Source organism: Zeus faber (genome assembly GCF_960531495.2).
Source record: "Zeus faber genome assembly, chromosome: 16".
Taxonomy (NCBI): domain Eukaryota; kingdom Metazoa; phylum Chordata; class Actinopteri; order Zeiformes; family Zeidae; genus Zeus; species Zeus faber.
This window is the reverse complement of record NC_137202.1, coordinates 7907547-7979635: the sequence shown is the minus strand read 5'-3', so window position 1 is coordinate 7979635 and position 72089 is coordinate 7907547. Positions and strand designations below refer to the sequence as shown.

The 72089-nt window shown below is 42.5% G+C and overlaps 1 protein-coding gene across 1 annotated transcript; it reads left to right on the top strand.

Moving 5' to 3' along the window:
- Positions 1-23551: 23551 nt before the first annotated feature.
- Positions 23552-66297, top strand: LOC307242389 (gamma-aminobutyric acid receptor subunit pi; the record flags this gene model as incomplete). Its single annotated transcript, XM_080016847.1, has 9 exons — positions 23552-23604; positions 51996-52108; positions 55269-55336; positions 55839-56056; positions 59437-59519; positions 63647-63784; positions 64753-64905; positions 65237-65427; positions 65932-66297. 9 exons carry the CDS (start codon positions 23552-23554, stop codon positions 66295-66297), a joined length of 1383 nt encoding a protein of 460 aa, XP_079872973.1.
- Positions 66298-72089: the final 5792 nt, after the last annotated feature.

Here is a 72089-nt window from a genome sequence, read left to right as displayed (position 1 = left end):
TCTGCTCTCGTGAATGAAAGGAAAAGCGACTCTGCCGCAAACAAGTTTCGCCACATAGTGCAGCCACCTCTGGCAGCAACATCTGTCTAATGAGGCGTGCCGCAGCTCCTCTGAAGCCAGACATGACGGGACTTTGATATCATTCAAGCAGATTCCTCAACAAACCCTAATGAGGCTGAAGTCACAGAAACATGGAAATGTTCGGAGCGTTTTTTTCCAATTGTTTTTATTTTTTGTATTTTGATGATGCGTAGCTTGCATGCGCTGTCAGACAACTCGACTGCGCCACACACTTCCCCGCCCTTGTGGGCCGGCCTATTTAAGCAGCCTTTCATCCTGCCCTAACTGCTTTGCTGTCTGCTTGCTTGCTGCTTTGCTGGGCTTCCTCCACCTCCACTCCATCCACCTGTTGGGAATTACTCTTCTATTCAATGTGGGGATTCAAGCTCATCACTCTAGCAAAGAAATATTATTTCCAGCTCACTAAGCACGCCTATGTTTACTGTACACCTCCTCTGGAGTGTTGAGCAGTAGAGCCCAGACGCCAAACCCAAATGCTGCAAAATAAATGTATACACTTTTGAAATAAATCCAAGCGTTGTCCGATAGAATTGTAATTGTTCATCAGGCTGGCGTGGTTAGAGTCCTGTAGTGCGGCAATCCAACATCTGGTGTAGTCAACGTTTGATATTGTGTCTTTAACAAACTGCTAGTGAGGTTTTATATCCTTACCCTCCTTATCCTTATCCTCCTAAGACTCTGGTAGTTGTGACTGGCAGCTCAATGAGGGTGGTTTGAAGTCCTGTTCCATTAAGAACTGGAATCAATATTGCACCACGCCTTGTCCTCTGGACCAGCTCGTTAGAGAACTGAATTGCCACATCTGTTGTTGCTACGTCTAACCACTAACCTTGTCCAAGGCACTGGAATTGGAGTGGGCTGAATCGATGTTGTCCCTGATGCTGAATGGCTCCCGCCGAAGCTGCTTAATACACGTCAAGTTTTGTCCACAAATTGCTGTGTACTCTTAAAAATAGTGATTCGCTAAGGCCACATAAGAGGTTGTCAAATTGCCACGGGCCTTCACCTCTCAACTCAGAGGGAATTCAATTTATGTGCCTTACATTGGCTGATGATGTATGCTGGGCTCTGCAAATCCCATGCTAAGGCACATACAATAAATTGTGGGAAAGGCGATCTCTAAAGACTCTTTGCCCAGTAATCCATCACCCAGTTAAGGGAGCGAAGGTCACCTTGAAACTGAGTGAAGCCCCTTTGCCCCTTCACTTACTAGGAAATCAAAATAAACTTTGATCACGGCTATGGAGGAGGTGACAAACGGAGCTGTGTGATAGCACTGGCATATGGCACAGTGATTTCTTTTTGAGTGACTCTCACACTATTGTGAGTTACAAGAGCATTATTAAATAACATTATTAAAATAACATGAATAACAGGCATTTGTTATTAAGCTGATTTGAATATTTGCATACCTTCCCATCCAGAATTGAGCATCTCTCCTTTGATTTCTCTTCTGAATAGAATCTCAAAGGAGTTTTTACCCTCAAAGTAGGATGCTATTGAATTATCCTTTATTCAAACCTTTTGAGACCCGATTAACTGTTATATACGGTATGTGGCCTCGAAAATTTAACAACCAAAGACACATTACTTACATTTCTGGATTATTTTATTCTGGACTGCTGAGATGTAAACTCAGCAGGGTTAAATATTTGAAAGGTTCAGATAATTTGAAAAAATAACATAAAATCCCCCTTGCAAATTGTCAGTTTCTTTATCAAAAAGGAGTAAATAAAAAGTAGTGGTATTTCTTTACAAACTCACAAACAAAAATATAATTTCAAGATCACACAGTAGCTGACATGAATACAAATTAAAATTAAACATGCCACAAAACACCACTTCAAAAGAATTGACTTACTTATTACATTTTAATTCAGATATGCAACTTAATTTAAAATCATGTGGATTAAACAATTTATAATTATGCAAACTTACTGCCACAGTATCTGAACACTTACTGAACCTTGTTTGCTTATGCTTCACGAGTACAGCAACAGCTCATGTCTATCCCCAATCTATAAAGCATCAACATTATACATTTTACAGAACACTCAAAAAGTACAAACGCATTACATAGTGGTGTAACATTACATAGTGGTGTAACATAGTGGTGTAGTTTGTAGTTAACGATAATATTTCAATTCAGTATTTACCATTTACTCCAAAAACAAGACCCACAGGGCAAAGAAGTTTTTACAACTATAAGCATTTCCTTTCTGCATGCTGCAGGAGACATCAGGAGGCTGGAAATACAGTGGACATCTGTACGTACTGTATAAATAAATGTGACAATATACTGCGCATACCATGGCCGACCTCTTTCTGTTTTTCGTCTTGCTGACAAAAGTTGGAGGAAAAAAGATGCAGAATGATGGAGATTGGAGTCTTTATTGAGTCCAACTAAAATTAGTTCTTAATGTGAATCTATAATACTAACCCGAATCTAACGCTAACCTCACTTTCAGTAAATACATATTAATCAAAGCTAGTGGAGTGTCCGTTCAAGACATGCCTGTTCGTGAAAGTCACGGCGAATTGCAGTGAAAACACCGGGGAAATACACTCTTCTCACGAGAAAAAATACACCCAAGTTGTGCTTTGGATTCGCTTGTTTATTCTTTATTAATATTGCACATGTCGCGTGTCCAGACCAAACATGCCTGTTTGAACACGCCGATTGCTTTTGCCCCCGCCACCCGCTGGCTCCCTGTTTTTCACAGAAAGCCCTGCCCCCTGCTGGCTCGCTGTTTATTGAAAGTTTAATAATATTACACGTGTCGCGTGTCCAAATTTCAACAAATTCGACACTGCACGTCCTTGGGTCCCAGGTGTGAAGTAGATCGAATGAACAGTTTTTGAGATAAGTGCAGGACATATAGAGACAGAGATTCTTTCCTTTATAGTTAGATGATATTTATGTAATTGCGAATAATTTTGTTATTTCCAAGATTGATGAACCACAAAGGTTTATCTTATCTTAGCTTATCTTACACAAGCAAAGGGGTCACTTGGGTATCAAATTTAGTCATTCATTCTAGGTTATGGGATGCCTTGGAAACTTTTTTTTCAGGGCCCTGGGGCACAGGCGTTGGGTTGAAAAGTACCAGTTTTATTGTAGAGTGTGGGCAATGTGGAACGGAGCAGATGGAAAACATGCCATGACAAGGGCTCCTCTCCTGTGTATGTGGGGATGGGGATTTTACCTGTTGATCATTGATTACTCTAGCAACAGGCATACAGCCAACCTGATCCTTGGCCCAATTACATAGACCCAAGATAGGTATGGCTGCTTAATCCACACTAACCCAACCACACTTGTGTCAAGATTCCTTTTGATCGCATACTCTTACAGAGCTCCTGCTTTTGCCACAGCAGACAGGCTAAGCAAGTGCTGTTTTTCAAAAGGAACATAGACTCCGTGAAGCTATTTGTTTGAGCTGAATTTTAACCTGTTCTTTGGAAAAAAAAAAAAGTCTAAAATAGCCCAGATACTTCAGCAAAAGCAATATCCATCCAGAAGGTTTAGTGCCAAAATGAATGTCCTTGCAAGTGATTTTCCTCCCAAACATATTAGTAGAACAGCTGACATAGCCATTGTTGGGACTGCTGTTCTAGCCGCCAGAGCAGCACATTTTCTTTCTCCCTTTTGTGAACGGAGCATAATTGTAGATTGCTCTAAACACTTTATATAGTGAAGAACACTGGACAAATGAAGAGAGGCATTGATTTTAGGATTTCACAGTAATCTCTCTCTGCTTCCTTCAAGTGTCCAGGGTTTAAGTGAAGGGGTACCCAGGGAAGACAGCATGCATGGAACAGAGAATTGCATCAAGCAGGCGTCCATACAGAGTGGCCTGCTGTAAACCACGGCAGATGGATGAGGCTGAAGGGCTCAGGTGGATGTATTGGAAATGTCCCTGATTAGATTTAAATGAGACCTGGAAGGATATGAGTGGGAGATTAATCACAAGCGAGCCCTCCACTGGGAAAGATAAGAATGGTGGATGGCATTGGAGGCGCCGGCCTTGTCTGTACACCTGTACCCTACTCTTTACATGCATAAAGGGTTACTAAGAGGCGGGCTGCTGATACACACTTTCAAGGGTGTTTAGGATATGATATATGCAACTACACCAACAGACCAGCTGAGTACATTATGTAATTTATGGGGGTGCTTTAGTGTTTCCTTATTGCAAGATTCTCTGAGAAAAGCAAATTGCAATGTGTAAAGAACAATTTTCAGTGACCAACTTCTCTGCCATATCTACTAGGCGTGATTCAAAGTGATCTTAGAAACAGCAATAGATCTCGAAACGTAGCTATATAAATCAAATATTCACACCACAACCAGACATCATACACTGAGTGATTTTGCTTCATCCATTAGCAGCATACACCTTGACAGAGGGCAGAGGGCGCTCCGTGCTGACAAATTGCCCCCAGGCCATGACTTAGGCTGAGGGCTATTTGATTTGTTTAAAAAAAAAGTCCCATTTAGTCCCATTTAACCTTCCCGGCAAGAATGCTCTGATTGGGTGCGCGTAAGAAGTGAAAGGCAGCCTCAGTGAATTTGATAAAACAGCTTAGCTAGTTGTGGTCAGCAAACTATCAATCTGAATGAACGTTCACAAAAAAGAACACTGCCCCAAAATAAGTAGCCAAGAAAAACTAAAACAAAGTGATTGATCACAAGAAGACATAATCTGGATAAAAATAAGTGTGTCTTATAAATAGAAATATAAAGAAATATCGGGGAAAAAATGGTTGTGAGTGGAATTCTGGGACTTGCAATGTAATCCATGTGACACTAATGCTCCCATGGATTTTCACTTTAAATGCTTTTTAAAACGATGGATGGATCTAAGTACTTTAACGAGGTACTGAGCATGTACTGATGTGATTATTGCCCCTCGAGTAGGACCTGGCACCATTTACAGTACAGGTAAAGGCACTTATTATAATTCCTACCGTAATGTCTCAAGAAACATAGACAGGGTGAGGGCCTTACTTTCTTTTAATTATTTTAAGCCAGTTAATATCAGACCAACTTGTGTTAAATCATGATTTATTCATTTATTTTTGATAAAGTGCCGTGTGGACTATATTATGTAACACATTAACAACTTTACGCAGCCAGGTGTCCACTCAAACTGAAATTAAGTAAAATACCCAAATATTTTATTTGGTAAAGATGATGACGATGATGATGATGATTATTATGGTTATTATTATTGGATGATGATGATGATTCTTATTAGCCTGCAGGGCTGGATCCCCTTTTATATTTGGTCAGGAAGATTTCTCAAAAATGTTCAGGCTGAAGCCATTTGAAGAAGTTACGAACACAGTTGACATCATTTGAACTGGTATGTCACAAACATCTTTGACTCAAATCCCAGACGTGGTCGAAGTCATCGAATACAATGCATATCAAAGGTATATACAACAGGACCAAAACTATCTGGATAACAACAATGAGAGAAGTTACGAACACGGTTGAGTTGTCGTTTGAACCGGTATGTTGCGAACATCTCATGATTTAAGTTTCATCCAAATCGATCCACATGCGGAGCAGAAATCAGTGAAAAAATGAATAAATTTGACCTTGAGGATCGTGCTTCACCGACACACCAACTTCAGAAAACAAATGGGATGAGATGAGATTTACAGAAATAGGCTTTATGATGTCATCATACTATGTGCTATAAATATGCAGGTTCTAATTCAGAATGTACATTGGAACCGTGTCCAGTGTGCGCTGTAGACTCTGTCGCTCTGTAGTGGTTAGAGATTACGAACTAGGCGTATATGTGTATTTATGTAGCTTCTTACCTGGTAGATGTACGTATATTATCATCTATTAGATGATGTTTTATCTCTTTGATGCCATTACTTTGCGGGATTCATGAAAAAATAAGAAAAAACATTAGTCCACAAAAACTTGTGACCTCGTCAAGTCGAGTCCATTCAACTGTGCGAGTAAGTGATACGTTCACGGTCCAGCGAGGCGCCGGAACAATAGAAGCCGTGATATGGTAATTACTCACAGAAATACCACAAAGTTTTTCGTATTTCATGGAAATGTAACTTATTGAAAATGTAATCCAAGAAGTCACCACTCAAATTAGGTAAGTTCGACTACCTTTGTAAACCTCCGTATATATGTATACTGGGCGTAAATACGTCATAATTGACGTCTACTGAGACTCTACATGTACTTACACACAACAAGGTAAGTTATGAAAATGACAAGGTTTGGTTTAAGGTAAAAAAATAAACAGCTCAAGAAACTTCATGTATATTCAGTTTCCTACAGCTAAACATAGCAAACTTAAATGAAATACTAAACACTTAAATGAAGTGTTAAGTATTGACAACTTCTTCCATAATAATGCCAAATTAATGTTAAAGTTCCATAAATGTTGTCTGATTTACAGTATAGACAAGAAATCTATTAAACTGAATTTTCCAGTTGTAGATTCTTAACAGAAAAAATACAATGAAGTACTCATTAAAACAAACATGTATTTATTATGTTTATGAAACATGTATTCATTATTTTTGTTATGAAAAGTAATTACAAAGTTTGTTTCTGTTATTGTTCCAGATACCGAAAAATAGCCAAAAGTCTAAGACAATAAAAAAGCAATTGTCCAAAAATCCAGCCCTTGAGGTCAGTCACAATATTTTAAAAGAAAAGTATCTTTAAAAAGTAATCTTTATCAGGATATGAAAAGGTCTGGTAGAATAAATTATAGCGTTCCAAGAAGAGATTATATTGCAATAACAGATTTGCCCACAAGACAAATTACGTTTAATACAACAATCCAAACAACATGTACTGAGCCCTTTTCTGGCTGCATTGATGTAGATCTCTGACTCTGCATTGTAGCTATCCCAATTGAAAGAGCAATTAAGAAAACATTGTTAAGTAATGATTAATGTTTATTAACAATTTCTGGTAATCCATGTGCAATTATACCACAATCCCTGCACATGGAAGGATTGTGGTGGTATGCAATTGTTGATTCACATGCAAGGAACTCACATTGGAAGAAGTTGCAGCCCTCAAATCAATCACAAAGACATGTAGGTGCCATTAGCATTCACATACGCGATGTAGGAATCTCAACACAAATGAAATTATAATAATGCTTTCAGTGATGTGCTCAACTTGCATTACAGTCTTATTTCTGGTGAAAAAAATACAACTATCAATGCTGACATTATCAGGTTGGAGAAATACGTGTCAAAGTCATGAAGACGGCATTGTCAACGAAAATTGTCAATGTTTGTGGGGCGAAGACAGAGAATTACTGGAGTGTTACGTCGGTGACATGACGATGGTTATGAAGCCCAGCCTTTGGGAAGACCAAATTAAACATGTCACTAAAGAACAATTGCGCACAATGAAGATGCTGACGACACACCATCAGGACGACTGTGAGTATCTCACAAGTACAAAGAACTCCATCATTCTACCTAGATCAGACGTAGTCGTCGCAAATTATGAAACTGACATGAAACTCCCAGAGGAGGAACTGTTAGAAATAATGGGCGTAATAACATCCACTAATTTCACAAACAAACATGTATGCACTAAGTGTGGTCAGGAAAGTGTTTTTTTTCAAGTGTGGTTCTCTGACTAAGTCAGGAAAGTTTCAACACTGACGATGACGACCACACTTGCCAAGGTTGTAATAGATTCCAACTCATGGAGAAACACAACTGCAACATCAGTGGCACCCCTAGAAGTCACCAATGATGCAATGCAACCTAATGTGGATGTTACAGTAACTACTACAATGTACACCATGCACCATTACCTAGTCAAATACAAAATTACCAACTTAATGACAAACATTTCCGTAATCTGATGACAATTTATCACAGGTGGCTACTTCCGCCTCGGGTACACCAACAACAATATGGTGACTAACATTACCAAGATGGCTTAGTTTTTGTCATACATACATTACAAATGTCAAGCTGTTGTTATAAAAATGTGCATCCCAAATATGAACATTTTTGTTTAACAACTACATAACACAATGTTTATATCGTAAACCCTGTTTACTTTGACAAGTTAATAAAAATTGTCCATTTTCTTTTTTTTACATTACTTAAGATTGCCATTATAATAATAAACACTTATTAATAGCTGTAAGATCTTTATGTATACTGTGATATTTGTTTAGTTATTTTGTCCAGATGTTTTGGACAACTGTTGAATAAAACAAGTTCGAACATTGTCTTGTCATTTAATGTGCCAATCCCCAAATGGACTGTATTTTACAAGTTAGAAACAAAATTAGGGATGCTAGATCAGTTATTTATAACTGTTATTTATAACTAACCTATAGGGGATTTATGTTGTAAAAATCACCAATTATTTCACATTATAAATTATGATCATTGGTTGAGGTCTCGTTGAAATGGGAACGTTTCATACGTGTTGGCGTCCACGTTTGATTCACACTGATCTACATTTGTATCAAGAAATATTGATAACATTTTACAAAAGAAAATTGAAGAAAATTGGCGGTATATTTAGAGCACAGTCACTTTGCAACATTAGGAACAAATGCCATATAAACCCACAGTTCATCTCTGAGTGGTCGTAAAAATCGAAAAAATTGTAACCTGGCTACATTGCACAGAATCCAGAGAACTGTAATACATATCCAACATGACTAAACCGGACCTTGTGTATTGCTGTCTGCAGCAATATTAATTGTTATTATTATTATTATTCCTTTAATTAATATTACTACTCAGGCGGTTGGTGTAAAGGGAGGAAGATGCGCAGAACAGAAGGTATTGGAGGCAGATTATCCGCTGTGGCGACGCCTAACGGGAGAAACCGAAGGAAGAAGAAGATTATTATTATTATCATCATCATCATTATTATTAGGCTTTATATTGACGTAAAGTACTCTGAGCTGCATGTTGTGTATGAAAGGTGCTGTACAAAAGAAAATGATTACTGTTCTATTATTATTATTTTATTTTTTGAAATAATTGCAACAGCAAGAATAATTGTATGCTTTGTTTTATTCCATGTGATTTTGAAGTGAGAGCGTTGGGAAAAGCGCTATATCCAACAAATACATTGTACTAACATAGTGAAACGACTGAAAGCGAAACGAGCTTGTGCAGCTTTGTGCCCATTACGCGTCATTGCGCACACGCACCACGGCGGCGCGCCGAGCCAATGGGCTGGTGGTGGTGGAGGACCTCCATGTGCTGACGGTGCACAACCAGATGGGGGTGTTTTGCGGACGAGAACTGTTCGCACTGTGCGCGCAGATCAGCAGGTTCTGCCACGGTGGAGGGAAGTTCAACTGTATTGATCCGAGGAAACTATGACTGAAAGGCACCGACTCCCCGTTGCAGGACACCAGAAGATACATGAAGGTAAATGAAGATATACGAAGATACATGAAGATATATGACATGCACTCGGTCCCCCGCTACTACAGGTATTGTTTTAGCTTCATATTGCATGTTAATGTCTGTGCACTTTGCTGTCACGCCTTTCTGATGGAGATTGATCAATCTCCATCAGCGCATTTTCCGTCTGCGCGTCTTTGGAAAAAAAGAGTGTCCTCCTTTACGGATTGCCCTTTAAACACCAGTTTAAATTTTTGCCTCCTCATTATTTTTCCTATTTGATTTAAGTGACGAGTTATTTTTTTTCCATCTACAATCCACGCGCACATACTCTCCGTTGACTAGTGAATGTTTAAAAAAAATGTTTTAGAAATGAATATCTGTATGAGTTTAATATACGAATTAGTCTTAGATAATCAGTATCTATGTTTCCACAAGTCCCAGATATCCCCCTTAAATATAAATATATATATATATATATATATATATATATATATATATATATATATATATATATATATATATATATATTTTTTAGGATGCTTTGAGGGACTCGTCCCAGCTGGGTCCAGATCATGTTCACGAGTTATAACGGTTTCATTTCCTCGAGGGAGTAACTTTATGTGTCGAGAAGCGCAGCTGCAGCGACAAGAGACGGTTAGGAACCGCTTTGCAGGGACCCTCCAGGGCGGACAGACCCAGTGCATTGCACAGATGGTCCGTTTGGGAGGACGAAAGGAGAGTGTGCCGAGATCTCACCGATGTCGCTGCCTTGACTTTCCTCTTGACCCCAACCGGAGGAAAGACAGTTGGATAATATGGTTAGATGGATGCATGGATGGATGGATGGATGGATGGATGCATGACATCTTTTCTGCCCTTCTTTGGATTGTTAATAGATTGTCCATCTGCTTTTCACTTCATTTGATTCTTATTGAATCCTTGGGTATTCCTTGGATTCCTCAATGAGAAAAAACCCCAAGATATAATTTACTTAGAGAATACTGACAGACGTCTAATTCCTGTCACTATTCTTGGCCCCGTGTTGTTTGCCTTTCTGCATTGCAAATTGTAAATATGAAAACAGCAGCTCCTGAAATGTTCTCCCATGAGGACCTGTGCAGCACACACACTTTGTGTGGCTTCTGTTGTGTTTGCTGGATTGTGCACTGTTAAATTGAAAACTGCCATTTAGAAAACGAACCATCTTACTGTAAGAATGCGCCCGGAGCGTAGACAATGAGATTAACATAAAATAGAATTTGCATGTTGAAAAGGTTCTGTGATATCACCAAAACTCCAGATATGAGAGCTTCCCTCTAAGAGTGGCAACACTATTAAGCTATTAATGTGAAAATCAATCAAAAAATAGAATAGACTATGACAACATTGAATTGACAAGTATCGTCCCTAAATGACTGCACGCTATTTATGTCCTTTTTTTTTTTTACGGATGTTATCTTATATAGAGGTTATTGTGCATAATCACCGGGTGTTGTGACATTTCACTGCATACAGTATATGTATGATCGTATGTACTGTATATGTGGGTGACAAATAACTTCTTGAATCTTGAATCTTGAATAATTAACCAATTTCTGTGTCCAATGTGGCCATTATCCAAGCGGTGTGGTCTGCAGCAACGGTGGTCTAAATGGGAACATCTCTGCGACGCAGATGCAGCTTTGTTGTGAGGGGGACTGATTCCAGCTGGGACCTGGAAGGTGGCATGGGTGCCAGGTGATTCATCTGGCTTGTCTGATTTAGATACACGGAGCACATGTCGTCTCCTGAAACACTTGTAACTCAGAAATTAGCGATGGTTTGGGTTTTAATCGAAGAGTTTGCAGTGGTTTAAAGAACAAAAGGAGGGACATTTAGCCATAAGAAATATTTTGGAATTACACTTTGTATTTGCAAATAATAAATTAAGATGGATTTTCCCCCATTTACAGTATCCGCGGGATAAAGTGTTGATATGATTTCAGGGACCTCCCACCACAACCTTTTATTGTGTTTTGGTATTTGCTTCTTGCAGCCTATCCGTACGCTCACACCAGAAGCAATGTTATCCTTTCTGTACGCTCAATCTCCAAAGAGCTGTCGCTTCTAGCGCACACCATCACATCGCTTGTGGGTGTTCCTGTTCAACTCATCGGTTCATGTGCACATCGCTGCATTCATTTATTTATATGTTGTTTGAAAATACATGTATTTTTAAGTGACAAGTGGTTATTATTATAATTAATAATAAAAAGTGGTTATTTATATTTATTCATATTGTTTATAAAATAAATATGACATATAATATATTAATTATGCAACAATACCCACCACTCCTGCTCCTCTCTTTCTCTTTCCTTCTCTCCCTTCTGTAGGTTTCCCTAACAGTTTTACATTTTCTCTTGCAGTCCTCAACTAATGATGAGAAAAATACAAAAACTAAACATCGCAACCTTCTGTCTCTCCCTTTGAGGATTTATCTTGTTATATGTATTTTTACATTTCATACCTGGCAGATGAACTTCTCAAAAAATATTGACATGCGTTCAGACCATGTGGCTTGTGCTACATCATCATCAAAATGTTTTTATTCAAACTATATGGAAGTATAGGGCCGGTCTCCACGAGAACTTAACTTCAAGAGAGATTGAGCTTGGACATTTACATTTTTACTTCAGCGTATTATGTAATAAACCTCACCAGGGAAGGTGTTGTTTTTTTGTGTGTTGTTGTTGTGTTTTTTTTAATTAATGTTTTTTTTAATTAAGTCTCACATCGTATAGTACGGGGAAACTGGCTCCAGCAGCAATAAGCTTCTCCATTTTGGGAGCAAAAGTTTGGTAGGAACCAGGGACGGAGTGGGACTAAAACCCCCTTCCTATCGACACACAAACACAAATACAAACACCAGCCCACCACTTATAGGCATAATGGATGGATACCCGAGGCTCCTGCAACACTAGAACATATATTTTAAGAGCAAGTGAAAGGTTTGTTGCCAGCAGGCCACCACTGTAAGGATACCATGATAGATTCAGGCAGTCAGTGTTTCATGAATGTACATATTTGAACAGAATGTATAATATATTTCAACACAGGTGCTACCTTTGAAAAAAATCCCTCGCGACTTGGACAAACAAACACCGTTGCACGTCCCCTACGAGTTAAATGCGCTCTTACAAACCATTAATGTTGGTGCATATTCTGGGATAAGGAGGATCCTAAACTGTGCGATTTAATTTCATGAATGGATAGTCATGTGACTTGATTGTAGGAGAGAATTGTTAAGTAAAGTAAATAATAATGATTTTAAGATTTGATAAGTGATGCGTGTTGCCGGTGGCTCCCATTTGTTCCGGTGCGAGGAACCAAAGCCAAGGGTTTGTTCGGGGTTTTTAAGCGGATGAACCAGCAGAAATGCATTATCGCCGCCCCGCATCACAGCTAATTAGCAAAACATTGAGATCCATTCTCTTCCATGGACTAGTTTCCGAGATCACGTCATGTCGCTCTCCTTCACTCCTCGTCGCAATCGGCACCTCGCGTACCATTGGAAATGAATGACTTCCGACCGCTTTGCCGCTGCATGTCGCTTCCGGTGTGAGTGTGCGCTAAGGGATGGGAGTGTGCTTCACTCGGCTTCAACTACTGATGACTCTGCCGCTGCGTCTTGTCGCACCGAGTCCCGCCCCCCTGACTCAGTGGCACTCTGTCATCTGGCATCGGTAATATAATCTGATGGCATAAACCCCTCCGGGTGTACTGTCCTTTCTCAAGATGTCAGAGCATCCAGATGTTTCTTCAGATCAACTGGTTTCCCTCTGGCTTTGCATCTAAAAGATTACATGTGAAAGCTATGTGGCCGACGCCCAGCAGGTTGGTGCCTGCTTCCCAGATGCAGTAGTGCAGCCTGATGATTATCAAACCTCATTACCACAGTGGGCCTCGAACAGCTCCAGTGCCATCTTTTCTGCTACGATAATCTTTTTTCTTTATCTTTTGATTGCCCTTGTCACTCACGTCATCATTTTTTTTTAATCCTCTTTCCACTCCTCATCGCCACCATTATCACCAACATCTCCGCTTCATCACCGCTGCTGAGGCAAGGCCAGTGCAGTTTACTGTCCTTGCCGTGTGTGTTTGAGAAGCTCACTTATTGCGCACATCTATAGCGCCTCCCAATATTAATGCAGGGCGACAGGCCGCAGCGACCTGTCTGGGACGATGAGAGAGATCAGTCTCCGCCGAGGTCTGAGTGGAAGCCTCTGTAGCGACAGATGAAAGAGGGGAAGAGAGGCCCCTGCCTAGATGAAGTGCTTTGTGTTTTTACGGAGACAAAGACGGGAGAGGAGTAGCAGGTGAAAGAGAAGCAGCGGGACGAGCTGGAAAAAGTCTCTGTCTGAGAGGGGGAGCCGGGGAGCGAGACGAGATGTTTACTGGCCGACTCGTTTTCCTCCAAGTGCGGGAGGAGGACGGAGTGTGTGCCCAGCTGCTTTAGAAAAATGTAGGCAGTGTATGATGAGTGCCTCTGGTAGCTGTTTCCAGAACAACATTTAACCCCACTCCAAGGGTGCCCGCAAGGGGAGGCCACGGCCGTCCTGATACAACCGCTGCCCCCCATCCACTGCCCCCCACTGCACTCCCCACGAGTCGAAATTATTTTTTCTATGCCGTTGAATTCGTCTGAAAACCCGCACGGAACAGTGTCCTGGGCGGAAAAGCTTCCAGCGTGCACAAACGCTGTCCCGCGAGCAGTCAAACGCTGCCCCGCTCCACCCTCCCTTCATGCCCGTCGAGTTGACTTTTGAGATTTGGAGGCTGGGACGGAATAGACGGCGGGTGATGTCTCCACGCCTTTGGTTGGTCACTTTTAATTCTATGGAAATTATTAGAAAAAGTTTTAAAATCCGCCATGATTGCATATGTCAACTATAATTTAAGTTGAATAATGTATTTTTGTTTGATTTGAAAAAATCTATAAAAAAGTCAGGGCAAAAAAACACCATAAATGCAGGCCAAGGTCATTTCTCTGTTTTTTGTAGATTATGAAAGTGCACGTTCAAATGATGTGTCATACATTGAAATCTGAAAATATTTGAAGAAGGTATGCTCATTTGAATGTTGGTACACATAAACTACTCTAGCAAAGAATCATGTGAAGACCCTGTGTAGTCCAGGTTAATTTATGACCTTATTTTATCAAAACTGTTTGGCTGTTTCACATTCTGACTTGACATTCCACGGAATGTCAAAGGATTATCTCGATCTGCATGTGCTCATCAAAGGAGCCATAAGATCGCCGTTTGTGCTGTTGTTCCGAGCTCGGCAATGGGTGAGTAACTCCAAAACTGGAAATGAGTTGAGAGATTGAAAAAAGAAACTTGCGGAACTCATGAAACTTCATGAAACTGATGCAGTTTTGTGTTTTGTTTGTGGGGTTTCCAAACCAAACTCTGGAACAACAGCCAGTGACGGGAAAGATGCAAATCGACAACCGCGCCCACACAATGTGCCCCAGAACCGAGAGCGCTAACCCTAACCCAAACTTGGTGACAAAAGTATTTAGTGATCCTAAAACCCTTGTTTGTTGTATTGAGTGGGTTCTTCAACATTTATACTTTGGAGGGCTGGGGATGGGGAGGATGGATGGGGATGGGTGGATTGACAGGTCCCATTGACAGTCTGCGTGGGGGGTGTACACTCTGGGTTACCATGGAAACACTGTGCAGGCGGTGTTTCCAAACAGCTCCATGCGAGCGAAAGGGGTCGTGCTGTTCATTTTGTGAACAGTCGATGGGCCTCACACGTCACACATAACACGGTTCTTAGCCGTCTCGCAACACAAACTCTTGGTCCTCCTGCAATTTAAGGAGACGTTTTAAAAGACAAACAATTTATCGTTCTTTATACATGGAGAACTTCAACTGATTACCGAAAGCTATCACTTGTATGTTTTCGAGACAATGAGCGATGTCAGACGGCTGCAGTGGCAAACTGATTTACGGCGTAACCCCCGACAACAGAACATAAACGTGGCACTACTGTTCACAACACCCGTTAAAATAACCCTTAAAACATCCCTCAGATGTGAGAAATTTGAGAACCTCTGAAGAACAAATGTAAAACCGGAAACATTACGGCGAGAGCAGCGAAAAAGGGGGAGGAGAAAAAGATGATTAAAAAAAGGCAAAGGAGCAAAGGAGGTGATATGACTCAGGAGCCACATCATGTCTTCTTACGTTTGCGCTGCTCTTTTCAAGTCAGCTTAGAATCAAATCGCCAACAGAAGAGTCGCCACTGAGAGAGGCTCGTCTTTTGAAGAACTTCAAGCACCCCGCCCACACACCCCCAACCCCCTCTCCCGCTGCGCAGCATCCCGTGTGTGAGGCCGGCCACTGATACCCCCCCCCCTCCGTCCACCGAGCGTGTTTGACAAATGCATACTGTACGGCACCGACGCACAGCTGGAGCAGAGAGATAACTGGCCTAGCCCAGCGGATTGCTTTACAAAGCCCGAAAAGAAAAAAAAAGAAAGAAGAAAAAAAAAAAAAAAGGTTTCGTTCCGAGATTTACAAGCAAGCAAATACGATACTCGGCTGTTTTGCAGATTAGTTTAGATTTAGTATGCTCCGAAATGACAGTCGTTCTGCGGGCTTGGTTACTCCAAAATGGATGTGGTGTGGGGGAGACCCCGACTGTGAGCGGGACTCTGGAACTCTGGAAATCTGAAACAGCAGATATTGGTTGGGTTTTTAGCAAAACGAGTATGTGTGTGTGTGCGCGTGTGTGTGTGTGAGTGCGATAATCCTTCAGAGAGGGAGCAAGGCTCTGTGTGTCCTAAGGGAAACAGACGGGAGCAAGTGGGGTGGGGTGTGTGTGTGGGGGGGGGCACGGGGGGCGGCACCACAAAACTCAGTTCCTGCGATTCTGCTCCACATAAAAACATGCTCCACGGGCGCGATCGACGCTCGCAGTCCGAGGGCGCTTTTCTCTTACTCCAAACCGTTAAAGCAACATGGGCCACACACCGGAACTCGCTTTCCCCAATTGCTTCTGCGAATTCCTTTTTATTCCCACTGCTCGTTGACTTCCATCGCTTTGGCAAACATGCTACCGACTAAAATGAGAAGAACATGAAGGATTACTCAGCAGTTCATTCCTTAATTGTCCTATAAATAATTGGGAGTCATGAATGAATCGCCTTCTTTTTTCATTTTATGACAATGAACTTTGTGTCATAAAGTTTGACGAGACAGTTAAATACCCTCATCCCACTGATGGAAACGCACAAAATGTGTTAATTTGTTGCAGTATTTCTCACATTGGCGTGAAATTCCCCTGACATTTGGTTAAAACCAAATAATTATGGAGTCCAACGATTTTGCAAAACGATTACAATCCGGAGATTATGTAATAATTGTGGAAGCTCTAGAAAATTAAAACAGCCCATTTTAGTTTTCAAGAGTGAGACACATCAAGCTTTTTAGCAGCAATAACTACATTTGCTGTCCTCGATTTCTTTACCCGCCCCAAGTCCTTGTATAGTGTTTCTGTAGCAGGTGTTTTTTCCCCACCTGTACCAGACTGTTAAAGAAAAAAATGAAGGAACAGCGATCTCCTTGAGTGTGGATTTGTGGCTTCAGCTTTGTGGAGAAAAGTAATCACCGGGGAGAAAATGTTGGCGAAGAACCCGACACTTGCTTCCACTGAACTGCTGTAGAAAGTGTGTTTTCATCGCTCTTAGGGTAGCGATCAATGGCAGCTTGCGCAAATCCCCATCGTCAGTTGCCAAACGATGGAAAACAAAATGACTGTCTTTTGAAGAATGATACCTGCAGCCAGGAACTACACGCTTGAGCATTTTTCTTAATTAGCTGGAAAAACTCTTTTGCAAAAATGAATGAACCTGCAGAAAATGCATTTTCCGTGGTCGCTGTAAGCCAGGAGAGGTAAAGTGCAGAAAAATGCCTCTATTTTCTCGTGCTATTATGCGGAGACGGTGAGAAAATGGATCCCTTACTGTATCTTTCGTTAGAGCACCCAAGTCTTGCATTGCAAGGAAGGACATGTCCCCGGACTATTGACTTTTGAGCTTCTTAGTAGCAAACCGTGTCCCTGGATAGGGGAAATTAAGTGTAATCAAATGTAATTTTCCACACATTGAGGACAGAAGTTACTGGCGAGAGTCAGTGGCAGTTTAGGAACTTCGAGGTAAAGATGCTCCACAAAGTTTACACTTCCGTGCAAGCAAAACCTCCAAAGCACGTCAATATATATATAAAAAAAAAAAATCGATGTGGTTGTTTACAAGACCTGCTGGGTTTGGCCAAGGCAAGTCAAAGCTCCTTTTAAGTATAAAGCCAGTGGTTCAATTCTCAATCAGCTTCAGGTTTGCTCCCTCCAGCCCTGCAGCGGCTGTGATGGGTGCGACTGTTGGGACCCACGGTCTGTGGAGCTGTCCGTGGTCCTGAAAGTGCGTGTTCCAGGAGACGGGTTAGTTAGTGGACGCAGTACAGAGCCCGCCGCGTTTCAGAACTACAACAGCGGTGGCTCCCGAAGACGATCGATGCAGCCAAAGCGTCTGCTTTAGCAGACATAGATGTTTAAATGGAAATAAAACACAAACGTTTTGATGTTCCCAAACGAGAACACTATTTTATATATAATATAATATGATATCTATGGATATATTTTTGGCGGATATTTAGAAGATAAACGGAGATCATCTCTAACATGGATTGCGTTCATGCGGCAGTCTTTGAAATTCAAATCAAATGCTCTCTGTGAAAGGACAGTCTCGCTTGTGCAGTCTACGTACTCTTACTTATTACAGTATATTCACAGTTTTGCGATTGTTCATTTTAAATACACTTATGACCACCTGGGGGAAAAATAATGGTTGTGAGAATTTTATGTGCTCTGCAGTGCTGACTAAGGTTGGCAGGGCTCGACATGGAGCCTCGTCCGCTTGTCCGGATTTTATGTAGCGCAAGTGGAAGAGAAACTTACTGGGCCCACCAGACAAGTTAAAAAGTCAACAAAACTAAAATACCATGTGCAATAAAACGATAATGATAATTTGGTTATGCAAGTGGCAACGGAAAAGCCAATCCATTTGGGCAATTTAAAGCTGATCTCTCACCTCGAGCCAATTAGGTGTGTTGATATAGGAAGAAGCCCCGCCCCCTCCCTCGTGGGTAGGTTGCTTGTAAACACACCGGCAGCAGAGAAAGAGCAGCAGTGTCCAGAATGAGCAACTCGAATGAGAAGGAGAAAGATGATCTTATATGATATATGATGATATCTGGGTATCAGGTTTCAGTCCCTGGTCAAATGACCCTGCAATAGACCCGGGTTTTAATCGTCTCCGCCTCCGATCGTCTCGGATGTGAACAGGACACCCGGGTTGACCCGCTAATTTTGGCCCCTTTAACTGCGCGATGTGACGTGCGTTGAAATTCTGGACGCTGGCGCAGAAATAGAGAGGAATGTATGTGTGCCATTCCAGTATTTTATATCCCATTAAAAATCTAAAATCAAAATCAGAGGTTATTGACTTTTTTTCAGCATGGTTGACCGTGAAATGTTGTGAGTGTGGAGATTGCACTGTGGGGGGCACAGCGGAGAAAGCCCACGCACTTGCGTGCGGCGCTCCACGCTTCTTCCACTGTAGTGTTGGGTTTTTTGCCAAGTATTACAGTTTTATGTCGTTGTTTGTTTAAATCGCTGTCTCCTCTACTGTTTTATTCCCAATCACACTGAAACCATGACATGGCCCTTTTCTGACGTCTTTGTGACGTGGAACATGCCACACCAGAGAAAAACTTAATTTCTCCTGGCAATGAGAAAGGTGACAATCACCTATTTTTTAAGCGAATGTCACCTTTTCGACCCGGGTTGACCTGGATTAAAAAAAGCTGCAAATTTTGGTGTTATAACGGTATTACTTACATTACAAGTGTTCTGTAATATTCATTGTATAAAAATAATGTTTGGCATTTTATCCTCCAATTTTTACCCCTATTTTTCTTGGATATTTATTTTGTTAAAAAAGGCGATAAATGCTGCTATGTTTTGTGGGAACATTTCTTTTACAAGGCAGATTTCTATTTTAAGACTAAGAAGCGTTTATTTTGTACAGTTTCATTCCACCAATAAATGTGTTTTTAAAATGCATCATGATTGATATTATTATTTTTTATATATCGTGATAAATATCATTATTGAATGGTATGAAATATTTTATCGCGATCAATTTTTTGGCCATATCACCCAGCACTCACTGCCACTCATTACTCGTCTATTTAGTGTTTGATAAGTTAGCTCTAAAGATAAGGCAGCTCTTAAGAACTACAAAATGGCTCAAATAAAAACTACAATAACCATATGACATTTTGAATACCGGTCAATTAAGAGAAAATAAAATTGCGGAAGCAGTTCACCTTGGGCTTATTTGAATATTCATTGGTTTCACTCTGCACTGCCTTTTGTTATAAACAATCTAAATGAATATGAAAATGATTTGTTGAGACGAAAACTCTACATATACAATAGCCAATAAAATTCATAAATCAAATTCATGAATCATTTATTTGTTGACATTGTTTGGATGGTTTCAACTGTTTGTTCATCTGAATTCTGCATTCTGCATCCTGCAAAAAAAAAAAAATAATAATAATAATATATATATATATATATATAGTCATTTTTCCACAGACAAGTGACTTTTGTGTCTGGAAAGGTAAATGTACTTGTCCGAAGCACAAGTGCCTCTAACAGTTAATGTCGAGGCCTGAAGTTGGGGACTGTTGTTTACTAAATGGAGAACACATTGTGGTCCAAAGAGTTGTAGCTTTATATCAAGGTTGTTTTGGAGTAGGGTTGAGCATCAGTATAATTTTCATATTGTTGTATTTTTGGATATTGTGACATCATTGTACAGTAAAGTAATGCAGTTTTCTGAACTTTGTAGACTGTTCTAATATAACATCAAAATATTCACATGACTAATCAATACCCAATATATTGTCAAATCCTTGATGTTGAGGTATTTGTTAAAACATACTGCAACATGTTGTTTTGTCAATATATGTTGGATGAGGTTTTTGCCGGATGAAAAATTGTGTGTTGTACAACTTTGGAGAATAAGGTGGAGGGGTCAGGGTGTGAGTAGCTTAAGCAACATCGGCAGCGAAGGGAACAGCCAAGTGGTGGGAAGACTTCAAGGAGAAACTAAGGGAGCAGGGGGTTCGAGGGAATCAATCCGACTGGAGGTAAGGTCTCCGTGATCAACATCGATCCCCTGAAGAGGAGCTTGTTTCACTTTTAGCAGGGAACTGGTGAAAGAAGGGCTTGGTGGAGGTAGGTGCCACAGAGGCACCTAACAAAGGACAAAGTATTGATAAAGCATTGCAAATTTTTTATTTTTTTATTTTCCATTTTAATACATTGAAATTAACTCACTACTCACTACTAGGTTACTATTGGTCATCACTAAAGTAACCAAATGAGTGTTCTCATTAACTACAGTTAATAATGAACTAAACAAAGCAAACATGCTGGCCTCAATTAATAAGCTCATTGTGTTTGATGTTGCAGTTATGGGGATATTGTATTTGCTGAGGTAAAAACCACACAAGGTCCTTGTGAGGTCATTCCTCGTTTGGAGGCCAGCCAGAATGGCAGGGAGCAGGGGCATTTTGGCTCGGCCTCCTCCTCAGGTTCGGGGCCATCTGGGCTGTGAGGCAGAGGCAGGCTGTGCACCATGCAAATGCTGTGCAGAATTATGGCAGGAGTCATAATTTTGCATGCTATTTCAGGTTGCATTGCAACACTCCCGGTGTTCCAACTCAACGACTGAGGGGTCGATGCAGCGGAAGCAGAATTTAGTCTCTCAGCTAACTTTCGAGATACAGGTTGGAGCCTGGTTGTGTGTGGGGTTGTGTTTCCTCACAACTGCCAATGAGTCCTCGCTCACTGCAGTTCCATTTGCTTCGTTTATGAAAGAAAGAGTCATGAAATAAAGCATGAAAGAGTCATGGGTGCTTCCTGGCCATCTTACCACATGGCTAATGCATCAGACAATATTTAAACATTACTAAGGGCCAAATGTTCCTTTCTATGCCGTTATCCTCCACTTTTGTTGTTGCACGTATATCTCCAATTAGGGCAGGGTGATATTTACACAATCAAATATCACAATATTTGTTGAGGATGAGCTCACTATTGATAGTTTCACTATATTATGGGTGTTAGTGTTGATGCTGTCATAAGATACACACAAAAAATATTTGAGGAACAGTCATTAGAAATGTGGAGATTATGACCAAACAGGTTAATTTGAACGGCTAGAACTGTCTATGAAATTCAGAAATTTGCATTTAAATCATTTCAAAATCCCAGACGAAACCTTGTCTCATACCACGATAACAATATGATATCAATATTTAGCTCTAATATCAATTATTATCTGTATAAATATTTTCATAAAATTCACACTATATTGGTGATAAAGTGATGCAGCAATAACATTTTACATTAGACTATATAATATACCAGATAGTTTGTTTGAAACAGTTTTCGAGTCCTGTCTCTTGTTCCCAATACAAGATCTGCTGCTTGGTCTGCAGCATTCTGCAGAAGTTTCTTGTCATTCTGTGAAGTGCAAATGTGATGTGTTTGAAGCAGGAAAAATGGGCAAGTGTAAGGATCTAAGTGACTTTGACAAGGACCAAATAGTGATGGCTAGACGACTGGGCATCTCCAAAACGACAGGTCTTGTGGAGTGTTCCCGGTATGCAGTGGTTAGTACCTACCAAAAGTGGTCCCAAGGAAGGACAACCGGTGAACGGGCGACAAGGCCATGAGTACCCATGGGCTCATTGATGCACATGGAGCGCGAAGTCTAGCCTGTCTGGTCCGATCCCACAGAAGAGCTACTGTAGTAGAAATTGGTGAAAAAGTTCATGCTGCTATGATAGAAAGGTGTCAGAATACACGGTGCATCACAGCTTGCTGTGTATGGGGCTGTGTAGCCACAGACCGGTCAGAGTGTCCATGCTGACCCCAGTCCACCACTGAAAGGTCCTACAATGGGCACGTGAGCATCAGAACTGGACCATGGAGCAATGGAAGAAGGTGGCCTGGTCTGATGAATCATGTTTCCTTGTTCATCATGTGCATCATCAACTACACAATATTAGTGGTTATTAGTGGTGGTTTATTAGTGGTCTTTTTCGCCCTTTTTGTTTGGCCATGCACACATTTTGGAATTGCATCATGTTGTGACACCATCAGTAACCATCCAAAAATGCAGAGGATTTCCCTACTGGCCTCATTTCAGTGCAGCTCTGTTGGTTCCCCCTTCAGCTGCCAGTTTTCAATTGAAATTATTACATTAAATATTTCCTTGGCTCAGCGAGCAACACAACAGTTTGGTCTCATTGGTTAAAACATTTTGGTCTCTGAGGATGTTCTGGTTGCTTTCATCTTTAAAAAGGTGGAGAGCAAGAGGCAGGCGAAGACACAGCAGTGGAGCAGTCGCTCTCTCTCTCCCTCTGTCGTTGTCTCTCTTTCTCTGAGGCCAAAACTGCAATATTCTTTACTGCTTGTCACTTAAATCTGGAGCTCAGCACCAACGTTTCAGTTCAGTGGGTGGGTCATGATGCCGTAGAAAGGATTCCCCCGGGGTTGTGACTTTGTGTCCTGGTGGTGGAGAGGAGGGAAGTGCTCCCGCCCCGGGCGACCTTACGATCTATGTCGGCAGAGCAGAAAAGCGGCCAGGTGGCACGGAGTGGCCGAGGTGACGGGTATCAGCAAATAATTGTAAAACTACAGACTGCTAGATGAACAAAAACAAAGAGGACAGGTGGCTGGGACCATCTGCAATGCCCGGCAGCTAATTATGCCTTTGAAAAGACGAAGAATTTTAGAATTTCCGTTGCCTCACACCTACAGGATCTGTTATTCAGCCCGCGGACGGAATTTTCTGTCCAAAAAAAAATGATATTACCTTGTTTGTGGCTGACACCCTTCTTCTTATTTCAGATAGACTCCAACTGTGTCAACCACCATGGCTCTGTCTGTCTCTGGAGGGACGCTGTTCACCATCCTTCTCATTAGCAGGTAAGATGCTGCTGGGACCCACCTCCACCCAAAAACAATCTAAACACACGCCATCTCCGATCGATTGTAACAATTTTAGGGCTTTGTATCATAAACCTGGGTGAACACCGGAGCGATTCCCCGCTACTACCACTTTCTCAAAGAGCCAATATTTGATCTTTGCTCTGCAAAGCAGCACCTATCTGCCCATTGCCGGTGCCAGTCACCGTGTCCAACTGGTGTAATAAACCCAGTAGAGGTCGTGTGGAGAAAATAAATGGATGTTTTGGTCCACACAAAAAGTAACGTTCTCCCACTCTGGTTGGTCTTTTTTCCCGCATGCAGCATGCATTTTTTCCTCCATTTTTGGATAAGCTGAACCCTCTGGGTGCTGAAGATTCTGGTTTGGAGTTTCTCACACTCGTGTGGCTCTAAGGCAGAGTAAACTTGTGGTTTAAAAAGGGGTAGAAGGTCTAAAATGGTGGAACAGTGGAGCATTTCTCATCTGAGGCTGATGTTTATAAAGGTTCTGTTCACCTTTAGTACTAGGCGCCAAATTATTATTAGTTCAAATAAATGGGCTCAGGTGATTATGTAAAAATTGTGACAGCTGTGACTTATAGCACAGTACAAGGAGCTGAGTGAAATCAACGAGGGACAGGATGAAAGAGCGCTTGTATCTCCGGGAAAAAAAAAGAAGGGTTTTTGACACATCTGCTTCCGTCCAAAAGCCCGCGAGGAAGACTTAACGAGCAATCAGATGACGAAATGTAAACCCGTTCATCCGTGGAGATGGACTCGCGCTAACATCAAGTAACGGGCGGAAGGTGGGTGGAAGGAAAATGTAGCTTCAATCACTGCGTCCCTGAATTCCGTCTGTTGGTTTTGACGGATGCTCCGCGATGTGAGTGTTTCACCCTATCATCACGAGGAGCTTTGACCGGTACGCGGCATGGAATGAGCGCCGGCGGGAAATAAATGATGCCGCTGAACAGCAGGTGTAAGGTATACATTATTCATCGGGCAAAGTAGCGGCAAAATACTTCATTGACATGACCTCCTTGATATTCCCTATATGAAGAATATATCTGGAGAAATGATTCTTATTGACCGAGCAAGGAGGCGCAGGTCATTTAATCACGTCGATGGAGGCGGCCTTCACTCTGACCCGCATGATGACGAAACCCTCCCGCTGGTGGAATACAAAAGCATGGAGCCATTAACAGCTCTTCGCAATGCGCGTCGATGAGCCCGCAGCTTCAGACGCATAACCTGCGACCTTGGCAGCGCTGGAAAACTGCCGAAACATCATCAAAGGACAAAATTGAGATGCTGTTAGGGGGTCACAAGTCACGGTGGCACGACCTCATAACGGACGATAAAAGCTGCGCATTAATCCGCATTAACCGGCACCTGTTAACCCCTGTCGGGTCCCTGTAGAGGCAGCAATGGTTCCTGGGGAAAAAAGGGACCGATCTTCCACCAGTGAGACCGCAGACGACCATGTTTGAGGCTGTGTTTGTGTGTTTGCTTTGAAAAAACCAGAGCCGTGCGCCAGCGGCATATCGTCGTCAACTGCAGAGAAAAGAGGATTGTTGCAGAAAGCGTTGCCATGGCGATTTGGCAGAACAAGCCACCTGCGCTGGAGCCGCTCGTGAATTTTCATTTATTTTTTTAACTTTGCGTTCAACTTTGTTCTGTCCTCCTCTGAGTCAGGAGAACAAAGAGACGAGGATTCCAGCAGGGCGGCCAAGGATCACAGCTGAGCTTTTCGGGATGGTCCTATGGAGACTTTAGGATCTTCAAAAGAATATCAAATCTGAGCGAGAGAACCCAATAATTAAAAAGCAAAAGACACATAAAGGGATGAAGGCAAACTAAAAATGAGAGAGGCAACAGCCCAGGGCCAGAATTTAAAAAAAAAGGCTGATCTGATTAGACATGAACTATTACTTATGATAATTTGCTCTATGCCTGACAGCTATTTATACCTAATTATCCATAATTAATTTAACCCAGTTTGAACTTGACAAACTATCTTGAACACTATCTCTTCCAAACAGCCCTCCTATCCATACTGTACAGCTTCCTTCTTGATACATCCTTGGGGTGGAGAGAGCTGGTGTTAGAAACTTTAAGTGACACCTTTGAAAAGGCCCACAGCAACTCAACCCACTCAGCATGACAACACTGAGGACTTTGTTTCCGCTTGTAATCTCATTCAATAGAGTCCTATTGGCATTGCACTGCGACATTTTCTATTTTCATTTTACTTCATCATCGTTTCAGATATTGGAATTAATAGTTTATTGACACACAAAGCGGAGAGACGATCAAGCCAAAGCCTCGTGCAGGCGGTCAAGCGCAGCATTGGCCACCAGGCGGTTACTGGTGGCCAATGCTGCGCTGCCTTCACGGGAAAATCTCGATTCAAGAGATTCAAGAGGTTTATTTGTCACATACATATACATACATTCATGTTCATGCAGTGAAATTTCATTCTTTTTTGTTTCTAAAAATTGATTTTTATAAACGTTAAGAAATATATATTTTTTAGTGTTAGTCAACAAAATTTAACCCGACTGGCTTTAAGATAATGTTTTTAGGGCTCGACAGTAACGGTTGCCCGGTTGTGAGTGTCCTGCTCATAGTTATAAAATCCCAGCTCACCACAGAGCGTCTCTCCTCTCTCCAGTAGAGCAAGGTTATAACAGTCTGCGATGCAAACAACTCGCTCTTGTGTGAATCATCCGGCATTCGGCGGCAACCCATTTTAACATTTATTTTTTTAATTCTTTATTCATCTGAGCGAACGAAGCCATCCGTGATCGGTTAACTAGTGGACTCGTCTGAGAGATGTCATAACTGACGTGGAAACGGCGATAGTCTCCGGTTGAAAGTGTTCCAAAGCAGGAAACAATGCTGCTTTCACGGGCTCGGAAAACCGTGATGGGTGTCGGAAGTGATGCGTTCGTGGGAAGTCGGAGAACCGTCGGCTAACACCATAAGAACTCGGACGCGGACACGGCTCGAGTCTTTGATCGAGAGCACTCCAAAATAGGGAGTGATGCTGCGTTCAGAAAATGTCAAATTTTCGTCTTTTTTCTATTTACTTTCGTCAAATTTGTCAACATATAGTTGTAGCAATACAATAACCAGTTGTCATCTTTGTAGACAGACAGCAGAAATAATGAGCATGGCTCACACCTCATCTGGTGGAGAGCTACTTATAAATGGAAAAATGCAGATTTGAATTTACCGTTGGAATTTGACAGTTTTTTTTACTTTCTCTCAGTACTTACACAGAATAGACAAGCAGCTAAAACAAGGCAACAAAGCAGAACAGAGGTAGACAAAAGCATTTAACTACTATGCAGAAAAATAAATAAAGTATATATCTTAAAAACAGCAATGAATTTTGTGACAAGATGGCAATAGTGCAATGGTGGCAGAGGCCAGAGATGCTGGAATGCATATGGAATGATTAACAGGTTACTTTATATACATGAGGTAGGTGGACATGACAGTATGCATGTGTACATTATCGAATATATACAGCGTACTAAGATTTATATTGTCGATGATATGTACATGGTAAAAACTGTATTTAAACTACAAAATATATCATTTAGAATTTTTAGGTACAGTGGATATATAGTGTTGTCTGTATAGTATGTAGATGTGTAGGTGTATTGCACCGGGGTTGTTCTGACGCTGTGTGTTGATTAGAGTGATGGCCTGCAGAAAGAAACTGTTCTTGTGTCTGGTTGTTTTGGCGTTCTGTGCTCTGTAGAGCCTACCAGAGGGGAGGAGTTGGAACAGGTTGTGTCGAGGCTGTGACTGGTCTGCGGTGGGGAAGTTAGCAATTAATCGACCATCGATTTATTGCTAATAAGAATTTAATCGATTAAGATTTTGTGTTATCGATTACAACTGAACAATCTGCTGTCTTGTTGTCATTGTATCAACGGGAGGCTTTGGGGCGCAGGGCGTTTCGAGAAAAAAATACCCAGCCGGGAACTAGTCGTACCCACTTGAACGACGAGGGAAAAAAATGCCCAGTGGAGTATGAGGTAAGTAATGGTAGTAATAGAAGTAGATGGACGCTTTCGGAAAAAAAAAAATGGCCTGATGCCGAGGAGAATACTATGTTTATTGCTCCTCAACAACTAATACTGCGTTCAGATGGAGCATACTGGAACGGGATAACAGCACATTCTAAACAGCATGGCGGGAGGAAAAAAACCTGGAGCGAGGGAGAGGTATGATGGCAAAACGAAACAAGTGATATGTTGCAATGGTGATGACTCCAATAAAATATATTAAACTAAATCATTTGGTGTCTTATTATACATGGCGATTTTAGCAATGTTTAGTAGTTTTATTAGCCTCTCGTTGTCCTTATCTGCACCAGACTTGATCTGCTACGTAACATCCGGCTCATTCCATCGCAGAGGACGGCAAAAAGTTAAAACAATTTAACCCGCGCAAAGACAGGTCGCAATTCTTCCTGTAGGCTCGAACCAGCTGAGCGGCTCATGCCTCGAACTTCTCCATTTTCAAATGAATTGAAATGAGGAGAAACACTCTTCGAGCTCCACGTGCCAAGTCACAAAATCTCTGGAAATCTCGTAGGTCCCCGCACTCCGTGGCGCCTCCCCCTGGTGACGTCATTGGCTTTTACATTTATCAATTCATTTATGTTCAAGGAAAAAATATATATATATTTTTTAATTGAATGGAAATTCCTTTTTGCATCCCTAGTCTGCAGTGATGTTGCCTGTCCGTTTCCTGACTCTGGACATGTACCGTACAGTGTAAGTCCTAAATGGAGGGCAGGTCGGCACCGCCGATTTTTTTTCTGCAATCCTGACTGTCCGTTCACTGTCCGTCTGTGGCCCATCAAAACCAGACAGTGATGGATGTGCACGGAACACACTGCGTTATTGCAGAGTAGAACCGGATCAGCAGCTCCTGAGGCAGGTTGAACTTCTTGAGCTGGCGCAGGAAGCAAATCCTCTGCTGGGCCTTTTTGATGATCGTGTTTGCGTTGGACACCCACCTCAGGTCCTGGGAGATTGTGGAATCCGAGAAAACCTGAAGGTTTCCACAGCGGACGCAGTGCTGTTGAGTATGGTGAGCGGGGAGGGGGGCAGTGTTGGGAAGCTTCTCCTGCAGTCCACTGTCATCGTCACAGTTTTGAGCTTCAGCTACAGGTTGTTCTGACCATACCAGAGGGCCAGCTGTACAGCCTCCCGCCTGTATGCAGACACGCCACCGCTGGCTGCTGTGTCGTCTGCAAACTTCAGTAGTCTTAACAGACGGGTCTCCTGATGTGCAGTCATTTGTGTAGAGGGAGAGAAGCAGAGGGGAGATCCCTGGGGGGCGCCAGTGCCATTTTTACCTTGTGCTGGATGTGATTTTACCAATTGCGTAACAGATCTGGCCAACACAAACACCATCACATATATTAGTGGGATTCCCTTTGAAATCCCAACAACCTGGGATTTAGACTTTAGCCGTTCTTTGGCTCCTCCAGATCCTAGCTTGAAAGGAGAAGAAGAATAAGGAATATAAAACGTCGTGACAAGCCGTTGCTCGAGGCTGTGCAGAGATGTGTCACCTCCGCTTGACAAATGTGATCCAACACTCGTGAAGCTACCCGAATGACATTGCGGCTGAACCTAAAGCATATCTGACAGACGTAAAGAATCACGTGTAGTTGGCCCTCGCTGGTCAGAACTTTGTAGAAAGTGTGCGGCTCGGGAATGTCATGATACGAGCCTCAGAGGTGGAAAAAAGTCCTGAGAATATTAGACGTGAGTGGGGGTACTACTACGGCGGAAATAATTTACGTAGAAGCAGTGGAGAAGAAGATGACTGGAGTAAGGGAATGGACTGAGGGCTCGGTGTCACCTTGGTTGAAAATGAGTTTGACGTGTCATTTGGAACTTAAAAAAAAAATTGTAAACTAAAAAAATACATAAGTGCACCGAGCTTGGTTAATTGTTTTTTTTTTAATGTACTTAAAATAAAAATAGTATGTCTCTTCAGCCTATGTCAAAGTAGAAGAGGTGCACACAGTATATGCTGTTGTTAATTCAACAATTACAATTAATTAAAGGTTTGTTTTTGCTCTCCTACAAAATTCTGTAAATGTCAATGTGGGAGTCTACCGCAGGTAAGGGTTTAAGGAGGGAGACGGAGTCTTTCTGGCTGTGGTGCGTCAACATGGCGAGAGTTTTTATTGTCACCACAAGTATCAATCACAATTGATAATGATGAATATTACAATAATAATGATGATGCTGACGATGATAATAATAATAATAATAATAATAATAATAATAATAATAATAATAATAATAATAATAATAATAATCATCATCATCATCATCTCGGGCACAAGAGGAATGGCGTTCCACTGCTTGGCTGCTGACGAGCCTGTGTTCCGATCCCCTCTGCAAGACGGACAAATATTAAGAAATCTCCCTGCCTCGAGTCGGACCAATCAGCGCCGCGCGAGTGCTGATTTGGCCGATTCGAGGCAGCTTAGCAGTCGCGGGAAAGGGAACCGTGCTGTCATCTGCAGCCGGTGTTTGACCACGGCCCTTTGTCTGCCACAGTCAGTAACGCCCCTTTTACACCAACTCTGGATGAGGCATTAACTCAAAAAACTACGCAAGTCATTCATTACTGAGTGAATTTCTACCCCCTGTGTATTTGGAGGATACAATATTTTTTGAGTTCACATCACTTCAAGACTTCAACTGGTGGATTATCCCCTTTGTGCTTCATAATAAAAACATGATGTGGACGTGTGTTCTGGCCCAGTGCCAGGGAATGAGAGAGACGAGGCAGGTGGAGGCAAAAAACACAGACAATAAGAATCTCAACAGTCTTTTATTGTCCCCTCATTGTTAACAATGGTAAATTCAAATTTGCATCTTTCCATTTAAAAATAGCTCTCCACCAGATGAGGCCTGAGCCATTCTCATTGTTAATACTGTCTGTCTACAAAAATAAGAACTGGTCTTTGTATTGTAACGGCTACATGTTGACAAATCTGACCAAATTTACAAAGACTAAAACTCTCCTTTTTCTTTCCTGTATATATTTTTTTTAATTTTAGTTTGTTTCACAATATCGTTGTGACGTTCTCTCAGACAGATAGAATAAAATAAAGCTAAAATGGTTTGCTGCAACCCCAAAAAAAACCCTCTTTGGATCAGTTCAGACGATTCACACAATTTAGTCACCCAAATCCCAAATTGACGTGAAAAAAGCCACATTTGCCCAAAAGCGAGTTCTTTACATTCCAGACTGTAATAACCTTGCTCTACTGCCGTCCACTGTGATTGACTCTTCAGCTGACAGCGCTGTCAGCAGCCCGGCAGGAGAGATGCTTCGTGGTGTGCGGGGATTTTATTGCTGAAGTATGACGAGGATCCACAATTTTACTCTCTTTGACTGTGTGGAAATCTGATGTTTTCACAATGACGCAGTCCAAGAAAGGCATTAAAACGTGAAAAGGTGTCTGTGTGTACCGGTGCGCATGTGAGTAAATGCACCAACGCACGTGCAGCATTCTGGTTTACCACTCTTACAACAATCAACAATCTAATTTATTTCTTTGGGGTTGTATGTTTTGCTGTTTGCTGTTTGCTGTTTGCTATTTGCTATTTTTCATGTTATAAAGTGGTTGCCAAAGGGGCAACCAGAGGCCATGAAATGGTTGCCAATTGACTCAACTGGTTGCTAAGGGCGCAGGTAAAGTGCCTTCAGAAAAAATAACCCGGGGGTTATTTCCCTCACTTTTCCACTCTCCCCTCGCTTCCTTTCCCTTCCTCAGGTGTACACCCTCTCCAGGCCTCGCCTTCTCCCCAATTGGAATCTCGCAAAGGCAATTGGCTCACATCTCCACCAGTTACAACCATAAAGAGTTATAACCCGGGCTACAGTTACTTATTGAGAAACAAGTGTTTTCCTTTATTGAATCAAGACTTAATAATCGAACAATGGCATAGCCGTCAGTGCTGAAAAAAAAAATACATAGGTTTAAATCTAAAATCGAATTGAAACGTGACCTTAAAATCGAAAGTAAAATCGAATCGTGGATTTGGAGAATCGTGACACCCATATTTTTTATACTTCTAAATTCACATACACTCAGTAGAGGACTTTTATTTTGAAATCCCCTCTGAAATTCATAGCAATAAGAGTTTCTGCTTTCACATCAGAAGTGGGCGTTTCGGCAGGTTGCCCGCCTGGCGCACTGATGTAGGTCTCCAATCCGGACTGTGCGCCCCCGGCATGGGATGCAATAGGAAATTACTGAGAGAAGTCCCGAAAGCCACAGGGGGATGCTCCAAAAGAATGTCTCAATGTTTTTAGATCTAGGCTTTAACCTGCGTGTGTCCAGGGACTACCCCACACGAAAATTAAGTTGTGAAAGGTCACCCGGTGCCTGAATTTTGTGTTTTCCTTCACATAAATAAAGACATTTCCACCATAAATTGATGTCGAAAAGGCACAAACGGTACACAAAAATTCACCAGAATGCAGGGAAAGTGTTTTCTCGCTCAAAAACAAAACAGTTACAATTCTCATTTGTGTCTGACCTTTCATTAAAAAAGCTGCCTCCGAATAGTTTTTGTTCACTAGCTGTGATTGCGTGTAGCAAAATGGAGAAGGGCCTCACATTGGTCTTTGCCTGGGGCCTCCAAATCACTGCAACCGCCCCTGGGTGTGCAGCATGTGGGTAACGGCATCATCCATGGATTGGATGTGGCAGTACTTGAGTCATAATGACAAAGTATGCTCGAGAAAAAGCGATTTTACTTCAGTTTACCGAACAGCAGATGGTAAATGGACTGTGATCACAGATGTCTGTGAAGTGGATTTTTGTCAGGATGTAAAAACGACCGATCTGCACTGTTCCCCATTGTGCCTCCTCTTAAAAAATATGAGTAAATCAATCTCCATCCTTTTTCTTTTTTAAAGGAGCCAAACCCCTTTATGTTTCATATAATTTTTTATTGATAAACCTCATAATTGCAATTCTGTTCTTTTATATTCCTTTCTCCGACTCCAATTTTTTTCCTGTAATTGGAGTCGGAGACATCCCAAGACACTTGGGATACAAAAGAGCAAATCACAGAAACACAGCAATCGCTGCCTGGTGCTAATCTCCTCATGAATGTAATGAATAAATTCCCCATTGGAAAAGATCAATAAAGACGATAATCAAGTTAAGTTGTATTCAGATTCATACCAACATTATAAATAGTTACATTTCATGCTTTCGACAAATATATTTTGACAGATATAGACGATCGGTCTTCACGTTTGGGGTCAAATGCAATGAAAAACTGTCCAAACGACAGACACACATACAATTCAACGACACAAACGGTCCATCTCATCGTACACTTTATTCCACAATAACAGGTGCAGTAGTTCTACTCTGTTGAGGAGAGTGGTCGAAATATGGGGTCCACTGAGAGCTGCATGTGGGGCTAATTTTGACATTATATATATATATATAAATAATTTTTATTTTAGTGCCCCAGTCCAACCACTGGCCATTAATTCAAATCACCGCCCTGTCACTCAGAGCCGAACTACCGTTGCACTGCTTCTGGGCGAGGGTCTGTTTTGTCAACGTCTTTAGACAAATGATTCAAAAAAAAAAAAGACACAGAAGCATTGTCTAAGGAATCTTTATTGGTCATACTGTGTGTATTTTCTACTTCCAGAACTAATTTCATATTCCATACCCCCACACAGCTGTATAATGGTCCATCATTCCGTGCTCATTAAAGTCCGTCATCGCATACGCTCATGGCCTCCTTTTATTTAAAGATTTTGGCCTTCTTCAAAAGTTCTTAAAACCGTTTTTTTTTTGTCTGAAAGGGGGATTGGTGAGAAAGAACATGCTCGCCTTGAGGGCGTTACGAGATAAGTTATCCGAAAAAAAAAAAGGTTTAAAGCCGAGATCAGAGGGTTGGCGTAGTGGTATCTCCAACTCCAATGGAAGCCCTTGTTTGGGGGGGTTATCAGGCACTTTGCATGGGATTGCTAGATGTTGGGTGGTTCTCTAATCCCCACCGCTGCTTTTCAGGCTCCCCAAATGGACGATCTTTAATTTTTAAAGTTAAAACTATTATTTGATTATTTATCCAAGGAGAAAGTTGAAATTATAAGACGAACGTAATTTCCCCATCCTTTTTCATCCGTTTGACCGCGCCTAGTGGCCGAAGGGGGAAATGCAGATTATGCCCTTGATCGACAACCGTGCACACGCTTCAAGACAAAGCAGACTCTCATGGTTTTCGAATTCTGCCAGTACATATGCTATCTCCATGCCACTCGTGGTATTTGAAAGCTGAAAAGGCATTCCAGAAAAACACTATGCGGCAAACAACTTTATAAATTGAGCAATTTTATGTGACAGTGTGACATCAAACACACCAAAGTGCATCCAAAGCGTCTGAACATATCTCTAAAAATAGCATAAAAGCACAGCGCGTGTCTTTGAATACATTTAATATTAAGTGTAATCCTTCAATAGAATTAGTAATAGATAATAGTAGAGCATCCTAAATTGAAAGCAATTGTGTATTTTTGCCTTTTTTATTTTTGTATGTACAGTACGTACTTTCCCTTATTGTAATCTCATCGCCAAATCTCATACAGATGAATATATGAATATACCATGTTTGGCTATACAATGCGTCTATTTCTGCAAGATTTGAGAGAATTGCGTAGGATTGTGATTGTGACATAAATTCTCCAACGTTAACATCAAATAAAACATACAATGAAAAACCCCTTTCTGCATTAGTATTGTAGTAGAGCCATGATTATCATAAATCCCACCTGACACCACTGTGGGTAGATATTCTCCTTATTCTCCGCTGCACTGACGGTGAACTCTGCCTGACCACGTAAAGTGGAAGTGCACCCTCTTACCCTGGAACCCCCGGAGGATCTGAATTAACATGACTCCTACTGATGTAACAGATTAGCTGCCAACCATGCAGCCGGCGAGCCCTTTGTCAGCAGTTTGGCTCGCTTTGTGACAGCTCTGCACCCCCAGGGTCGGGATGGATGGAGGAAGGAAGGGAAGGTTTGGTGGATGCTGCCTCTACGCCGTTCCCTCTTTACTCGTGTCTCCAACCGTTGCTTAGCTGTTGGACATTATTGTAAATGATTGACTTATTAATGTTTTTATTGATTTATTTATTTTATGTTTTATATTTTGTTCCATTTTTATGGAATTTATTTTATTGATTGACTGTAGATTTTCAGCAGAAGCATGTGTAATCCAGGCATCTAATGAGTCACCCCAACTCTGCTTTAAGTTTAAGTTGTCCACCAGTCTGAAACGTGAGTGTAACATCAATATATACAGTATATTTTTTTTTTTTTCACATCAAACGTCATTAAATGTGAATGTGAGTGAGTGTCCAAAATGCAGTCATAGTGTAATTTTAGCTGTGTCAAATCCTATTTTAGACAATTCTGCTCTGGAAGAATATAAATTGCGGAACGGATGGTGTAATTATGTTTCCTTACCAACCTTGTCTTCTTTGCATGGCCACATTAAGCTCTAGCAATTTTGGGTGTGACCGATGTTGCTGATTGTTTTTTTTTTTTTTGCACAGAACAGAGTGAAACGTGTTTTCATAATTATTTGGGAACAACATGGATTTACAATCAAATAGATCTACATATAAATAGGGCTATGTGTTCTGGCCAAAAAATTCTTGTGGAGGTGTGTTCTGGCGCAGGGCAGGGAATGAGGGAGAGGAGGCAGGCGGAGGCGAAACAGCGCCGGTATTTATTCTCATTCTTTAAAAAAAATAGGTGGCTTGTGGGTCAAAATTATAAATCAAGGACTCGCAGGCCAATATGAAAATAGTTTGTATGCTTGGCGCTTAAGTGAGCTCCCACCGTGTCGTGTCTGGCGGCTTGCATTTCGGGCTCACTCAAACATGTCCCACAAGCACGCCGATCCTCACCAACAAACAAAACATTTATTATTTCCAGGGTTTGGGATCGGACGAATCAGCGGAGTCCCTCCATTGATTCGCCGGACCCGCAGCAGCTGAGCGGCCCCGGGATGGGAGCCTGCACCGCCTGTCTGCAGCGGCGGCTTGACGACTTGGTCCACCTTGGTCCGCCACAATTCTATTCCCGATATACTGTACCGTAGATTTCAAATCTTCTTGACGTTGACGTGTTGCAAGCAGGAAAATGGGCAAGCGTAAGGATCTCAGCGACTTTGACAAGGGTGAAATTGTGATGGTTAGACGACCACGTTAGAGCACCTCCAAAATGGCAGGTCTTGTGGGGTGTTCCCAGTATGCAGTGGTGGCTACCAAAAGTGGTCCAAGGAAGGACAACAGATGAACCGGCGACAGAGCCAAGGCTCATTGATGCATGTGGGGAGCGAAGTCTAGCCCGTCTGATCTGATCCCACAGAAGAGCTGCTGTAGCACAAATTGCTGAAAAAGTAAATGCTGCTATGATAGAAAGGTGTCAGAACACACAGTGCATCACAGCTTGCTGTGTATGAGGCTGCGAAGCTGCAGACCAATCGCCGCCCCTGTCCAGCGCCGAAAGCGCCTACAATGGGCAGGTGAGTATCAGAACTGGACCATGGAGCAATGGATGAAGGTGGCCTGGTCTGATGAATCACGTTTTATTTTACATCATGTAGATGGCCGGGTGGGTGTGTGACGTTTACCTGGGGCGGAGATGGCACCACGATGCATTATGCGAAGAAGGCAAGCCGGCAGTGGCAGTGTGATGCTCTGGGCAATGTTCTGCTGGGAAACCTTGGGTCCTGGCTTTCATGTGGATGTTACTTTGACACGTACCACCTAGTCAAGATCTCACAGCATACAGAGCAAACACACAAATCTCACAACATAGAGAAACCCCCCCCCCCCCCCCCCCCCCCCACACACACACACACACAGAAGTAAGTCATAGACTGTAGTGAACAGCAAGGTTTTAAACCTGCTTTTAAAAGTGTTGATTTAGACTCTCTCAGGTCCCTCGGTAGGGTGTTCCATTTTCTTGGGGCATAGATACAGAAAGCAGCTTCTCCCGCTTTAGAGTTGGTACGAGGGATAGTTAAAAGACCACTGCCTGTGGACCTGAGAGTTCTTGCTTGTTCGTGTACAATTAGCATTTCTTTTATATACTGAGGTGCAAGGCCATTTATAGCTTCATATACAAGTAGCAGAATCTTAAAATCAATTCTAGTTTTAACAGGGAGCCAATGTAGAGATCTAAGAACAGGTGTGATGTGTTCAAACCTTTTTGTCCCAGTGAGAACGTGCGCAGCCGCATTTTGGATTAACTGCACAGCTGATTTCGGGAGGCTGGTGGATAGGCCATTACAGTTGTGCAATCTATTCGTTATGAATGCATGTATTCATTTTTCAGAGTCTGCCAGTCTGACAGGAAGCCTCCTCTTAATTTTGAAATGTTTTTTGGATGGTAGAAGGCTGATTTTGGGATGTGATTGATATGGCTCTTAACTTTTAGATGGCTATCTATGATTACACCCAGATTTTCGACTTCATTCTTGCTCTCCAGAGACAGAACTGAGATGAGCTTCAATTTTCTGTCTTTGAGCCTTTGCACCAAAGATGAGTGTCTCTGTTTTATCTTTGTTCAGTTGTAAAAGTTCTGTGACATCCATGCATTAATATCATTAATACACTGAGTGAGGGCGTCTATGGGGAGTAGGTTGGTCGGAGATAGGGATATGTACCGTTGTGAATCATCTGCATAATTATGGTAATTTATTTTGTGTTTCTTTATGTGCAAGTGGGAGCATATAGAGGTTAAACAATAATGGGCGCAGAATCGAACCTTGGGCACTCCACATATAAAATCCACCTTGTTCGACACAAGATCTCCTATGGACACAAAGAACTGCCAGTCCTGTAGGTAGGTTCTGAACCAGTTTGGAACCAGGCCAGATAGGCCAACCCATTTTTGTAATCTCGCTAATAAAATCTGATGGTCAACAGTGTCGAAGGCAGCACTGAGATCCAGGAGCAGAAGAACAGATCGTTTTTTAGCATCAGTGTTTATGTGTAGATCGTTCAGAACTTTAATAAGCGCTGTTTCTGTGCCATGGTGAGGTCGAAAGCCAGATTGATAAGTGTCTAAAGGCTGTTTGAGCTTAGATTGTTGTTAAGCTGTTTAGTTTCTATATTGTATTGATTGAGTCTATCCTTGAAGTTTTGTCTTTCTCCTTTTTAGTTCTGCCTGGCGACACTCTTAAGCTGCCTAACAACTGCTCCGTTTCTCCAGGGGCCTTTTTGTTATTCTATGATTTTAGTTTTAACAGGTGCAATGTTATCAGTGACATTTTGTATTTTTGAGTTATTCACACGATCCTCAGTTGATGATGCCTTGAACAGCGGTAACTCATTTACAATTCTCTTTAAGGTTTCAATGGTATTATTGTTAATGATATATTTTTTAATTGTTCGGGTACCCCTCTGTTGTTCAGGAAGAGCAGACACGTCAAATAATATGCAACAGTGATCTGAAATAGTCACATCCATGACACAGTGATATTAAGTCCTTTAGATATGACCAAGTCCAGACTATGCCCCATATTGTAGGTGGGTCCAGAAACATGCTGAGTGAGGTCAAATGCCTCCAATAGGCTAATGAAGTGTTGAGCATCTGGGTCTATTTGACTGTCAACATGAATATTAAAATCACCTGAGATAGTCCAGCCAGGGCTCAGTCAGTAGAGCGAAATCCAGGTTATGAGTACTTATAAGCTCATTAACTAAAAATGACTTATTAGTTCATGACCTGACGTTTAATAGAGACATTTTTATTGTTCTGGGTGCAGGGCTTTGCGGGGGACTGATGGTTGGAGTCCGAACCGCAAGTAAATTGTTTAGATTCCTGTATGTTACAGGGAAGTTACGTGATTTCTGTCTATGGTTTGTAAGTACAGGAATTTTTAAAGCAGAGTGACAGTCATTAATGTCAGAGTGGATTGGACTCACCAAACATCAGTAGTACAGACCAAATACATCCCTTCATAGCAACGGTATTCCCTGATGGCAGTGGCCTCTTTCAGCAGGATAATGCACCCTAACACTGCAAAAATTGTTCAGGAATGGTTTGAGGAACATGACACACAGTTCAAGGTGTTGACTTGGCCTCCAAATTCCCAAGATCTCATTTCGATCCAGCATCTGTGGGATGTGCGGGAACAACAAGCCCGATCCATGGGGGCCCACCTGCAACTTACAGGACTTAAAGGATCTGCTGCTAACGTCTTGGTGCCAGATACCACAAGACACCTTCAGAGGTCTTGTGGAGTCCATGCCTCCACGGGTCAGAGCTGTTTTGGAGGCACGAGAGAGAGCTTCACAATATTAGTGGTTATTAGTGGTGGTTTTAATTATGTGGTTGATTGGTGTATATGGTAATATACCATGTTTTCTGTATATTCAATTAATAATATTTATATTCAAGAAGAAAAACACATGGTAAAGCCTCTTTGTGACACGAATCAGCAGAGGAAGGCACAAAATAAGGACACATACACACACACACACACACACACACACACATACACACACACATATATATATTTATTGATGTATTATATAAAAATCGGACTTATTTGCAAAGTTCAAGATGTAAACTTTAATTCAGAGAAACATTGAACTAAAACGCGACCATCAGACAAAGTGGGAAGGTTCAGAGTCAGAATTGCGTTTTTTTTCTTTGCCAATAAGACCAGCAATTCAATCTCTTCTCACCCTGCCGCCAACATCCTGCACAGACTCACTGGTTTCCCAGGAAGCAAGTGAGGTGTCCAGGATCACCCTGCTTTCAAGTGGTCTAGACAAGTTTCACCATCAGGACTTAATATCGGATGTAAAATTTAGATTTTTTTGAGGAAGCGCCAATTGTACAAACTGTGCCTAGAATTTGTAAAATCGTTTTGATTCTACAATGTTCCAAATGTTTGTGTCCAGATTCTAGGGGGGTTTGTTTGTAAGGCAATGTTAGAAATGCCGCAATAGTAAATGAATAGTGAGTTTTCGTTGGTTGGGTTGAGGCAAATTAACAGTCTACCCAGTTTTATTCTCAATTGCGGTTAACTTAGTATGGCAGAGTTCCCGATGAGAAGACTACAACCCGATATCGCTGGAACACACTGTGTCATGCATGGCTATGCCAAATGACAAGTGCTCAATACTAATGCAAAAAGTAGTACATGAATTTATGATGCCCTTACAGAGAAGTTATTTTACAAAGGTCAGTACTGTATAGTTTTTCCACATGCTTTTTCTAAAGTGGTGTACTGGCATTTCTATTCAGACTGTGTTTTGAGCTACTCATCTGCTACTCTGCATACGCTGTTTACCCTGCTGTCTCACCCTTTTTGACAGGGTTCCATTAGGGCGGCTGAACCGGCGTAAATAACAAAAAGCGAGCGTTTCATTCTCATAGCATCCGCATGCACCAAAATGCACCTTTAACTGCGCTGCCGCAGTGATCCTGAAATTACATTTTGACGTTATTATTATTATTATTATTATTATTATTATTATTATTATAACTGTCATGGCATCTGAAGGTAGCAGAAAGGGAAGCAGTCGATGGTTTTCAATATGCACTTCAAAAGCAACTTGTTGGAACTTGCAAAAAATGTATTGTACAAAAAAGGCGTTACAAATGTTGACCAAAACTGTTCTACAATTCCCATTTAACTCAAAAGATATTGGAAAAGACAACTAAAAAGTTTGGCTTTGAACCACAGACTGCATCGAACCTCACAGTGCTGCAGGCCGCAGCCTTTTGCATCCAGCAGCCCGGAACTTGGAAGGGTAAATTATTTTATATAAACTGTCATCATTTCTACATTGTAATATTAAGATTCAGTGAGAATTAAAATTTCTTTAGTAAAAATTCAAATATATACAGATTTTATTCATGCAATAAATAAACTGTATGGGAAGAGTACGTTTAATTATAGATTTACTCATACTATTTAAATGTTTTATAGTCACTGCACATGGACCTCAAAGTACAAAGTAAAACCCGGGTTCCCCCGCCCCCACCGCCCCCCACCCCATTACGCAGATACCCCATTGCGTGACACTGGAAGACCCTGTTGCCCAGTTACCCACCCCCCACCCCAGCCGGACAATTTCCATTATTTTCAAACCGTCCAAGTATTTAGTTACAATTTTACATTTTCATTAAATTAAACACTGTTTCGACAATGAAGATACCCCCCCCCCCACCCTGCTGACCCACGGATCATTTACTTTTCCACATGGATAATTGCGATCAGATATAAAACAAGGCCAAATTGCACTCAGCAGCAAAACTTTATGGGTATGTTTGTGCTGTCAAATCATTAGCGCAATATCCTTTGTGAATTGGACGCTAGATAGACGGCGCAGATAGGGGGCGCAATTCATGTACAAATCATGGTGCTATTAGTGACCGCAATCCATCCTTTGTTAATTCGCCCCTCTTTGTACTGTAATGGATGCAGCAGAGATGAGGTCTGGTTTCCAGTATGGGTGGCCAGCTTTGCTTTTGTGGCTTCTGGAAAACGTGTGAAATGCTGCATTCAAATTTACATCGGTGTTTTGCACTTAATGGAAATTGCATTATCTCACAACACTGGACATTGTTTTGGTCATTGTCGGAGGAAAGAGAACGGAATTTGCCGCCCGTCACAGAAGCCAAACTTCCCCCGATCGTGCCCATTAAGCCCATTACCGCATGCATCCAATCAATTACTCATGCTTGACTCTGAGCACAGCGTCTTGTTACGGCTACATGGGGCAAGGCGGGTGAGAGGCCAGATCGATAACTATCAGGCAGAAAACAGGTCACCCCTGCTCCTCAGAGGTTGGATTTTTTCCTACGGCAGATGAACAAAAGAGGTACTTAATCACTTTGACATTTTGAGAAGAATAACAACTGTTGCATCGACATGCTCGTTGTTTGTCGCGGTTTCCATTTTCTCAAGGTGTGACATTCCATTAAAATGTACTTCCTTACATACACACATAATGCATTCATCTGTTATTGGGAACGGGAATGGGAATATCCATTACAGTGTATTGTACAGTGGCCCTGAGAGTTCAACACACTGCGACTTAAGAAAACACACGCATATAGACAAACCACAAGCAAAGAAAACATCCAAGAAACATCAAACATCTTCACCAATATGACAACACATGCGCAGCATTTAGAGAACGCGCTGCAAATCCAGACGTCTTGAACAAACTGCATCCCAAAATGCTTTGCCAATACCAAAACTCAACCGCATTAACTGAAAACAAAACTGCATCAACGGAAAACACAAACGCATTTACTGAATACACAACCACATTAATGAATACACAACCGCATTAATATGAAACACAAACGCATTAAGAGAAAACTCAAGCGCCTGAACAGAAAACACAAACGCAAAAGCCACATTACGGAAGTGAGCCACACGATTAAGGGAGTGAGCCACACAAGATGCACTGATTTATCTGTAATGAAATGTATTCAACTAAATTTTTTTGTGTCTGTAATGATATAAGAATTTATACAAGTAATAACCTGGAGCTGCAACTATCACAGACTAATCTCGCCAGTTCCATAATGTGGTTTTGCGTTTGTGTTTTGCGTTAATGTGGTTGAGTTTTTCATCTCTGCAAAGAATTTTGGGATGCAGTTCGTTCAGCACGTCTGGACTTTTTCCAAATGCTGTGCATGCACCGTGTTGTAATATTGGTGAAGATGTTTTCTTAATTTGCATTTGTGTTTTGTCTATTTGCATGTGTTTTCTAAGTAGCAGTGCATTGAGCTCCCAGGGCCATCACAGTATCGAGTTTTTGTAACTTTTGTATCTTGGCCGTAAAGTTGATTACAGTATCTGCAAGGGACCTTGGACTCTATGCCAACAGCACATTTCAGGAGTGACGTCACTGCTGAGAACCATTGCTCTCTTAAGACCGGAGCTGATGGAATTGGACCAAGGTGCGCAATATAGACAATCTTGAGTTGACGGTTTATAAGAACCAAGTCAATGAGCGCTCGTTTGATGGCTCAAGCCAGTGGTTACATTCTGAACACAATTGATGTGATCAATGCGCGTTGTTGTGTATAGTTGTGGCTGTCAAGCTGGCAATACTTCACTTTAATTGGCTGGAGATAATGGAGTGGAAGTCATCACTGACAAAGCGCTCTCTATCTGCTCCATGATCAATAGCCCGATCTGTGTCTGTATAACCATCCTGAAAGAGGCGCTCATTATCGGGAAGGTAACTGAATAACAGTGCACGCACACAATACATCATCTAAGATAATCTAAAACAGTAAGCCTTGAAATCCCTCGCAGGGCACGTTCTCAAAGAAATAGGTGTCAAGGTGAAGGTGATTTTTTTAAAGCCGATTATTTTTAAGTAATAGCGAGAAACTTGAGGGGGATGGGGATCTTGTGTATTTGTGCGGCATTGTAACATCTGTCGGTGCAAATTAATTAGCGGAAAAATACGTTTTGAGAATAAAATTGAATTCCATCTGGTTTGGATTGCATGGGAAAATTGATATTCAAATTGCAGGGGGGCAGGTGGGCTCATGAAGGGGGGTAATAGTCATGTGTTTGGCTTCTTCTATTCTCCTATGTGGAGGAGCTTATGGCATGACAGGGAGAAACAGCTGCTTTTATCCACAAAGCCCCAGACACAAACTCTGGAGGAGTTTTCTTTCTCACTGTGGCTGGCGCATGGAGTTACCGAGGGTCTCAGGATGCCTCAAAAGTCCCCTATGAGCGGGAGAATAATCTTGGTGTTTGAGAGCAGCAGTGACTTTCCCTGAAATCCCATTTCACAGCTGAAAAAATGAATATTCTCTCCAAAGAATGAAAAGAAGACATTTAATGCGACCTGACAGGCGCAGCATCCAGTGAGCGGCGAACATTTCCGGGGCACCTTGAGGATGGAGCTTATGCCATATGTTTTACCTGTTCTCCCCAACCGCCTGTCACTGGGCAACGTGAGCCCCGGGCCTAGAAAGTGCCTCATAAGGTAGACTGTAATGAGGCCTTTGTACACTCGAACTCTTCCTCGCATTTCCGATGCATATGGAAATTAACCTTGGCCTCCAGGTTTTCCATGCGATCGGTCTCAAAGATGAAGACATGAAAGTCATTCATGAGGCATTTGAAAGACATCTGCGTTATTGATTTTTTTATAATGTTGCGCACCCATTGAGAACCTACTTAATATGTCTTTGTATGTGAAATTTGCATATACAGTGATAGTGATTTAAATCGTAGTTTGCGCAAAAGCGCCGAAAGCTCCTACGTAATTTGATGCAAATGTAAATTCTATACCTTAGCACTCAAATAGATGACACATTCCATGGGGATATACCTTGCATTTTCATTGTTGGGATGTCGAGAAATTTGCAGTGCAATCAATATGAGACAAATTCTGTTAAACCGAATGACCGCAGTGTTCGGATCTGGCGGTGGACCTGTGCATGGAAGTGTGTTGGGGAGGCTGAGAGCGCAGCAGAAGGACATTGCCCCCGTGATGAAAGAAGTCAAGCCGTGATAATATTCAATTGAATTGCACTCTGGTGTTTTGAACATGCTTTCAACCTGAGGTAACAGGTCATCAATCAAGTGGTTGCACAGAACATGTGAGCCAAGTGTTGCTCTGTGCGACCGGAAGGATCTCAGCGCACCAATGCGGTCTCCTGGGAGGGCGGGGACAGCGCGTTGGCAGCGCGTTGAAGAATATGAATCGATGGAAGGAGAGTGAGAAGAGGGGGGGATGAAGGAAGCGTGTGATTGTGTCAGTGGGGTGGGTGGGGTGCAGTGTTACTCAGTTGCCTCCAGGGGCCACGTTGGACTGAGTTAATCCGTTGTGAAATGTGTAAGTGCTGGCTGTACTGAAGTCTTATGTGGATTGAGTGGTTGGTGAGTGTGGATCAGGGTTGCAGGGTCAGGGCAAGCGGGGGGTGGGGGGGCGGATCTGAAGAGGCAAATTCTCCCAAGGCGCTGCCTCCTTCCATTCTATACCCCCCCATCAACCCAGTATTTGCCTGTCTCATCCTATACATCTACACCCACATGTATAGCACCACAGCAACCTAAAGAATATAGGCCACCATGGACCACGCTACGCTGTAGGTCACCGGCTGCCGAAGCCCATCAGGAAGCAACAAAAGGCCACCATGCTGTTGTATCTCTTGGATCTAGACTCCTCCTTGGAAAGTCAAGGATGTTTCGGTTATTGAGGCCAGTCTTCTCACTGAGGGGAGGCAATTGGGATATTTTGGCTAATGAGCAGCCTCTCCATGTCGTTTGTAAGAATTGCAATACTGACTGTTATTTGTCTTGTTTGACATCGAGACAGAGGGAAAGCTGAGTCTCATTGTGGTGACAACGGCACAGACAAGGAAAAAATAATGGCTAAAAATAATAGGCAGAACCTACTAACCTGAGGGTTCCGTAAATTTTGGCGGCGAAGTTTAGATAAGGAGAGGTGAAAAGGGCAATGCATCAGTCCTCCACTGAGCACGCAGGGATGACATGCAATCGGAGTTGACTACTGTCGCACGGTTAGCAGGAGGAGCAATTAGCACACTGAGCGGCGGAGTTTAGATCCACAGCGTTGTGTGTCCTGGCCTAAAGGCAGCTGCCAAGACGGGTCTCGTGAAACCGTTGCCCCTGTCGACGGCCAAATATTGATCTGCTCTTCAAGACTCCCTTGGACGCATTGCCGTCGTTTTAGATCTGTCACAATCATCGCCTGATCGCAATTTGTTGACGCGCATTGCAAACGTTTTGTACAATAAATGTCCATCCAAATGTTTATGTTCCATTGTTCAGTACCAATGAAGCTCTCTTCTTCAATATGTTAGATTCAGAAGTAGAAGTTTTATTCATGAACACTGAAGACAATTGTTATTAATCATGTGTACAATGTATGATGATAGGAGTAAGAATGGAAATAGGAGCATACAATGTATTATATCCAAGCAAATAGAACTTACGTATATCATATAAGCATTTGAAGTCGGTATATATCGACAGTTTCACCGAAAATAAGAGAGTTTTGAAAGAAGCCGGCCATTCTGAGTGTCAGCTTGTTATCCGTGATGTGCAGCCGGTCAGGCAGGTGTGTCGGGGGTCTGTCAGCGCCGTCCTCGACAGGGTGCACGCCACAGAGCGTGCAATCACCTGGGGATAGGGACCCCCCCACCGCATGAATATAAGTGTGTGTGTGGGGGGGGTGGGGAGGCGCATGCGTGGGTGTGCGTGGGTGTGCGTGGGTGTTTTTGCAACTTATTTGCACTATGTAAAAATGTTGAATACACATATGTCTGCCATACTGATACAGTGAGGGTGAACAGAGAGGTAACGAATCTGTTGTTGATAGTAGTCTGTGGTCGTGTGGGCGCCTTTGAAGGCCCTGCTTCTATATTTGTCTTGTTGGGAGCGCTGTCGGAAGGGAGCGCTACGTCTCCTCCGCAAACCGCAAGTAAGGATTTTGACAGACACTCTGTGCTACCTGGCCGTGCTCCTGCACTGTCCCACGCAGATTGTAATGTGGAGTGGCCACCCGGGGCGGGAGCACTTCCTTCCTCTCCACCACCAGGACACAAGGCCAGAGAGGGGGAGAGAGAGCGAGAGGGGGGGACGGGGGAGAGAGAGAAAGAGAGAGAGAGAGAGAGAGAGAGAGAGAGAGAGAGAGAGAGAGAAAGAGAGAGAGAGAGATAAGGGAGCCTTTATTCAGGGGTCACAGCAGCCTTGGAGGCGTGACGGGCTACCTGCTACCTATTACAGAAAACTAGACAGACCTTTCAGGGGAAAATTTGGACTCTTCACATTAATCCCAGGCCTGTTCCATTTATACTTTTGAAAAGACCACTGCACTGACTACCCCACTATGAGACCTTGGAGTAAAGGGTCAGTTGAAGGAGAGTAAGGGAGTGAGTAAGAGGGGAACAAAAAAGGATGGAACGGGAAGGCTGAAATCAAATACCACAATATTTTTTGATATATATAATTTGACCATATTTTGTGGATGACCAAGAGGGTAGAGGCATTATTTGACTGTAATGCAGCCGTAAATCCAACATATAACGATTTTACGATATTACAATGACCATAATCCCTTATTGCTATATCGGTATTTTAACAATATATCGATCAGCCCTTGCAAAGGGTGAGACAGAGAAAGGAAAGTGGAGGCTCTAGGTTGACTTCCTTTACGTTTTCGAGCGCAACCTCTGAAATACTTAAGATGATCGGTTCGCCATTGATACTGAAATATGAAAAGTTACAATAGTTACAGGAAATCAATACCATACTGGATCAATAACCATGTTCCTTGAGTGCGCCTGATTTTTATTACACATTGTAATTTTTTCAACATTTATGTGTGAGTCATGTTCAACACAGTGTTAAAAATGTAGGCTATGCCCATTTTATCGGACGAATCTCACACGCACATACACACTTTTATTGTGCTTAATTTCATCGCAATTTTCGGTCTCCGTGGTTGAGGCTACTTTTGTGCTGCTATTGTTATCCTCTCCCCTGCCTCTGGCACGGCAGAAGCAGAAGCAGGCATTCCACTTAGAATCGGTGACGCCATTCACAAACGTATCCGCATGCATATCCAACACACATACACACACCCACACACACGCACACACACACATGCACGCACACACACACACACACACACACACACACACACACACACACACACACACACACACACACACACACACACACACACACACACTCACCACTGAGGAGGCGGGTCATACAAGGCAGCCCAGTTTCATAATGCAGAAAGCCACTGGCAGATTGCTGTCACTAACATGCCTTTCGATTCAAAGTTGGCTGCCCGCTTAAACAACAGGCTTCACGAACCAGCACACGAGACTTTATGAGAAAATATGAGCAGCGTAGCAACCGTGAGCTGGAAGCAAGTTGCCCCCACGTCTGTGCCGATTGGACTCACTCAGGTGAAGCCCTGAGCCCCCGTGAGGCGGTGGCGAGTTTCCTGTTGTTTGCCGTCCTTGCCAAAATAAATCTGCAGGAGACGGCGCTCTCAGGCTACCGTCAGCCGAGATCACCAACACGAACACATCTCCTCCACACATGAGGAGAGCAGAGAAGACAGGCCCAGTCACTCTTTGTATTTCACCAAATGTCTCCAGACGTTGCTTCGGAGGAGCTATCGTCTTCCTAGAGATAATGTTTTTTTTGCACATTCCAACGCTCCAGTACTCTCTTTGTTTTGTGAACTATTCCTATCATAATACTTTTTTCTCCGCCAATATTAAATCCAACACAAAACCACAACATTTCAAACCTACCTTGATTTTAACTCTTGTATTTTGTTCCGATGTTTATCCAATGAATACTGTTTTTGCAGGAAATGGCCGGTGCTATAAAAGTCACCTCAAAATTGTGAGATATGCATATTTAACCTCCACAAACAAATTATTTATGATGATCATCAAGTCGCTGACTATCATATTAAGTTGACCAGATATTTCATTTTTTGTATATAAAGCACCAAAAAACACCAGATTCGTGTTGTCCTGAATAATCCTCTCCACTAACTGTGGTATGAACAGAGAGAGAGAGAGAGAGAGAGAGAGAGAGAGAGAAACTCTTCGGCCATGTTCACACTGCAACCCTAAGTGCTCATTTTGATTTATTGCTCAGGTACGATTTTTTTTGGTTTGGCTGTTCACATTATTTATTAAATGTGTCCAATATCATTTCCCAGTGTGAAGGGGTCATGGTCCTGAACTGACCCGCATGCGCAAAAGTAACAAAGACGTCATACGCAGCACGCTATCATACAGAGGTCAACAAGGCAGGCGATTGCACAGGTGGTTGTCGGGCGGCGTGGGACCATGTTCCTTGGCTCAAGCTCAAGGCTAAAATCTTTAAATCCAGACAAGTGCACGGTGCTTTTTTTGTTTCGTTCAATAAGGAAATTTAGTAAAATAAAATACAAAATGCTGTATACGCTGCTTAACGGTGGCGGTCAGCCTCACTCTGCTCACCGGTTCCGAAGTCGGCTGAGGAATTCCGAATTTATTCCCGAAACACAGGGTTACTCTTTTTATTTTTGCATCCCCGGACCGTGAACATTTTGTGCGCAGCGGTCCGGTCCGTGCTCTAGAGTGACGCAAAAGGCACAAATTACTATTTGACTTTTCAGACTGAGGTCTGCATTGCAAAAAATCAGACCTGGATCCGATTTAGGACCACATATGGAAGGGGTCCAATTCCAAATTGAAAAGATCACATTCCGTGTGATTTGTGCTGTTCACACTGTCATGAGAGTCACATATAAGCCAAAAAATCTGATTTGGGCGACTCTGGCCTGCAGTGTGAATGTAGCCTTATTTGTACTAGCTGCCAGTTCATAAAGGACTATTCTCCTTTGTGGTCAAAAATGGTCAAAGCATGAAAATGGGGTGTAAAGTGCTTATAGAAATAAACAAAAACATCAAGATGTCAATATTCTGTCTAGAAGTTCATGACCCAAAATTAGGCAAAGTCACCTGACCTCAGGCTGAATCAAGTATGTTGGGTGAAATCTGTCCAACATAATACAAGGGTTAAAAATCATCCTCCTCCAATTTACATATGAGGAGCCTATTACCTAAATTGGACCGTGTTCATGTTTTATTTAACAAAGGCGCGTCTGACATTCTTATTCTCAAAGTACCAAATGCAGAAATAACTCTTGTGGGATGAAAGTCTTTCAGATGCAATCGGAAAACTAGGCCTCTGAAATACTTCTCTTACATAATAAAATGTCTGTATGTTCTTCTCAGGTGCCTGAAATATGATTTTGTTTCTCTGGATATTTGTATGCAGGGGGTTGGGGGTAGGAGGAAGAGTTGGGGAGTGGGGGTGGGGACTATGTGATTGTGCACAAAAGACTGCCGCATCCATTGTGCTGATTTGCCAACTTTAACAAGAAAAAAAGGAACAATATTGTGATCATGCAGTTATTTGATTTGTCTATCACTTTTAATACTGTTGATAATTGTTGTTAAATAGGTTGTTTTCCATGGGGTTTGATTATTCTGGTTAAAACTAGTTTTTCTTGTATCTTGCCTGTCATAGTCGATAGTGTTAAATCAAGTTCCCAAAAGATTGGTAAAGGTGGTCTCACAAGGGTCTTTACTGGGTCCCCTGTATTATTTTATACAATTAAAATCTTTGACCAATGTTATCAGCTGCAGGGTATACTAGCCAATTTGCGTCTTTGGAATTCAAGTAGTAAATTATTAAAGAGAACAAAGCTAATTATATAACGAATGCTATATAACTATACTATATTTTGGTTGAGCATGGAATCTGAAAACAGAGATACAATTATCCTCAACCTCTCTAATACCGAGTTTTTTATTCTCTAGGGTAAATTTTCTCCGGAGTATAGACTCTCTCTCTTTCTGGATCTTACTCGAGAAAAGTCAGGGGGGGCATAACGTGGTGTTTTTCCACTTTCTTGGAATGTGTGCAGGGGCATTGCACGAGTGACTGTGGGAGGGCACTGAAATACCCAGCAGAGTATGGAGATGAGTGGTTTTTTTTTAATATTCCCATGCCACTGCACATGGCCTGATCTGTCTTGCTTCAGCCCCTCTTACATCACGGTACATGCCCCTGGGCTTTCTCTTCACAGAGCAGAGCGCTTCATATTTAGAGCCTTATTTACACACACGCACGCACACGCACGCACGCACACACACACACACACACACACACACACACACACCCACACACGCACAATAGGAGGTTTTCTGGCCCCCTCAGTTATGGGAAATGATTTTAGTAATCTAGTTATTATATAGAGGGGGAATGACAGTTAAATGGTGTTCCTTCTCCATCCCAGTTTTCCTTCCAGTTCCATACTTTCCAGTTTGAAAGGTTCTCAAAATTTCTTTACCACAGTAAGACAGACAGTTCTAGGGCTGGGCAATATATCAATATGTTATAGATACTGTGGTATCAGACGGAATATCGTCTGAGATTTGATTCTAAAAATGTTCTAAAAAGCTGAGATTAAAGTTAGGTTTGGGGTTGGTGTTGGGGTTAGGATATACTGTATGTTTTTACACTATTATTTTATCATTATGATATCAATATCATTCTATGAGTCTAAATTTTGTCTAGGATTTTATTTATCTTAATATCGCAATATAGTTAAATGTTGCCTTTAAGGCTGCAATACAGTAAAGTAATGCAGTTTTGGGGGGGCGGGTGGGGGGCGGGCACCAGGAAGGAGGGGCACTCATATTTTAGAGGGGGGCGGTGCTACCTTGGGCAACCCCCTTTTAGACAACTTTCAAATTAAAGATAAATGAAAACAATTCTCAAAGTTCAAATTAAAGATAAATTAAAACAATTCCCCATAAAATGTTCAAATTAGAGATAAATTAAAATTGAAAAGGGATATTTTTGGGTCGAGAAGAAATTAAGAAATAAATCAGCTTCTATAAAGTTATTTGTTTTTCGTTTTATTACATTAATTTCACTGGATATCAATAATTATAATTCAAATTCAGTTCATTGCCAAACCTTTTGAACAGGTTAGATAAGTTGGCCAATAAAATTATTATTAGACAAGTGCTAATACCTTGTCTTTTCTCTTGATGAAGACCGGATACTGCAGGTAAGACTGCAGTTTCTTCGGGGGAAAATAAATGACTTGGCTTGGGACTTGACTTGGCCTAATGCAATTGACTAGACATATCATGTGACTTGACTTGACTTATCCAAGGATAAATGACTTCGGACTTGCTTGTGACTTGGATGGGAGGGATTAGGTCACATGCCTGGTTTGAATGGTTCACCCCAAATATCGTCAAATGATTAATTTTTATATCAAGGTCTTTGTCAACTGGCACTATTGGTTTGTGTTGATGAAGTCATGATAAACTCATCTCTCGTCTCCCTCGTTGTTTAGGCATTGTACTTTTAAATTTGTGTTTATTATTATTATTATTATTATTATTATTATTATTATTATATAGAGCTATTTAAATCCCAAACTTTTTCTTGCCACTTGGAAGGAGGGTTTCTAAGATTAGCGATGCTGGTTTTCCAACACTTGTGTTTAGAAGAATAAGAGGAATAATAATAAGGAGAAGAAGAGGAAGAGTTCCACTGAGGTACCCACCAGACAGAGGAGTGCAGGAGTAGGGCAAAGAAAGACGAAAAAACACAAAAAAAAACCCCACCACTCATTTCTCGTCCCATTTCCAGCTTGCTCTCTTTTCTCTCGCTCACTCTCATTTCCCTTTCTCGTTCTCTTTCTTCTCCCCAGGTTGTTAGAGAACTCGTTGCTCAACGCCGAAGTGAAGGAGGGAGAGATTCTGCCTCCCACCATTCAGCGGTTGATGAAAGGATACAACAAGTACCTCAGGCCTTTCTTTGACAGTAAGGGAAGCCGCAGACACTCCGCCACCACCGTGGAGAAATGAGTTAACACTCGTGGGACCTTTCGCGTTTTGGGGGAGGGGAGCGGGGAGATTGAGAGAGAGATAGAGAGCGAGAGAGAGTGAGAGTGAGAGAGAGAGAGAGAGATTTATTTATTATTTATTTTTTTATATTTTATACCCTTATCAGTCCCACAACGGGGAAATTTGCAGTTTCTCTGCATTTACCCATCCTAGTAGCCGACCTATCTAGGAGCAGTGGGCTGCCATGTAGAGCCGGGGAGCAGAGAGAGAGAGAGAGAGAGAGAGAGATCGTAACAATAATTATAGTAGAGAGCGATTGAGAGAGGTGGAGAGAGAAAAAGAGAGGGGGAGAGGGGAGGGTGGATGGATGGATGGATGGACAGTGCACGGTGATCAGGAGGTGGGTGGTGAATGCCTGCCTCACGTACGTTCGTCACGGTCACATTTACATAATGGCGTGCATGCAAATGGGAAAACGTCCTCAGCTTCAATCCATGAATGTGATTTTGTCCCCGATACTCGCTCGAAGCTGGAGCACTCAAAGATAACTCTCTGCTTCTTAGCACAACAAAATCGTAGTGTCGTTTATCGTAGTGTAACGGAGTCGCAACAAGCGCTGGCGGGGGGGTGCTGAAGCACCGACGCCGGAGAGCGACAGACAGAGCATTAGAGCACACGGACAAAGCTCATTCACTTGCGCACAAAGCGAATGTACAGTATGTGGACGTAGGCCCGGCAATTTTTTTTTATAAAAGAATAATACATTTCTGCTTGAAAGACTGCATTTTTTTTATTTTGAATGTTCATTTTCAGATTTGAACGTAATTTTTTTTTTTTTTTTACAATTCCCATGGCATTCAATATCGAACCATCATTTGACAGCACTAAACCAAAAAACATATATTAGAAAGAATTTAAAGACCCATTCGAGGAATGTCCCCACTAAAGGGGGAAATGCGTCGTGGCATCCATTTTGCTTCTAGTTTCAAGAAACTTTTATCTTTATATCTCCTCCCCCGAATCTTAGACCAGTGTTGTGCCCAGTGCTCTCCTCCTGATGTGTGTGAAAATGAGAAATGCATTAAAAAAAAATCTGATGTCTACCACAGAAGCGACAAAACAAGCTTTCAAATAACAGATCAGAAACACCACCGATTTTTCGACTGGATCGCCTGGTTGAATGTGTGTGTGTGTGTGTGTGTGTGTGTGTGTGTGTGTGTGTGTGTGTGTGTGTGTGTGTGTGTGTGTGTGTGTGTGTGTGTGTGTGTGTGTGTGTGTGTGTGTGTGTGTGTGTGCGTGCGTGTGTGTTTGTGTGTATGTGTGTGTGTGTTTGTGTGTATGTGTGTGTTTCTCTCAGCATCAACACAGTTAAGCACAGATTACAAATGTAGCCGCAGTCAATAACAGATATGATTGTTCGTTGTAAAAGGCCTTTAATCTCTCTATATTCCAAAGTAACGCACCAAGCTTACATGATGACTTCCAGCCGTGCAGCATTATGATTACGTGTTGCGATTTAAATTCTCATGTTTAATCGAAGGAGGTTTAACTCCACATCATAGCAATTGTGACTAATATCAACCTAAATCGCCTGGGAGTAAAGACGTTACATCACAGCATCGGTGATCTAGTGTTGGCTACAGCAGCTCGTTCGTTTCCCTCCACGTACATGGTTCTATTCTTTTTCATCCGTTTGCTCAGCTATCGCACCGACTTTAGGCAAATGCCAGTGTGAGTAATGAGCCTCCCGCTCGGAGACGTGTGTTTTTGGGCCCAACGCCATGGCGCCAATAGATAAGGTGTCACCCACGCAAGTGTCTGCAGACGTCCAGAGTGATGAAGGAGATTTGAATCTGGAGACGTTGCGTGCTGGACTTCCCTAAAAAGACCAAAACAGGGGCAGAAGCTCGCTCAGCAGACGTCAGTGAGCCGAGAGGAAAAATTGATTCACTTCGCTATCTTGCATTTATTCGTTAATTGCGCCCGCACCGAATCGATGATCGCATCTTTTTTGTTTCCATGTGAGCCGTTTAAATTGTATTGATTGTATTATAAAAAAAAACTGATATATATTTTTTTTTACTCAACTGCTTTTCTGCTCCCCTGTTTCTACTAGAGGCCTGCGACAAATAAATGTAATGAAATGAAAAGTTGAAAAGACACAGCGACTTGAATAATGATTATATCTGCATTCTTTTTGGAAGTGTTAGTCAGGATGTGTGTTCATCCCCAAAATAAAGTCACAGTATCAATATCTAGGTAAAAAAATCATGATATTCGATTATGTCAGTAATGCCCAGTGTCCAAAAAGTCTCACAAAAACATAGAATTGATAGAATCACAAGTGATAGTGGATCGGAATAATTGCAGAATTGCATGACTTTGAGTTTGCAAATTGAAATCAAATTGAATGGAGTTGTCCATGATGATCAACCATCTGTAGCACATGCACACCCTTGAGCCATGAGCACACAGATGCATGCAAGCGGACACACACACACACGCACGCATGCAGCACGCACTCACACACACACACACACACACACACACACACACACACACACACACACACACACACACACACACACACACACACACACACACACACACACACACACACACAAGCCCAGAGGCTGACATTGTGCCTGATGTGACTCCACTGGCAGAGTGGATGGTGAACACCCACAGACAGAAGTGAATGGAGGAAGAGAGGGAGCTCTACCTCTACCCAATGTGATGAGAGATATCGGGTGCAGCAGTTCCCCAAAGCAGCAGCGGCCACACAACACACTGCATCTGTTACAATCAGCGTGCACGCTCCCCAGCTTCCCAAACCGAGTTGTCCTGAAGGAGCTCCCGGCGTTGTATCGCGTTGAGTTTGTTCCCGGTGGTGCCTTCCGCCATCTCCTCATGCTCCCGTCACCTGGGCCACTCCATCCTTCTGTCTCATAGATGCACACACACACACACACACACACACACACACACACACTCACACAAACAGATACCGTAAATAAAAATACAAGCATTGGGATGCTCCCCAACAAACGCACGGCCACACTGTACATATCGACACTATAAGAAAAAGAACAGCACTGACAGTCTTAGGTTGTTATTCGTGTCCTGTGTTCCTCTAGATGGGCCGGTAACCGTGGGGATGAGTTTGGACATCGCCAGCATCGACACCATCTCGGAGATCAACATGGTGAGTTCTCCGTCTCCGGATTCCCTCGGTGCCGAAGCAGGTTTTTTTTTTCATTTTAAAACTTGAAATTGGCTCTTTCCTCTGTCCCCGTGTGTCTGTGGGCCTCCTTTCGCACCAACTGAAGCAAATTCACACGCCTCGCACGCATGATTTTGGCGAAGAACCTTGCGATTGGATGCATTGTAGTCATTTATTTAAATATGTGAGTCTGATTAGATTTGCTGATTCCAAGCGTTTCTGTGGACGTCCATTATTAGCCTCAGGCACTAAAGGGTTTAGGGACCTCATACCATTTACTATTCAGCAATACATGAAAATACCAAAGCTGACTAAGGCAGTGCCACTCTGCTCAGTTTGCACCTATATCTGACAAAAAAAAAAAAAAAAAAAAAAGATCCTTCCTGCTGGGTCAGCAAATTATTGATACGCTTGTCAAGGCGAACAAATTGGTTTCCAAACCTCGTTCGACCCCTTCTTTGATTCCCTGTTGCTGTGTCTCCAGGACTACACGGCCACTATCTTCCTGCGCCAGCGCTGGACGGACGAGCGGCTGGTGTTCGAGGGCAACAAGAGCCTGAGTCTGGACGGGCGGCTGGTGGAGCTCCTCTGGGTCCCCGACACCTTCATCGTGGACTCCAAGAAGTCCTTCCTCCACGACATCACGGTGGAGAACCGGCTCATCCGCATCTTCCCAAACGGGACGGTTCTCTACGCTTTGAGGTAGAGGAGACTAACAAAATACCACGGCTGTGCAAATAATTGTACTTACTTACTGTAATGAAGTGGATTTGTGTGATATGTGTGAATATGTGGCCTCTGTCATCAGGCCACATATTAAAGCATGTTCTTCAACCAGTGTTTCATCCCCACCCAGCAGCCAAGCTTATGCTCAAAATGGAAAACAATGCCCAAGTCAACACAATGACTTATTCATCATGGGTTTACTTGCAAATTAATTCTTATTTTTAGCAGTCATGTTTCCATTTAGTAATTCTGCTGATTGAAGGAGCTTTGACTCAGATGTTGGTAACGGTGGATCTGTCCTCCCTTTTGAATTTGGCTATTACGGGAGACAAGGATTATATGTGCTTTCAAATTAGATACTACCCAATAACAGTTGCCATATTTGGCAAGGAATGCCACTTCTATTTGAGGAGACGTTCTTCAATAGGCATTTCCATCTCTTGTCTGCAGCAATATCACGTCTTGTTTTTTTATGAGCTTGTCTTTCAATAGATAATGAGAATTAGGGTCGGGGGAACGCAGGCGAGGTTTACAGAGAGAGCGAGCGTGGGCTGCATTATGAGAAATAATGTGTGGAAAGTGATGTCAATTCAGTTACACGGCTATCTGGGACTGCATGAGATGTGAGATGTGTGATGTCTCAATAGGAAAACCGACCACAGGCCGCCCGAGGAAAACAGCAATGCTGTGAGGAAGTAGAGAGGTCATCACAGCCAAGACCGGGTGGTCGGCAAAACTGCGAAAACAGAGATTAAGACCAGCGCTGGTCATTTTAGCGCTGATGTGATGGGATTCCAACATCCTGCCCGTGCATATGTGCTTTTTAATAACAGCGTGTGTATTTACTGTAGTTTACCAGCTCTGTCATACATCCAGAGCCTATGAGTCCGTGGGGTGGGAGTGGATGCAGAATCACACAGAAAATTGGGAGGTACATTGAACAATCAGTGTTGGATGAATTGGTCTGCATTGTTTACGAACTACACTGAAAAACATATTTTCCAGTTTTGATTTGCTGTTGCCATGTGCATCTCTCCAATGATAATGGGCTTGGGATGTATGCCCTGGGTCCAGGACTTCATGGTCACTTGCCTCCATATACTGTAAGGAAACCCCACAGCCTGCAGCCATTGCTGTGACAGAGGACCAGCCACTGTGTGTGTGTGTGTGTGTGTGTGTGTGTGTGTGTGTGTGTGTGTGTGTGTGTGTGTGTGTGTGTGTGTGTGTGTGTGTGTGTGTGTGTGTGTGTGTGTGTGTGTGTGTGTGTGTGTGTGTGTGTGTGTGTGTGTGTGTGTGTGTGTGTGTGTGTGTGTGTGTGTGGCTGTCGGGAGGGAGATGGCCTCCTGCTGATGGAGAGGGGCAGGAGAGAATGTGAGACGACGGGTCACGTGAGAAGGGAGCGTAGCAGATGTTTCAAGATGGGTCATTGGGGAATACACAGGAAAGCACTGAGGTTAGGCAGAGTAAGAGGCGGCTCCGCTCCTCTCTTTCTTTTCACGGTTTGGGACAGTTTAATAAGTAGCTGAAGAGATGGGATTCATTCCACAGCCCAGACTACAGAGAGGTGTGTGGAGCAACTCTCAGGCCTATAGGATAATCAAATACATTGATGATGTATTTTGGCAAATTGTGACATCATTGAGGAACATTACTTTAGAAAAGTAAGGTGATTCCTTAAATAACATTACTATACTTATGTCAACCATAAATCATTTTGTTACGTCTTCTGTTTTCTTACATCGCATTACAAGAAATGCGTAGCAAAAACATGTGATGCATAAGTAATCAATTGCCGACTGACATTTATTACAGACTGATTTGGTTTTTATCCGCCAGGAACAATCAGCATCGAAACAGTGTGAGTGCAGTTCACCGTGTTCTGAAACGGATCGTCCCCCTCTGAATCAATGAAATCCAATCCTAAATCAGTTCAAAATCAGAGCGGAGGGAGGGGGCTCTCTCTGTTCCCGTTTTCCCTCTCGTTGTTGTGACTTCATGTGTTCTTCTAACCCTCATTGTGAAGTGTATAGTGTGTTGTGACTTTGGCCCTGTTTACACCTGGCAATAACATCCAACTTGGGTGATCCGATCACAAGCGGACGGTGTCTGTTCACGGTGTCTGTTCACACCTGTTTCTAAATGTGTACCGAGTAACCACTTGCCATCAGATCTCACTTACCTGCTCTATATGCAAATCGAATACATTGTGATTATAATATAGCAATATATAATATAATCCCACAAAGAAAAGATTTCAATTTATTTTCTTTCCTTAGTTTCTTACTTCTTTGGAAAAAGAAAAATGTAAACCCAACTCAGAGAGAGAGCAGAGTTATTTTAAATTTTTAATTCCATTTTTAATTCGGTTTTAATTTTCAGTTAACTTTGGAAAAACTGCATGTTTTTGTGTAAATACTACACATCACATTACACTAAGTTCTATGCGTGCGCACCCCCCTTCCTGACAGAATGGCCAATCGGCGATCGCTGCCCCCCTAGTGCTCAGAGATGGCCGACTGGAATTGGAATTTTGCACGAACGCCCAAGCCTAAAATGCATCCCCACTCTCACACCCCACATACAGTGTATGTAGCTCGGTTATATTTGCAGTAATTGTTCGTGCTATAGGTTGATTATCAGCATTATCAGTTTGGCAGCAACTCTTGGCTGTTGTCATAGTTGTCATTTGGTCCCTGAGCCAATTGTTTTCCCTGCTGTTACCCCTAGTGCAGGTGTTTGCTGTGATTAGATGCAGGTTTTTAGCTCTGGAGACACGCCTGTTTCCCACACACCCCTCTGCAATTCCCCTTCCACCGTTTCCTCTATGAATGGAAAATAACGAGAGCACTTCCAGTGATTTAGCCATCCTTCAAGTCCGACTTTTCGCGGAAATAAGCAAGCAGAAAAAGAACGGGCCTGAATGAGCGGGACAAATCTCCTTTCATCAGTGATATCTTTCATGCTTCTTTTTCAATTTTGGTGCAACAATAAAAACAACTTTTCAAAATGAATTCTGCTAAAGTGGCATCAATCATATTTTTGAAGGAAACCATACATATTTTACAAACACACTGTTTTTGTTTTCCATCTCCAACCTACTGCTACAGGGTGCCGGGCGTTGAATGGTAAAAAATTTGAATTTATATGGGGTATATTTCAATAGCGGATTTTATTTATCCAACCAATCAACCATAACTTCTTCTTTTTTGATGTTCTGAAGCCCTGCTGCTGAACCTGAAAAATCTCAAATTTTCTTGAAATGGTCTCAAAAAGTTTGAAGATTAAATTGAACTATTTGACCCATGTTGACTTGTCTGGATTCCTTCTGTTTGCCCTCCGCCCTCTGTATTTTTTAGGATCACCACCACGGTGGCCTGCAACATGGACCTCACCAAATACCCCATGGACAAGCAGACCTGCACCCTGCAACTGGAGAGCTGTAAGGACGCCTCGCATTTTGAAATCGAAATCAGACCTCCGCGCTGCCGGTACAGCGATCTGACGGGTGGGAGGACGATATAAATAAATTAAAGTCATCCAAAAAAAAAAATAAAAGGGGGGAAGGATCAGACGGATCGTTGTCTCTGATCTTCAAAGACGGGCAGACAGGGAAGGAGCAACCGGGCGGCGCTTTCCAACGCGAAGGTTTTTGCCACAAATGATTTGATAACTGTCACACAACAAATCTAGGCCAGAGCCGTTACTTTGTGTAAACTTTGTCCGCCTGCTAATCCGCGGCTGCCCCCCCCCCAAAAAAAAAACCTCACCTCTCCACCAACTTCCCCAGGCTCCATGTTTAGGGATCAGGCCCCCCCCTCGCCTCTTATACCAACTCTCCCATAGACACGAGCTGCACGCCGAGCTGTTGCTGCTGTACGATAAATTAATTTATAAAACGCGCCCATCTTGGCAAGTCCTATAATCTTGTATTCACTCTTAAAGTCATGGTTCTTGTTTAAACAAGCGCAACAACTCAGTAATGCACTGAGCAACTTTTGCTTAAGGTTTTTGTACTTGTTTATTTTTTTCACCTTCAACGAAGCTTTTACTTGTTGGAAGATTTCCGTGGAATACGGGCGACATTATCCTTGGACGAGAAAAAACAAAACAAAAAAAAAACCGCTAAAGATAAACCTCATATCAAAATGAAGCTTGAATAAACCTCCCCGGGCTCCACTTGAACCCCTCTTAAACTCCTCTTTAACACATGCTTGTTGGTTAAACCGAGCATTAAAAAAAAAACGAATTCAAATGTAAATTAATCATTTATATGGGTGTATTTTTATTTCTGTCGCAGCGAGAAGGGGGAGGAAAGTGAAGCAGTGTGAGTCTGTGGTTTTGTTTTTTTTCCCTCTTTCGCTCCGTCTCCCACATTATAACCCCACGCCTTCGTTTGTCATGGCTCCCTAAGCCCAGTGCCGCTTAGTGACAGCCAGCCGGGCTGCCTTCCAGAAGCCCGTCGCGAACAAAGTCCCACTTAGCAGACAGACAGACGTCCAGAGGTCGGAGGCAGGTAAACAGGAGGGAAATGATTGATTTTCTCTCTCCGCTTTAATAACACCAGGCTTAGAGTCAACGCGCTCTCGGTCCTTTCCGTCTCCGTCGTCCCTTTTTTTTTTTTTGCTCCCCGTTTCCCTTGTTTTCCGCCCCCTTTCAAAATTCGATCTCCCCTTGCGCCGCTCTCGAGCTTCCTATCCCCGTTCGCTGTCTCTCGCTTTTTCTCTCTCGCTCTCTCTCTCTCTCTCTCTCTCTCTCTCTCTCTCTCTCTCTCTCTCTCTCTCTCCCATCTCCTTGTCTTCTCCTTTCTTCCTCCTTCTCAATCACACACACGCCACCAACATCTGCCTTCTCTGACAGGCCCATTGTGAAGCGGCGCACTCGACGATTTATTCCTCATAAAGCCCAGCTGAAAACGCCACTTCCATGCGGCAGGCATCCCTAGAGAGAGCCTTCGATGGGGCAGGGCCTTGAGATCGGGTTTTGCCGGGAAAAATTTCAGCAGTTTGCATCTGAGCAGAGAAATTCCTTCACTTAATCGGAACGCTTTACTAAAGTGAGTTAGTAAAACAAACTGACCGCTATTTCTCCTTGGTCCATTGGTTCCTCGTATGCAGTAGCGCCACCTACCACTAGTAACCACAAACACCATCTCAAATAAACAGGTGAGACAGGGTTCTGGAAGGTGATGCAAAGTGCAATGTCCAAATGATCTCAAACACCACTAATCAAAAGCTGCACTGGTCTCTATAAATATATATATAGGATTATATATAGGATTATATATATATTTAATATTATATAGGATTGCCATTAAGCCATCCAGTGTCTCTACCTGAAATGTGGAAAATTGAAACACAAAATTGGATTGTGTTACACAATGCAGATGACGCACTCTACAAGGACATGAGAAAACACCCCTGACACTCTGCATGCTTGAGCATGTTCCTATCATAGAACATGTGACAGCCTGAGCAGTTTCCAGTCTGTTGCGCAGGATACCACAGCTCAATTTGTCTTGCATTTGTATATTAGCGCCGGGCCCCGGACCCCGCAGGTCACGAGAATAATGAGTTCCCTTTGTAACCAGAGCACTATTAGAAAGCACTGGGATTGCAAGGCCTTTCCTCATCAAAGTCACTTTGGCTGGTCATCACAGGGCCTCCCACCAAACTGCACAACCCTTTCTGGTTTGCACGCCTTCTTAGATTTAAATGCATGTCTATTTATTTTTTCTTTATTTATTCATTTTTTTTTGCAATTACTGAAAGAGTGCCGTACTCGTGCAGAGCTATTGTGGATAATGATGTGCGAGAGAACCTAAAGGACCTCATGGTCATGTTGCAGAGCCTTCAGTCCTTTGGTCAGCTATTCTCTAGCTCCCTCTGTGGATCAATTGGAGAAATACAACTGCACTAAATGCAACTACAGGCTGTTGTTGACCAATCACCAAAACAATGTCAATACCAACACCTTGTAATTGGAAGTACAGGTTTGTGTTATGAACATTTTATATTCAAATATGTTATTAGGAATGACCCAGTGAGAAGCGCTGCAACACTTGGGAATGTTGACAGCAGCTTGCTTTATTTCTATTCCGGGCTTTATTTGGGTCATCTTGAGGCTCTCTCCGGGACGCCGTTAATTATGCAACATTAATTTTACGTTACAGCGTGTTGAGCTCTTCATTTAAACATCCTCCTCCTTTATTCCGTCCCCTTTGCAGTAATGAAGGAGCACCAGATTTGGATCGCTATTAGCAATTCCTATTGGTTATCAACGTCAGAATGAACAGCAAGGGGAGTTGTTTCTTTCCTCTGTGATGTACACTGTATAAAACACGGTGACTCGAAAGATTCTATTATATTATATATATTATGTTATATTATATTCAGTATTTATACGGACTGAGTAAATGAAGGTGTAGTAAATTAAAAAACTGCTAATACCATACTTCAAAAATGTGTATTCAGTGTTACTGTTTTCTCCATTCCTCGTTGGTTCTGAACAGAAATGGGAAAGCATCTTCATGGAAGTATTATGTTCCCACGCCTCTTCCTTAGCTTTCAGAGTGGCCCCGACTCTAAATGTACGTTTAATAATAGCCTTCCTTTCATGAACCAGTCAGGCAAAAGCTGAAGTTGTTCTTGAGCCCACTTTGGTTTTGGTTTGTAAGCCACCATGAGGTCAGCCTGTTCCTGTCAGCCGTGGTTATTCCGGGTTACTAGTTAAAGGCTGTTTGAATGTATATCCATGAATCATTTTCCAGGCTCCGTCCATATAAGATGCTGACAATTATCTTTTTTTTTTTTTTTTTTTTCCAATTTGGCTTCATCCATGTCTTTGAAGATGGTAACATGATTTGTCCCTTGTCCCGGTTTCACTGTGGGCCTGGTGCATAAGTGCATTCATAAAAATTGACCACCCAGAGCAGCAAGGTCATACCTGTCTTTACTTTTTGTGACGATTTCTACCTAACTCTTCGTAAAAGTTGCTCTCAGCAGCTACATGAAGACATTTTAAGAGGAATCTCTCAGCTGTGGAGTTTAAGTGATATTTAGGACAAATTTTGGCGCTAAGATAAAGTATTTTATGGCCCTGGTCTATGGCCCAGCGGTGCAGATGGCATTATATGGATGCTGAAGTGTGAGTAGGATTACAGACTCGATTACTAAAAAAAAAAAAAAAAAAAAAAAGCCCAGCACTCAGTTATAATGAAAGAAGTTTTAATTATTAATTCTGTCCCCGTTAATTAGTAAGAGGCTTGGGATTTGACAACATGAGAGTAACTTAATTCCACACTGCACACCATTACTAATCAGGTGACGTTGATCAAAGCCACTGAACCCCAGGCTACACCACCAGTGGAGAGCAGCTTTTCCCAACCATTTAAAAAACATGTATATTTATATATTAGACACCCTACTCCAGGAGGGTCACTCGGGGGCGGGGCCCATAGTTTGTAAATCGCTGTAACAATGCACAGCCTATTAGTCCACTGGAGAGGCAAAAAATAAAAAAGGTCATTATCTTTAATTAAATGTCTAAGTCGGTCATCTTTTAATGCAGGGGGCTACAACATCAACGATGTCATGTTCTACTGGACGAGAGGGAACGAGTCTGTCAGCGGCTTGGACACCCTGCGGCTGGCTCAGTACACCGTGGAGGATCACTACACCTCTGTCTCTGAGGCCATCTATGAAACCGGTAAGGCTGTGATTCTGCCTTCGGTTTCTCTATCTTACGTCATCGGAGTGTATTGAGGGCAAAATACACTTCTTCAACACAGAGAAGAAAAATGCAGTTTATTCAGGACCATAGATCACATTTATGTACCCCTATAGCTCACAGACCCATACACAGGCAGGAGTACATATTCCCCCAACATGTACATTAAAGTAGATTTATGCAGGTGGAGCTTGGGCAGAGAAGGGTAAAAGGCACAGCGCAAGCTGTTTATTGAGCACAGTGCAAAGAGGTAAGGGCATTTCAAAAGGCCACTCTTTAAAGGTTGAGAGTGATGATTGGAGAGCACTCTGATTGCCAGCAAGTCCTCACAGACCGGGTAGATGTAGTGATCTGATGTCTGGAACTCCAGTATCATTTATTTAGTACAGCTGTTGTTGCTGCTGCAGACTTGATTCAGTCGCTTCCCTCTCCTCATGGCACCATAAACCCGCAAGGGTAAGTCAAAGTGCTTTACATAAGGCACGGAAGACATTATATAAAAGCAAAGAGGAATAAAAGCATAAAAAAGCTAAAAGCTTAAAACAGTTAATGGCATTGAAGAATTGTCCCTGTGGGGAAATTTGCCCTCTGCATTTTATGCATCCCAACTATCTGGGAGCAGTGGGAAACCACAGCGCGGCGCCTAGGGGCCAATTCCAGCTCTAGAGCCGGAGCCAGTTGGCCAAGGTCACCGTCAGCCCTGTGTAACCTGCCATGCATGTCTGTGAGGGTGGGTGGAACATGAACAACATGCAAACTCCACACAGAAAGGCCTCCTCGTGTGAAGCAACCACCCAGTCACCATAAGAGACACTCACAAAAATGGCGGGACTCAAATCTGGGTCGTCTGGACTGAAACCCAACTAGAAACTCAGGTTTTGAGCCTGGATTGGGTCAAGCCTTGGGTCAAATCTGTGTTCTGCTGTCTGCTGCCCTCTCTCACCCAGGACACTACCCTAAACTGGTCTTCCACTTTGAGCTGAAGAGGAGCATCCTGTACTTCATTTTGGAGACCTACGTGCCCTCCAGTCTGCTGGTCGTCCTCTCCTGGGTCTCCTTCTGGATTTCCCAGTCCTCTGTCCCTGCCCGCATCTGCATCGGTAACTATGAACCATGAAGAAAGGCTGCGTGTCTTTGCCCTGTATGAACCAACAAAGTCGAGTATATTTCTCTTTCTCTTTATGGATGCCATCATTATTCATTTACCATTTACCATTTATCATTTGCTTTAATAACAAGCCCTCATACTACTTTTGGGAAATGCCCATTAATGACAATTGGTTTAAGTGGACACCACAGTAAACAGCACTGTCCATGTTTGCAAGTGCCTGTTTCTCAAAAACCCTTGCGGTGCTGGGATCCTGCTGAGTAGTTGGTTTTTCAAGGGTCTAATCGTTTATTCTTTGTTTGCGTGTGTGTGTTTGTGACCAGGAGTAACCACGGTCCTGACCATGACCACTCTCATGATGGGAGCGCGCACGTCGCTGCCCAACGCCAACTGCTTCATCAAGGCCATCGACGTTTACCTGGGCATCTGCTTCAGCTTCATCTTCGGAGCGCTCATCGAGTACGCCGTGGCGCACTTCTGCACCCTCACCCACCCCAACTCCAACATGCTCATGGTAGGGCTTGAACCGTGGCGCCGTCGTTCGTAATGCGGTTGTCTTGCATTTTTTTTTTCCTTCTTCGTCACACGCTTCAACAGCGGTTGACGATCCCTTGCTGCCGTGATCGTATCACTTTCTTCACTGTGGTCACCACCACCATTATCATCATCATCATCATCAACATGGTCATCCATCATCATCATCATCATCATCATCATCATCATCATCACCATCATCATCATCATCATCATCATCATCATCGTCCCCATCTGCTGTTCTGTTTCACCTCTACTGACTTGGTGAGTTTGAGAACAGTTCTAAACCAGGGGTTTGCTGCTGCGGTCGGCTGTCCCCTAGGGGTCCATGCGAGAATTGCAGAGGAGCCACAGCAAACTTCTGTGATCTTTTTAGATATACTGTTTATATTTGGTTAACATATTAGAATGTAAGAAATAGTACATATCATTATGTTTTCCTCTCTCCATACTTGTTTTGTTCCCGACATTCTCTCCGCTGCAGTACGGCCACCAGATGCACGACTTCGAGGAGGAGATGAACGGCATCGTCACCACCATCTCCAGTAACTCCAATCGGGCCAAGAGGCGCAAGGAGACCGCAGCGGCTCCCCCGGCCCCGGCCTCCACCGAGGTGACCGTGGGCCCTGCCAGCCCCTCAGGCAGCGAGCCGAAGCCCGAGGCTCCCCCAGAGGAGCCCCCCAACCGCTGCCTCACCATCCTGGCCCTCCTACGCAAGATCCTCCACCGCACCGCAAACTGCTGTCACGTGGAGAACCCCCACTACATAGACAACTACTCCCGAGTCACCTTCCCCATTTCCTTTGTGATGGTCAATCTGCTCTACTGGACGTACTATCTGTACTTTTAGCACGTGGCGGCCATACATCTGTGTGTGTGTGTGTGTGTGTGTGTGTGTGTGTGTGTGTGTGTGTGTGTGCAGGTGCGTGCGTGCGTGAAAGTGACAGCGGTTGTTTGGGATTAGGGCCGACGGCCCAGCGCAGCTCACTGTGGCTGGCTGAGGTGGATGGAGAGACACAGGGACAAAAAAGAAAGAGGGAGAGAAGGGAGGAGGAATGGAGGATGAGCGTGTGTGTGTGTGTATGTATGTGTGTGTGTGTGTGTGGGTGTGTGTGTGTGTGTGTGTGTGTGTGTGTGTGTGTGTGTGTGTGTGTGTGTGTGTGTGTGTGTGTGTGTGTGTGTGTGTGTGCGTGCGTGCGTGTTCAAAAGAGAGAAACTGAGACCCTGGAAGGACAGAGTGGGTGAAAGTGTATATGTACTGTATGTACACTACTGTATGTTTTCAATTTAAGTGTTTTCTGAAATAGGTGCATCCATTATTGCTCATTTGGATTCAGAAGAGACGTGTCAAACCATCACAAGCTTTTAGAGGAAAAAATAAATGCAAAGGTATTATTTTTTTTATCATATTTACAGCTTCTTAAAGTGGACCTTTTATGCTCCTTTTCAACAACTGAATATATAGTCTCTGAGGTCCCCAAAACATGTTTTTGAAGTTTTTTTGCTGAAAATACCACTAACATTACCATACCATTTCGCAAAAGAAACGCCTATTTTGGAACGCTATGGCTCCGAAACAGGTGTTTTTTTTGCAGGTGGATCCACCCTTCTGAGGCCCCTTGTTCTGTGAGCCAATGGGCTTTGAGCCAATAGAGGTTCTGTGAGCCAATGGGATCTGAGCTTTACCCCTGATACCGTTGTGTTTGTCTGTAAACTTTCAGGGGCCAAGTAAGCAATCCAGTTGCTGAATCTTTACTCATTAGATCTACAAGGACAAATTTAAAAGTAAGCCAACAACAGAGCGGCTCCCATGCTAAGCTTTTCGCTTCGATGCTAGGGTCCGCTCGCGTTCCAGCCCTGGTACTCAGATGGAGGGCAGTTCTAATGTACCAAAGCCCCATTTGACATGAAGGCTTGTTTCACGACAGGTTTTCCGAAATACACAGCTCACAATGAACTGACTGGGTTGTCTGATTTCACAGTGTGTGTGTCAGTAGGTCCATCAGAGATGCAAATGTATGGCGCACAAGCACTGAAAAAGTGACTTTTGCATAATAGGTCCACTTAATTGAAGCCCCAATGAAAGGAATATTACAACATTCATCCTCTCTCGCAATCAGCTGGTTTGGTGACCTCAACTCAATTACAAGTTGAAAATTTGAAAAAAATCATGCCATGAATAGTCCATCATTATTTGAGGGGGAAAAAAGAATGTCAGATATTCCTGTCATTGTGCAGTACTGTCTGTCTTCTGACAAGATCAATCTTGTGGCCTTTGATCGCTTCAGCATTATTATGGAAATTGGCTCTGGATTAAGGTCGCTATGAACGCTCAGTGGCAGAAAATCACTCGTGTTGGATCTTAACCTCGCTAGGCTGAGCTGACAGGTAGCCCAACCATGTGGTACAGTATAAAAAGCAGTATTGTAGTGTTTAGTAGCTTCCTTTACTTGCTGGTTGTGATGTCTGCCGCTGCAAGATTTTCACACGGTGGTCTTCTTATTTTTCAAAAAGCTCGCTAAATGTGGAGTGCTTTGAATATGGTATTTCAACAGGATGTCATCATCCGAGCTTTATTCAGAAAGTGCCAGGATCTGTCACGCGCTCGAGGTGATGTGCTCACATCTCTCTTCTGTTCATTACACTGCTGTCCGACTGGCTGCGTGTGTGTGTGTGTCTGTGTGTGCGTGTGTGCGTGTGTGTGCGTGTGTGTCCGCGCGCGTGTGTGTGTTTTCATTTATTATTCTTGCCAATGCTTTCAGTGCCGGTAATGAGAACCCTATAGAGCCAAAGACTCCGGACTTGATTTATTTCCTCCTCAGTTCCCCTTTAATGAAGCGTTGTTTTTACACATGTTGGCTCTAAAGGCAGCATGGAGCATCAGTGGACAGCACACTCAGATCAGTCAGGGAACAGGCGGTCACTGGAGCAATAGTAACGCATGTTTCTGTGTTGCTTCTATTCAGTATTTCTGTGCCAAACTTTCAATGACAAATTGAAGCATTTGGTGGGAAATCAGCCATTAGAGCCCCGAGGCCATTATTTTTCGCCGGTTCCATTTTTAATTGATCTTTATTCATCATGTACAGTGCAAAATTGACGTGATTCTGTAATTTTCCGACATCTGAGAATACATTGGTATTTACATAAAGACATTCATTATGGTTATGATATAAATCATCTGGCCTGTTTTTCTTTAGCTGTCATTTTAAAATGCAGTCAAGCACACCATAACACTTACGTCTCGGTTCAGAGCATATTTAATTGCCTGGCAATAATGTTAATGATAAGATAATAACATTTTCTTTATATAATCTGTTTTTCCTGCATGATTATGATTATAAGTTCATTTTTCTTTATTATTTTTCTTCTTCTAATTATCTTTTACATTTTTTTGCTTGTTTCTGGGTTTCTAGGAACAGGTCAGCATTTTGATTGTCATGGATTCAGCTGTATTTGGGGGTGCTGGGCTTGGGGGGGTTGGGGTGGGCTGGAGAGGGGGCGCAAAGTAGTCAAACTTTGTTGTCATATCCAGTATCAGAACTTAATTTTTGTCTGAAAGAATGATGACGTGTGCTTGCCTCCGACTGGGCTGGGTCTGTCTTTCTTATTTCAAACTTTGCTCCACGGAATGAAGTGATCCATTTCACATTGAGAAGGTTTGTGTATATTGAAACTTTGTCTTACAGGTTTTATACGACTCAGCAGCGTGGCCCCTGGGTTCGCTCGCCGTCTTTTATTCGGAAAGAACAGTGACAAAAATCGTTGAAAACGGAGCCAAAGAGCCACAGGACATAAGACTTCCGCGGGGGGAAAAAACTGGAATTTCATTGGGCCCCTTCTGATTGTCGCTGATTGAACGCCATTTTGAGATGGTTTGTAGCATCGCTGGAAAGTTAGGAGGAGAGGACGTCGCCTGGAAGTGTGCGTGGGTTTTTTTTGTTTTTTTGCGTGACAACCTCAGGCAAAAAAAGAAAAAGTGGAAAATGGAAACTGTCGGGCGGCTTGTTTCCATCTGTTTTCGGACGATATGTAGCCACGACGCCTACAGATAATAATGTTGTTATTGCCCTGCCATTGTATTTATATTATACAATGTCATAAAGACATTTGGTTTGCTTAAACTGATGTAAATACATAGTGACATTATGCATGTTTATTTGATGTATGAATATGGATCATAGTAATAAAGAGGTGGATATTGTACTGCATTGTCAGCTTTCATTGGACATTTTCACATTCTAAAGTGGTGTCTTCACAGGAAAAACCCATCATCACAAAAATAATATGACTTTGGAATAATCCAGTTGACAACATCAGTCAGATAGATAGATAGATAGATAGATAGATAGATAGATAGACAGATAGATAGATAGATAGATAGATAGATAGATAGATAGATAGATAGATAGATAGATAGATAGATAGATAGATAGATAGATAGATAGATAGATAGATAGATAGATAGATAGATAGATAGATAGATAGATAGATGGATGTACATATTTAATTTTAATCCATGACTGATCATTGTATTCACATTTCACTTCCAGCATAATGTGAAATATTCTTATACTGTATAAATGATCTATGAGGGCATTGCTGCCATCTGGTGGTTAACATGTTAATACTTTAGAAAAAGGTTAAATGAATACTTAAACTATGTAAATAAACAATAGTTATATCATAATGCATGTTATAATTATATGCATCAACCTCTTCTCCATTCAACCATGCTAACCCCATAAACACAAATACCATGTGCAAGTTCATGAATAAGGATGTCATCATTTGTGTGTTTGTGTATGCATGCACACATGTATGTGTGTGTTAAAGACAAAACAAGTAGTAATAAAAGTCGCCGCCCCCCCCTCACTTTCTCTGACACACACACACACACACACACGCACGCACGCAGACACAAACCAAACACACACACACACACATCTTCTAGTTTGAGAGTAATTTATCTGGTCCTTCAGGAAGGTTTTGCATCAATTCTGTGTCAATATTCTCAGTTAATTTAGACAATTATTGGTCAACTGGATTGCAATTATCGGCTGCCTCTCCCTCTTGGCTGTGCTGGGATCTGACCAGTGTTGATGGACTGGGAAATAAATACCTGCCTGACAAAGGTCAGGTGTGATGCTGTAATCATTCAGTGCCAAATCAACACATTGAAGCATATATATATCATCTTTTCAGTGCTTGTGCACATACAGTGGGGTCTGATGGGCCGACTAACACACAAACTGTCAAATGAGACAACTCTTGTGAGATTCCTATTTCATAAAACTTTCACCAAGCCATTCAGGTTTGTGTCTCCTTCCTACGTCACATGGGTTTCAGTAGAATTAGAACCACCCCATGACCAGTTGTAGTTCCAATTTTCCTGGCCCTAATTAATTGTTTTTCAATACGTGTTGTCGTCCAATGTTTATGTTTTTGTGTAAATGTTGTTTTTTTCTTTGTGTATTTGTCTCACCCGTGGTGATTCTCCCCCTCTTGGAGTAGTGATCAATTGTTTATGGAGCCAAACATGATAAATAGTTCTCCAAAGAGGGGGGTTGGTGGTGGCTGTCCATAACCAGAAACTGGGCTCTTGTCATCCTACAGGTCGCCCACAGGACAGAGTTATTGCAGCAGTTCTTGATGATTAAAGAATGAATAAAGAGTTGCATTGCAGGTTGAGAACTTGACCTCCACTTGCAGACTAACTCTGTCCTGGATGCACAAATACTCTGTGTTGTATGCCCAGCATGCTGACAGCACAGGTAAAAAAAAAAAAAAAAAAAGAAAGAAATAGGCCCCATCTGAATAACTACACCCGCGGCTGCAGAAACTCCAAGCGCCGCCAGGAATTGCTTTGTTGGCTGCAGAGACCAGCACAAATCTTTTAAAAGAGGGATGAATTAATTGCAACTGTCCGTGACAAAACTGCAGACGAGGGTAATGTAAGTATTATGAAATAATTCTGCTGTGTGTTTCTTTCTCAAAAAAAAAAAACTATGCGGGAGATAGGCTGTCGGCTGCACCACGGGATTTGCTGTGTTTTTTCGAACAAGAAACAATAAAAACAGTGTTTTTTGTGAGGAGTGAGGAGTACCGGTATTTGTCGTATTTTATTTTATTTTCCCTTACTTAGTGAATGAAACAAATAGGGCCTCCTGCGGTGTCCCCCGCAAACTTGAAGCAGGGCCAAGTGAGGCAACGAATGTCGGAACAAACATTCAAATTATTTCTTGTAGATCTAATATGAGGGAACATTCAACATCTAGATTGTTTATATCTTGCCTCAAATTTGTTCAGAAAAAGATTTTGGTGGACTGATAATGTGAAATCAGTGAAGGTTTACGGACTAAATACAACGGAACCCTAACTATCTGCGCTCAAACCCCATTGGCTTACACAACTCGGGGCCTCAGGAGAGAGGTGCCTCCCACTTAAACAGTGTGTATAGAACAGGGTGGTTTAGAGGCATGTCAGAATGGCAAGAATGCATAATCTGAGTGGTATTTTCAGCATAAAAAAACATGTTTTGGGGACCTCAGAGACCTATATTAACTTGTCGAAAAGGAGTATAATAGGTCCTCTTTAATATCATTGTTATCTCGTCATCCTCCCCCTCCTCTCACCCAAGTA